The sequence below is a fragment of the Spermophilus citellus genome (assembly GCF_964194105.1).
Source record: "Spermophilus citellus genome assembly, chromosome: 6".
Taxonomy (NCBI): domain Eukaryota; kingdom Metazoa; phylum Chordata; class Mammalia; order Rodentia; family Sciuridae; genus Spermophilus; species Spermophilus citellus.
Genome location: NC_138187.1, coordinates 124473373 through 124534837, shown reverse-complemented (window position 1 = coordinate 124534837; position 61465 = coordinate 124473373). Strand labels below are relative to the sequence as shown.

At 41.7% G+C, this 61465-nt stretch overlaps 2 long non-coding RNA genes across 4 annotated transcripts; one reads left to right on the top strand and one right to left on the bottom strand.

Annotated features, from left to right (window-relative positions):
- Positions 1-20170: 20170 nt before the first annotated feature.
- Positions 20171-50840, bottom strand: LOC308652051. Of its 3 annotated transcripts, none has more exons than XR_014022724.1 (5): positions 50760-50840; positions 34036-34123; positions 31986-32250; positions 31738-31810; positions 20171-20352 (listed from the first exon to the last, which is right to left on the bottom strand). It is a non-coding gene; the product is annotated as an uncharacterized lncRNA (long non-coding RNA). The 3 variants fall into 3 exon arrangements; XR_014022725.1 differs by lacking the exon at positions 20171-20352 and adding an exon at positions 25770-26786; XR_014022726.1 differs by lacking the exon at positions 20171-20352 and having other exon boundaries at positions 29992-31810.
- Positions 50145-60371, top strand: LOC308652050. The gene is made up of 2 exons (XR_014022723.1): positions 50145-50675; positions 59963-60371. It is a non-coding gene; the product is annotated as an uncharacterized lncRNA (long non-coding RNA).
- The last annotated feature ends 1094 nt before the right edge of the window (positions 60372-61465 follow it).

The following is a 61465-nucleotide window of genomic DNA, read 5'->3' as shown; positions in this document are numbered from 1 at the left end:
AAAAGGGTCTACAAAGAAACTATTAGAGTTAATAAATGAATTCAGCAAAGTGGCAGGATATAAAATCAACACGCATAAATCAAATGCATTCCTGTATATCAGCGACAAATCCTCTGAAACGGAAATGAGGACAACTACTCCATTCACAATATCCCCCCAAAAAATAAAATACCTGGGAATCAACCTAACAAAAGAGGTGAAAGACCTATACAATGAAAACTACAGAACCCTAAAAAGAGACATAGAAGAAGACCTCAGAAGATGGAAAAATATACCCTGTTCATGGATAGGCAGAACTAACATCATCAAAATGGCGATATTACCAAAAGTTCTCTATAAGTTCAATGCTATCCCAATCAAAATCCCAATAGCATTTCTTGTAGAAATAGATAAAACAATCAGGAAATTCATATGGAATAATAAAAGACCCAGAATAGCAAAAACAATGCTAAGCAGGAAGTGTGAATCAGGCGGTATAGCAATACCAGACTTCAAACTGTACTACAGAGCAATAGTAACAAAAACAGCATGGTACTGGTACCAAAACAGGCGAGTGGACCAATGGTACAGAATAGAAGACACAGTAACCAATCCGCAAAACTACAACTATCTTATATTTGATAAAGGGGCTAAAAGCATGCAATGGAGGAAGGATAGCATCTTCAACAAATGGTGCTGGGAAAACTGGAAATCCATTTGCATCAAAATGAAATTGAATCCCTTTCTCTCGCCATGCACAAAAGTTAACTCAAAATGGATCAAGGAGCTCGATATTAAATCAGAGACACGGCGTCTGATAGAAGAAAAAGTTGGCTATGATCTACATACTGTGGGGTCAGGCTCCAAATTCCTCAATAGGACACCCATAGCGCAAGAGTTAACAACCAGAATCAACAAATGGGACTTACTCAAACTAAAAAGTTTTCTCTCAACAAAAGAAACAATAAGAGAGATAAACAAGGAGCCTACATCCTGGGAACAAATCTTTACCCCACACACTTCAGATAGAGCCCTAATATCCAGAGTATACAAAGAACTCAAAAAATTAGATAATAAGATAACAAATAACCCAATCAACAAATGGGCCAAGGACTTGAACAGACACTTCTCAGAGGAGGACATATAATCAATCAACAAGTACATGAAAAAATGCTCAACATCGCTAGCAGTCAGAGAAATGCAAATCAAAACCACCCTAAGATACCATCTCACTCCAGTAAGATTGGCAGCCATTAAGAAGTCCAACAACAACAAGTGTTGGCGAGGATGTGGGGAAAAGGGTACACTTGTTCATTGTTGGTGGGACTGCAAAATGGTGCAGCCAATTTGGAAAGCAGTATGGAGATTACTTGGAAAGCTGGGAATGGAACCACCATTTGACCCAGCTATTCCCCTTCTCGGTCTATTCCCTAAAGACCTAACAAGAGCATGCTACAGGGACACTGCTACATCGATGTTCATAGCAGCACAATTCACGATAGCAAGATTGTGGAACCAACCTAGAAGCCCTTCAATAGATGAATGGATTAAAAAAATGTGGCATTTATACACAATGGAGTATTACTCTGCATTAAGAAATGACAAAATCATAGAATTTGGAGGGAAATGGATGGCATTAGAGCAGATTATGCTAAGTGAAGCTAGCCAATCCTTAAAAAACAAATGCCAAATGTCTTCTTTGATATAAGGGGAGTAACCAAGGACAGGGTAGAGACGAAGAGCTGGAGAAGAAGATTAACATTTAACAGGGATGATAGGCGGGAGGGAAAGTGAGAGGTAAGGGAAATTGCATGGAATTGGAAGGTGAGCCTCAGGGTTATACACAATTACATATAAGAGGAAAGGAGGAGTAGGAGAGAAATTATATAAGTGTAAGAAACGATTTACAGTAGAGGGGGTGGAGAGAGAGAAGGGGAGGGGAGGGGAGGGGAGGGGAGGGGGGATAGTGGAGAATGGGATAGACAGCAGAATACATCAGTCACTAGAAAGGCAATTTGTAAATCAATGGAAATGTAACTGATGTGACACAGCAATCTGTATACGGGGTAAAGGTGGGAGTTCATAACCCACTTGAATCATTCTGTGAAATATGGTATATTAAGAACTATGTAATGTTTTGAACAACCAACAATAAAATAAAAAAAAAAAAAAGAATCTGATTCAGAACAGGGTCCAGGCTTCACTCCTTTGAAGTACTATATGTCCACCCAGTGGTGACTTTTTCCTCCTGTGTTCTCAGCTCAGGGAATAACACACCTTTCCATGTATTTATTCAAGCTACAAATCTTTCCTTTCCCCTGTCTTTCAATCAATCACTGTGCCCTATTGATTACACCACATTACTGTTTTGAGGGTTTTTTAAATATTTTTCATTATACATCTATATTTCTTTTTTAAAATATTTATTTTTTAGTTTTCAGTGAACACAACATCTTTATTTTATTTTTATGTGGTGCTGAGGATCGAACCCAGTACCCTGCGCATGCCAGGCGAACATTACCGCTTGAGCCACATCCCCAGCCCTGAGGGTTTTTTTTTTTTAAGGTCTTTCTCCATCTTTCCATCTCCATTGTGAATACATGTGTTTAGCTTGCATTATTTTCTTTTACCTTGAGTACTAAAATGCTCTCCTTGTCTCTAACTTTGACTTCACTCAAATCTTGTTGTTGTACCATGTTGAAAATAGTTGTGTTTCCCCCCTAATTATACGCATAATACAAATCTACCTAAAAATTAAAACTATCATAAAAACAAAAGAAAGAAAGAAAAGATTATCTGAAATCCTACCACCCTGAGATTCCTGCATGAACTCATCATTCTTTCAAGCACCATTTCATGTTGATGAAACATATGAGAAAAGGGTTTGAACTGTGTCCTTAATTGAGATACATGCTCCAGAGTGGGGCCTGAAGGAGGAACAATTTTAAGTAGGGACAAAGGCCCCAGAAAGAGTGTACATATAACTGTAAGCAGAGGGATAATATCATAATGCTGTTTTGTTTTCAATGAGGCATCTTCTATTTAAATCTTTGCTTCTTGGCCTTTCCTTCTCTCTTTCCCTACTCTCCATACCCTCACCTGCACCCCAGCTAATCCATGCTAACCACTGGGTATTCCTATCTCCATGACTTTTTTCATTTTGTGCTCATATAATCGAGTATTGTGTTTGGCTCCCCATAACGGTGACCCAACTAAAGAGGCTTAGTCATTTAGGGGTTTATTCTTGTCTCTAGGAGTCTGGGGTTAGTACGAAGGTTCCACAAAGGGAGTTTTCTGCCTGTAGTCTTTCACAGTCATATTTTCAAAGTCATAAAATGACAGCAAAAGAACAAGCTATCATATCCTGATTCCAGATAAGAAAAGGGGAACACCAGGGGCAAAAGGAACTTCACCAAACACTTCATCTAAAACTTCCACTTAAATCTCATTGGCCACTTCAATCTGCAAGAAGAGACAAGAAATGTTCTTCTCTTGGCACATTGCTATCTCTGATAAAGGAGGTTCTCTTAGCAAGAAAGAAAGAGAATAATAGATTTAGGTAAACAACCAGCCATCCATTGAGAGGGAGAAGGAGAGGGAGGGAGGGAGGGAGGGAGAGAGGGAGAGAGAGAGAGAGAGAGAGAAGGTTTTAGGGTTTTTTGGTTGTTGTCATTGGTAGGTATTTATTTTTTGAAAATTGTTTTGAAGTATATATAGACCTTTGCATATAGCTTTTCCCACTTAGTCACATTTCATGGAAATCCCTCAAAAGTCAATAATACAGATCAACTTACATTTTTAAATGGCTGTATAATTCTGCGTGGTATGTACCAATTGTAATTTATGTAATATTCCCCTAATACTGGGCACACACTTGGTTTTCAGTGTTTTTCCAATTATAAACAATGCAGTAATAAACACTTTTATACAATTATTCTTTGCACTAATGCTTTTATTTCTATAAACTAGAATTCTAATAATGGGATTTCTGGGTTGAAGAACAATATGAATCATAATTTTATAGTCTGCCAGATTGCTGAAAGGTTGCAGCAATTCATAGTCAGCAATATATGAGTACCTGTTTCCTTCATTCTCATCAATGATTGGTGTTTTCATTCTTATCTTTTACCAGTCTGAATGGTATAAAGTGATGTCACATAGTTACTTTAATTTTTGTTTCCCTGACTGATAATGATATTAAACACTATATGAATATATTTTTGGACATTTGGATTTTCTCTTCATATTCATTCATACCACTTATCCATTTCTTCCCGATCTGTCTTTTCTAATCAAATTCTTAGAGTTTTTTGTATGTTATGGATGCTAATTGTTAATTAATATAGTACAAACCTTGTTCCTGGTTAAATTTTAGATGTCTCATGGAGTGGGGTGGCCATCAGGCAGGCATGATTATAAGTAGTGGTGGCCCTGAGGACTGAGTCATCATAGAGAAGGAAACAGGCCCCTTTAATCAACCTGGCATCTGAGCCAGATTTCCCAAAGGCAATGGTGTTCTGGGTTCACAGTGGAAGTTCATAGTGGACCTTGTCTCACCTGGCCATTCTGGAAGCACATGTGATTCCTGGAAGAAAAGGAGTGTCTTAGTCTTTTAGGATTCCTGCTGTAACAAAAGACCACAGAGGAGGTAATTTAGAAGTAAAAGACATTATGTCTTACAGTTCTGGAGATTAGGAAGTCCAAGATCAAGATGCCAACAGCCGGGCGCAGTGGCTCATGCTTGTAATCATGCCTGTAATCCCAGTGGCTTAGGAGGCTGATGCAGGAGGGTCTTGAGTTAAAACCAGCCTCAGCAATTTAGTGAGGCACTTAGCAACCTAGCGAGACCCTGTCTCTAAATAAAAGATATGAAAAAGCATTGGGGTTGTGGCTCAGTGATTAAGCACCCCTGGGTTCACTCCTCGGTACCAAAAAAAAAAAAAAAAAAGATGCAAACAAATTCAGTAGCTGGCAAGTGCTTGCCCTCTTCTTATAACATGGTACCTTCTTACTACATCCTCGTGGCAGAAGGAACAAATGCTGTATCTTCTCATGTTAAAAGGGGGAAAAAAAGGGCTAGGCAGCTCTCTGAAGCCTCTTTTATAAAGACACTAATCTCATTTACAAAGGAGGAGCTCTTATGGCTTAATCACTTCCCAAAAGGCCCCACCTCCACTATTGCATTGAAGATTGTTTCAGTCAGCTTTTTCCACTGCTGTGACTAAAGGATTTGACCAGAACAATTGTAGAGGACGAAAGTTTATTTGAGGGCTTATAGTTTCAGAGGTCTTAGTTCATAGAAGGCCGGCTCCATTCCTCAGGGCTTGAGATGAGCTGATCATTATGGCGAGAGAGGGTGGCAGAGGGAATCAGCCCACAACATGGTGATCAGGAAGCAGAGAGAGAGACTCCATTCACCAGATACAGATGTATACCCCAAAGCTACACCCCAATTCCCACCTCCTCCAGCCACACCCTACCATTTCAGTTAATCCCTATCAGGGGATTAAATCACTGTTTGGGTTTAGACTCTTAGAACCCAATCATTTCTCTTCTGAACCTTTTTGCATTGTCTCACACGTGAGCTTTTAGGGGACACCTCACATCCAAACCGTAACAAGGATCAAGTTTTAATATGAACTTTGGAGGGACACAAACATTCAAACCATAGCAAGTGGATTGTGGATCCCAACAGCCTTGCTATGGAGCCCTGAATTGAACTGTCTTCTCTAGGGGAATTTCTTTTACCCTTGGCTAGAGAAGCAGCAGTACTGTTTGGTCTTCAGATGCAACAGTGATACTCCACTCAACAATGCTTGTTAAATGAAATGAGTGAGTAATTGAATGAACAAAAAATAGGTCCATATGTGCTCAATGCTGGACTCATTTCTTCTAAAAGAAAGAAAGGACAGATTTTCTGCCCTCAAGTAACCAATAATAATTCTACTGAGAAGATAGAGATTTTTTCCCCTTCCAACAAATTAATAAATAATCATACATATATAAAATCAAACATTAAATGACATAATATATCCTTTAAGAGCAATGAGAATTGGGAGGAGATACAATAGAGCCATATACACCAGCAAAAGAGAATATTTTGTTGGTGGACATTTCTATACAGGTCGAAAAATAACTTCCAAACATGTATCAAATGTTGAATATGAGAAGCTTACTGTGCCAGTTACAAGAGCTAAAAAGAAAGAAATTACTGGCTTTAAGGGCTTACTATCTAGTTAGAACCACTTCTGATTCTGTTTGGAAGCAGACAGGATGCACCCAATGAACAAACAGGTAGCAGACAAATGAGTCCCATAGTAGAGGGACAGGAAAGGACAGCCATGTAAAAAGAAGGCACATCAGTTTTCACTTTGTAAAAGAGCAAAAATTAAAATAGCGATGATACACAGTCTGGGTGGTTGTGGTGAAATGAGCATTCTTATGCTTTCTGAATGGCAGGGTAAATTGGTATTTTGCCGAGGGCGATCTGGCACCATACATCAAGACTTCCAGAAACGTTCCAACTCTTTGACCCGGTGGTTCTATTTCTAGCAATTTATATTAAAGAAATAACCAGAGACATGGATACTTATATACAGGGATATTAATAGCAGTGCTATTTTAATGGAAAAAATAAAAACAGCCAAATGTTAAATAATAGAGAGTCTGTGAAATTACTTAGGATTCACCCGTATGATGAACATTATGCAGTCACTGAAACTCATGTTTTTTTCAGATAAGCTTATCATTATGGGAAAATTTTCATATCATAACATTAAGTGAAAAAATACATTAAACTAGAGACACATTATCTACATTTTTAGGACTGCAAAAACCCTAGATGTTAGCAGCAGTGGAATAATAGGTAGTTCTTTTTTTCTTTTTTATATTTTTTCTGATTTTCAGAATTTTCTACAATAGGTATTTTAGAGTTAGAAAAAGTTTTATTCTTTAATAAAAAAAAATTGATACAGGGCACAGTATTTTATGCTCAAAACAAAGCGGGCAAGTGTCATTCGATGCACAATCACCCAGATTAGTTGGGAATTGCACCGACCTTCGGTTTCTGTGCTGTAGAACTATATCCTTGTTTCCTGCAGGCTCTGCAGTGTTTGTGGGGGAAGCATTAGAAGAGCAAAGAGGGAGAATTTGAGGATGAGACTATCATTTCTTTTTTGTTATATTCAAATGTTTTATGCAAAGTTTGTGGGTAGGGCAAATTGAAGGCCATTTCCTATGAATCTTCTTTTCCTTTTTTTCTTTTTGTTACTCAAAATAATACTTGTTGAGGAAAAGTTAGGAAGTAGTAAAAGAGTGCTTTGCTGAAGCATGATGAGCCATGTCTGCAAGGCAAGCAGAGAAAGGCTTCTCACACCAGCAAGTGGAAGACATCCTGTTCCTAAGGGTCTTTAATGACCATTCAGGAACATGGCACCTGGGGCATCATCCAAAAGGGTCTCAGTCCTTTTGACCTGTTGGAAGGGTGAGATTGAAGCAGGGATTGAATGATCAGGGTAGAAGGAGCAAGCTCAGATGTCTGCCAAGACATCTCACATCAGTGAGATAGTCCAAGAAATCAACCCAGTTGATAATATGCTTCAAGTAGATGATCAATGAACCGTTGGCATGCAAAAACCAGCTTCCACCTGTATCACCTTCCCTCCCCCCACCAGTTCATTATGAATGTTTATGTTCATGACTGTATTTGATCTTAACCACCACCCTTTGAGAGAGGCACTCGCCTCTCCATTCTACAGATGAGATCATTGAAGCTCAATAAAATTAAAGGATTTCTCTCTTAGTTAATAAGACTTACAACAGGAACCCAGACTTCTAATTTCTTTGATCTCCCTTTGACACATTTAAGGCCTAATAGATGCACTGTTCCTACCAGAACATTCAAAAATAATACTGTAAAATAAGAAGAAAATTAAAATATGTCTACTGGAAATTGTGTTCATGTCATCTTAACTAGTATTTCCCTTTTTCAAATTAGTTTTTGCTTCTCAGCTGCTGTAGTTTGGATCTTGAATGTCCTCCCAAAGCCCCAGGTGTTGGAGGCTCACTTTCCAGACTATGGTACTATTGAGAGTAGTGTAATCTTTAGGAGGAGGAGCCTCGTTGGAGGAAGTTGGGTGGTTGGGGGTGTGCCGTGGAAGGGGACATTGAGACTCCAGTTCCCACTTCCCTCTCCCTTTCTCTTCTTGCTGACTGCCATGAGGTGAACAGTCCCCCTCCATCAGGCACTCCTGCCATGTTGTACTGTCACCATAGGGCCAAGGCATCAGAACCAAGCAGCCATGGACTGAAACCTCTGGATCTGTGGGCCAAAAGAAACCTTTCCCTCTTCTAATAGAGTATCTCAGGTTATTTTTCATAGTGACAGAAAGCTGACTAACAAAGAAAATTGACACTGGGATAGGGGCTAAAAGCAATACTGGCATATGTCAATGGGGTCAGCCCATATTGTGGATACCTAGGATACACACAACAGACAGGGTTAAGGCACCACCTCTGGGCCTTAGATTTAATTCTCAATCCAACCCTGTGAAGTGAGTGATTGTCCTCATTTTAGAACCAAGGACCTTGTGGGATCAGAGAGATAAAGCAATTTATTCAAGGAGCCCTGACTAGTGCCTTAGGAAGTATTTGAACTCAGCTCTTTTTGGCAACAGAACCCAGGCACTTTCCAAGTTACTACCCAGCCCTCTCAGGCAGTATGTACTCAATAAACATTTTTGTGCACTCTGATCCATCAAAGGATATTTGAGAAACCTGAATGCCTATGAGCTGTACCACCTGGCAGATCAGGTTGGTGCACATGAAGATGCATTTGTAGATGGTGCATGAGACAGAAGATAGCTCTCTTTCACTGCTCAAGCAGATTTGAAACTCCTTTCCAGAAGTTTCCTGACCTTGCCTGAATTTACTTAGCTTAGAACATCACATCTATCTCTTCCCCTTTTGAACTTCACCTCTAAATGAATTTCCCTAGAGACTTTTACTGAATAGTCATAGAAACATCTCCAGTCCATACACATTGCAAGTGCCTGTGTGTTTGCAGGAGGAAACCTTCCCAAGTTCTTGACCCACAGAACATAGTGGGCTGCATAAATCACTGTAGATAAGATATAAATCTGCCCTTAATCCTCCATACCCACCAGCCCTTTCTGGGGGGAAGACCTGAATCACCTTCTCTTATGGTTTAGATATTAGGTGTCCCCCAAAAGCTCATGTGTGAGATAATGCAAGAGGGTCTAGATAGTAAATGGTTGGGCTATAAGAGCCTTAACCCACTCAGAGAATTAATCCCCTGATAGAGATTAACTGGGAGGTAACTATAGGCAGGTAGGGTGTGACTAAAGGAGGTGGATCTTTGGGGGTGTGCCTTTGGGGAATATATATATTGTGTCTTTGTTGAGAGGAGTTCTCTTTCTGCTTTCTGGTGTTATGTCCTTCCTGCGCTGCTTTCCTCCATCATACTCTTCTGCCATGATGTTCTGCCTCATCTAGAGCCTGGAGGAATGGAGCCAGCTATCTATAGACTGAGACCTCTGAAATCATGAACTACAAAATAAAATTTTCTTCCTCAAAACTTTTCTTGGCCAGGCACGATGGTGTACACCTGTTATCTCAGTGGCTTGGGAGGCTGAGGCAGGAGGATTGCGAGTTCAAAGCCAGGCTCAGCAAAAGCGAGACACTAAAGCAACTCAGTGAGGCCCAGTCTCTAAATAACATACAAAATAGGGCTGGGAATGTGCCTCAATGTTCAAATGCCCCTGAGTTCAATCCCCAGTGCTCCCCAACCCCAAAAAGAAAAACAACTGTTCTTGTCAGGTCTTTTGGTCACAGGGATGAAAAATTCTCGGCCTTCAAGAAGTTGAAATCTGGACTAAACAATGATAATTTCCCTTTTTAAAAAAATTAGATTATTACTTTTGAAAATATTTTTAGTTGCAATGGATTTTTATTGATTGATTGATTGATTGATTGTGCTGAGAATCGAACTCAGTTCCTCACACACACTAGGCAGGCACTCTACCACTGAGCCACAACCCCAGCGACAATTTCCCTTTTTAAAAGAATTTCTCCTTCCAATCTCTTTTATAACCAGCTCTCAATTTTCAGCTAGACTCCCCTGCCTCTTCTCCTGCCCTTCATTCCCTGCATCCAGTTCTTACTGTCACCTAGTTATCAGCCTTGCCGTTAGAGGACTGGGACTTGGCTGAGGACCAAAATCTATAAAGATCGTGCTCTAGGCAGGAAGTGGAAGCTTCTCTTTCACCCCATTTCTTGCTGCTCTGGATTGGTATATATTTTTGACATGTTTATCCATCCTCCTCTATTAAACTGGAATCACACAATGTCAGGAATGGGAGGAACTTAAGAGTCCTCCAGTTCCTAGAACACTTCTACAGCTGTCCCCGAAAATCTCCAGGGTCTTTGGCATTTGACTGGAACACCCCCTACGTTATGGCAGCAGTTGGGGGGATGCCGTGGTGCTTCTTCTTGTTTCTTGTATCTTTGCCTGTTTGCCTCCAAAACTGAGGCAGGGCTTTCCAAAGTCAGTGTTCAGTGTCACTGACCGGGAAATGACAGTTCTCACCACCCTCAAGGGACCTCTTAGTTTTGCCAATAGACCTGTAGGTACAGGCATGGCTGTTTTATGCCACTTCTGTGATGCCAAAAAAATGATCATCAGGCTTGACTACTCAGAGGCTGAGTCCAAGCCATCCATACTGCCTCTGGTCCCTGCCCACTCTGCCACCACCCCAGTCCACAGCTCCCTCTACCTGGTCTAAGCTGCCTCTGTTCCTATGAGCGGGGGAGGGGGAACTGCCAGTCTAGAGCCTCTCCCGCACAAGTCTTGCCCCTACGTGTCCCAACCTGGAAATCTTAGTAGGGCATTTGTGCTCACTGATGGCTTGGGTTGGTGATGGTAATCACACCCTGATGAGGATTAACAAGCTTCCCAGGCCTGTTGGGTGACTCTGCCTTGGGAATTTATCCAGTCCAGAGCTGGGTCTATCCCCATAGCACAGCATGCTTTGCCATGAGTCATAGTTTGCAAATGCTGAAATTACCACCACTATACTCTTGAGGATGACACATCTTCCCAAATGCGATCACTACAGATTGTCTTCACAGTAGAGTTTCTAGCTGATCTGCAAGTTGGCTTAAGCTTCTGGCAGTTTCTTTTTGTGTCAGTTCTCAATTATTCATGCTACGGGAAGCAACAGAGGCTTGGATAATCCAAAGGAAAGATTACTAAAAAATATATTAAATTTGTCTCTGGAATGTGTTAGATGATTTATTTGTTTTAAGCAGAGCATTTACCTTCCTAATGATACTTAATTTAAGGTAATGAGAGAAAGAAATGACATTCCATCATCCCAAATTAGATAGATAGGCAGCCCTGGAGGCAAGGAAGAAAAAGGGGAGCCAGTGGGCAGGGTTATAAAACAATGTACTCAACATCCATGGTGGCCAGAGATAAGCCCATGCAGATCCCACATGTGCAGTGATTTCATGCTCCCAGGGGTAGGTCCACATATCTTCCCATCAGTGTAGAGAGGGCTGCCATCTTGGGAACAACAGAGGAGCAAATCAGGCTGAGAAAGAAGTGTTTCTTATATCTAGGAAGTGGGGAGCTATACCCTAACTTGAAAACAAATGGGATTTAATGTCCCCTATGGTATGAGAGAGAAGTAAGTTTTTGGGACTCTTTGTTGACCAGCTCCCTATTGCCCTCTCTAGGATCTTAGAATCCTAGCCCTCAATATGAGGACCCAAGTAGACTTCAGTGATCAGAGAATGGGTTAAGGCAGGAGGAGAGAATATGAACTATACAGGCTTAGATTCAGAAGAAAAGGATTTGGAAGAAGGATTTAGAAGGAATATAAGGATTGCTTCCTGATGCTATGAGATCTTGGGCAAGTTATTTAATTGCTCTGGCTCTCATATAATCATCTGGAAAAGAAAAACAAAAATAATAAGAGTAACTATTTTGCAGAGCAGTAGCAGCTATGGTCTCAATGTATCTCCATAATCCAAATTCATATGTCAAAATCCTAACCTTCAAGGTAATGGTATTAGTAGGTCACTTAGGTGATTAAGTCCCGAGAGTTCTGCTCTCATGTCCATGAATGAATGGGACAAGAGCTTTTGGTTTGTTCCTCCCACCATGTGAGGACATGGTAAAAGGCACCTATGAACTATAAAGCCTCCATCAGCCACCAAATCTGCAAGTGGCTTGCTCCTGGACTTTTCAACATCCAAAATTATAAGGAATAAATTTCTGTTTTTTAATAAGCTAAGCAGGCTCTAGTGTTACAGCAGTTGAAACAGACCAAGACTGTGGAAGCTGAATAATATTTATGAAAACATTTTGGAAACTGTAATATCCGGTGCAATTGTTAATTATTCATAAAACCATGGCTAGCTTAGTGAGACTAATCCACAGTCTTGGAAATGGAATACAAAGAACATGCCCTGCCATCGGTGGGTCACCTTAGAGCTTCTCGGCACCGAAGAGGTATATTAAGGTGTGGACCTAAGCATTACTACTCTGGTTCTGATGTAGATAGAGATAGCATAAAGACTCAGAGTAAAACTGCCTTCCTGCATGCAGTCCTTTATCATTTCTTTGACATTTGGCTGAATGTGTTAATAATTCTAGATCTCAGCCTCTTCAGATATTAGTCTCTTCAGAAGTGCTTGGCAGTTGAATTTCAGTTTATCTTAGATGCGGGTTGGAATCTGCCCAGCCTTCCAATAAGAGGGTACTTCCAAACACTCTGCTGAGGCTCTCTTATCTCAGATCTTTTCTTCAAAGGATGAGTAGATGGTGGGGACTTGGGCAAGGGTTGAGGAAGAGGAGTGGAGTGTGTGTGTGTGTGTGTGTGTGTGTGTGTGTGAGTGTGTATAAAACCGCAGATTTTCAATCTTCTCATTTGAACATTTTCTCCCATAAAGAAGAGAGGGGGTAAAAAGTATCACAAATTGAAGTTTCAGGCAACCCTAAATTTCCCTTTCCTGGTCTGTGCCCTCTAATTGAGAGATAAGATCAATTCTTATCACTCAATTTACCCCCTTTTATCTTTTGACCCTTGCTTCCACCCCTGGATCTAGTGTTTCGTTTCCCTCCTTTGATTTTAGACCACTAGGACTCTGGGATCAAATAGCAGATTACTTTAGAGAAAAATAGGATGTGCATCCTGAGACCAGAGATGCTCTCAGGATAAAGGGAAACAAATTCACCTGGATGATCTCAAATGACCAACTCTGGTTTAATGTTGAGTCTGATGTTCCTACGTCGTCACAGACGTGTGTTCCTAACCCATCCAAACTGATGGAAACTTGATCCTCATTCTGTTAACCCCTCAGCTCTTGTGCTGCTGTAGCAAAGTGCCAAAGCGACTTATAAACAACAAAAAATTATTTCTCACGATTCCAGAGATTGGGAAATCCAAAGTCAAGACTCCAGGAGGCTCAGAGTTTGTTGAGAGCCTGCTTCCTGATTCACAGACATCAATTTGCTATGTCCCCTCTCTCTCTCTCTCTCTCTCTCTCTCTCTCTCTCTCTCTCTCTCTCCTCTTCTATAAGGGCACTAATCCCATTCCTGAGGGCTCCACCCTTGGGACTTAATCACCTCCAAAGATTCACACCTCCTAATACTGTCACATTGGGGATTAAATTTCAACATATAAATTTGAAGGGAGGACACATTCAGTCTACACCTTTACCTCAGGATCTTTAATTATCTTTCAACTGTCCACCTGCCACCTCCCACCTCCAAGTGTTTCCTACCCTTCATGGTAACTGGTTATATTTTTAATTGTCTTCAAGCATATACTGATTCTAAAAATTGAGGAATTTGGTAAATTGGTAAAACCAATCTTCAAAAAGTTCCCATCCTGTTTTAGGTCTGGCTTCCTAAAGAGTGTGCTATGGAATTGTTGTATTAGGTGAATTATGGGGGATGGTGCCCTTGAAGAAACCAGAAAGCAAGAATGTATCTTCAGGAAAAATGTGACCTTGACTGATACTTCCAGGAGCACTAGTGTGTAAGCACTACAGAGTATATCCTGTGTCAAAAGGAAGCAGGTACTTTGGTAACCCACACAATCATTCACTGACCATAGATTGTGGGGGAATGTTGTTTGAAGCAATGTGGGGAGGTAGTTCCAATGGTCCCAAGTGTGAGTCATTAGCAGTACCTGTAGTAGCTGGAGGAGGATTACCCTGAATGTAAAAGGGACTCCAAGGGTGCCAACATCCTCTGCTGCCTACCCTCTGACTCTTTCATTCCAGCTCTGGATTCTGCCATATTAAAATATTTCTAAGTTGGGCACCATGGCACACACCTGTCATCCCAAATGACGTGGGAGGTTGAGGCAGGACAATCACATGTTTGAGACCAGCTTTGGCAACTTAGTAAGACTCTGTCTCAAAATAAAAAATAAAAAGTGGTCAAGTGTCCCTGAATCCAATCCCCAGTATGTTTATTGCAGTATTAATTTTGATAAAATATTTTAAAATGTAAACATCTAAAGTTTCAGTGGGCCAGGAATAAGTAAGTAAATTATGTAATGGTATATTAAGTAAGTACATTATATACTGGCACAATATTCTTTGCCCCACCAAATCAGCCCCGTCTACTTTCCTGATTTTATCTGGTACCACTGTCCCCACTTGTTCACTATACTCTAGCCAAACTGGACTCCTCGCTATTCCTCCAGTATTCCACCTTGCTACTCTCCTGGAGCTCTTGTAATTACTGTTCCCTCTGCCTGCAACACTCTGCTCCAGATCTGTGCATAGATGCTCCTGCAAATCATTCAGGACTCAGATCACATGTCATCCCTTCAGAGAGGACTTCCCTAAATACCCATTTAAATTGCTGCCATGGTCACTCTTTTATATACACTATCTTATTGCACCTGTTGCTCTAAGATTTACTAATTTAATTGCCTACTTCTTATCTTTTACCTATCTTCCCTCTCCTAGAGTAAAAGCTCCATGAGACTGACCACATTGAGAGAATTTCTGCTCCTAGTCATGATAGAAAAACAAGGACTTCAGGGATTTTTTCCTCTCTTACCTTAAATAACTAAAAATCTGGACAAACTATATGACACAATGGTTTCAGAACTTGGATAATTGCACAGGATTGTGACCCTAAGAGAAGAGGAAAAAAACCACGGTGAGTCCTGTGATTGCCTTTGACGCTGTTTCTAAGCTTCAGTGTGGGAAGCGGGAACTGAACAGAGCCTGGGGGTTTTATTGAATTGAGAGATTGGAGTCCAATTGAGAGACTGGAAGGCAAGATATCTAGAATTTGAGAAGTAGCATTTCAGAGAGGAGGGATCTGCCCCAAGAAAATCTCCAAGGAACTACAAATGGAGTCTTTTTTGGGGGGTGGGGTCGTCTGCTATAAATGATGGGACACATTTGAAAAAATTATTGAAATACTCAAAATGACACCAAAGTCATCAGTAATTTCACCTACAGTTATTGCTAAAATATAAGCTCTCACAGCATCTACAATAACCAAAGAGCACTGAATTTTGGTCCTTTTACATCCCCTTGTGGAAAAAGCCTGTTTAGTGACCCCCAAAACCATCTCTCACATATACCTGAGTCAAAGTTCTCAGGTGTTCTAGCCAACATGGAAGTTTTTTGTTTATTTGTTTATTTGTTGGTGGGGGGAAGGGTGGGTTGGTTCCATCTTATACTATTCCTTCCTTTTTCTAGAAGGAAGTTTGCATCCCTCTCTAGATTCATGGCATGCTTCGCTTGACTCGGCATTCTGATGTACACTAAATTATACTAATTCCTTTTTTAAAAAGATCTCTACACATTAGCCAAAATTTGGAAGTGCCCTGAAAAGATCCACAAGAGTAGAGAATAAATAGGAAACAGGGTTCCAGCTCCAGGAATCTCCACTTGATTTAATTAAATCTGATACAACACCTGCCCACCCAAGGTCCAGGACCTGGGGCCTACATGGGTCACACAGGGTGGGCTCCTGTTTCCTAACAGAAGCCTTTTTCTCACGCACTGTACAACTGGGCTGGGACAGGACCAGCTAAAACGGAGGAAACCATACATGTACGTCACAGATGTGTGTTCTCTTCTTTCCCTTTGGGAAGATGTTCTCAGGAGTTATTTGCCAGGAAGTTGGTCATTTCCTGACCAAATGATGAGGTTTCCGAAAGGCATGAATAGCTTCTCTTGCCACATGGAATTGGCTGAAGATGTTCCCACATGCCAGAAGGCAGGCCATAGAAGGGCCCTTACTGGTATCAGGCAAAAGAAGAGAGGCAAACGGGTCAGGGAGCTTGGAGGCAGAGGCAGCCAGTGCTGGAGGAGAAACACAAGCTGGGCCCATGGGGCCTGTGGGCCAAGCACAGAAGGGTCTGGAGAGCAGCAAGCCTGGCTGAACAACTGCCAGAAATGTGCCGAGTGTGGTGAAGCCCACGAAAGAAAAGAGCATAATAAATAATGAGTAAGAGCAAGAAAATCAGTCCAACATGAGCGTGCAGAGATATGACTGAGATCCTAATTCCATCTCCTTTGGATATCTATTAGAAATGGGATTGCTGCATCCTATGGCTGTTCTATTGTTAGTTTTTTGAGAAAGCCGCCATACTGTTTTCTGTAATGGTTGGGCTAACTGACATCCCACTAACTGTGGGCATGGGTTTCCTTTTCTGCACACTCCTGCCAGCGCTTATTATCTCGTCTTTTTAAAAATAGCCATCCTGATAGGTGTGAGGCCATATCTCCTGGGGGTTTCAAATTGCATTTCCTGGTGATTAGTGAGGTTGAGCAATGTTTCATATGCCTGTTGACCATTGGTATGTCTTTTTTAAAGAAATGTCTATCAGGTCCTTTCCCATTTAATGGAATTATTTCTTGTCATTTGTTTTGTTTTTTGCTAACTTTGTACTCTTGCTGTTAACCTATAATACTCTAAAAAATAAAATCAGTTGAAGAAGATCCCCACCCCCACTAAAAATTTTGTGAAGAAATAAATGGTGGGTTTTAACAAGTCTCCCATGCAGAATAACTCCAAATAATTTATGCAGATACTCTTCACTCAAGGTGGAGGAGCATAAATCTCTACTCCTTTCATTTGAGCTACCTATAAAGACTTCCTTCCAAAGAGTATGTAAAAAGGAGAGGGAGTAACTTTTCAAGAGAAAAATTTGACAAACATACCTCAGTCCGGTGATCAAGGTCAACATCAACAGTGATAAATCACATTGATAGCATGGACCCTTGATATGATGTGATAACAATGGCACTTTACCCCTGTGATTTTCCTCCTTAAAACCCATGATCTCAGTCTAATCTTGAGAAAAACATCAGACAAATTTCAACGAAGAGCTGTTCTATAAAATATCTGATTAGTACTCCTCAAAACTCCCAACATCATCAAAAGAAAAAAAAAAAAAGAAAATCTGAGAAACTGTCACAATCAAAGGAGCCGAAAGAGAGATGACAACTAAATGCAATGCGGTATCCTGTACAGGATCCTAAAATAAAAAAGATTAGGTAAAAGTAGAGAAACCTGATCAAGTTTGGATATTAGTTCATGGTAATGCGGCAATACTGGTTCGTTAATTGTAACAAATGTACCATATTCACGTGATGTGTTAATAATAGGGGAAACTAGGTGTAAGTACATGAGAACTCTCTGTTCTTATTAGCTTTGCAATTTTCTGTAAATCTAAAATGCTTCTAAAAATGATTTCATTTTTAAAAAGATATTGAACACACTTATCTTTTTTCTTTCCCCTTTGCCTTCAGAAATTGTGTGTCCACACAAATATGGTGGGTGAAACACTGAAGGCCTGGGCACAGTGGGAGCTTTAAGGGAGGAACAACACTTACCAATTAGTGATTGTATCTCATTAAATGTCATATATGTGATCTCAGCATAAATGATCACACTGGTCAGCATTTATTGCAACCTAAACATTCCCTGCGATGGTGGTGGTCTAGTGGGTTCAAGGCCACAGTCCGCTTGGGCTGCCACAGCAAAATTCCATAAGCTGAGATGGCCTCACAGTTCTGGAGGCTGAGAAGTCTGAGGTCAAGGTACAGGAAGGTACATTTCAATCTGCATCCTTTTCTCTGGGCTTATAGGTATCTGTCATTCTGCTGTCTGCTCAAATTTTCTTTTCATTGAGTGCATGTGCAGGGGTGGGGAGAACTCTTCTTAAAGGGCAATAATCTCATTAAGAGAGCCCCACCTTCAGGAAATCATCTAACCCTAATTACCTTCCAATGGGCCCACCTCCAATTACCATCCATCACTCCTGGGATTAAAGCTTCAATTTATGAATTTGGGGAGGGGGGAGACACAAATATTCTGTCCATAATAGTGGTGAAGGCCCTCAGAATTTGGAGTCAAACAAACTTGATTTAAATCCTAACTTTGTCTCTTACTAACTCTGTGACCCTGAACAATTTACTCTATGCCTGTCTGTTGCTGTTTTCTCTCCTTAAGATGAGGGTTATTAACAATGCCAGCCTTACTGGTTGTTCTGAAGATTAAATGTGGCAATATGAAGTGCTGAGAATAGTATTGGAGCTTGCTATAATTTGAATGCGTCCCCCAAAAGTTCAGGTATTGAAAAGTGAATTCCCAAAGGCATATATTAATAATATTTAGAGGTGGGGCCTTTGGAAGGTAGTAAGGATTGGATGAGGTCATGAGAGTTGGGTCCCCATAAGGGTGTTAGGGACTATAGAAGAAGAGAAAATTCAAACCCAAGCTGGCATGCTTGCTCTGTCTCACCCTTTGATGCCCTCTCTTAGGTTATGAAGCAGTAAGAAGACCCTCACCAGATATCACACTGATGCTCTAGAACTTCCCAGCTTTCAGAACAATGAGCTAAATAAATGTCTGTTCTTTATAAATTTCCCAATCCCTGGTATTTTGTAATAGCAACAGAAAAATGAACTTAAAAATGTTAGCATGTAAGTATCAGCAAACACTAGCTATCATCATCATTATGATGATGTAGCTCATGAGTTCCTACTTTTATAAAAAGTAAGAACTTTTTATAAAAAGTATGATAGTCTGGAGAAATACTGCAACAAACAATGGGGAAGATTTTAGAAAGAGCAGGAAGAATCTGCTCCAGTGTTTTACTTTCTCTGCAGATGTGCCCGTCAGAGAGCCAGCTACAGTTGACCATTTCCTTCCTTTGTTCCTTACCTCACTTGTCTGACTGGAATTTTCTGTCCTTGGCATGTTCTGACTTTTAACTTAGGGGAAAGGATGGAGTTGCATATTTAGCTATATAATATTAATTTAGTTCCACCCTCGTATTCTTTTTCAGAGGCAGAGAATATATAAATAAAAGCAGACATCTAGTAAACATAGCACTTAGTTATACATTCACTTCTATTTGAATTCCAAGTACAATTTTAACTTCTAAACCAATGCCTACTTTTGTTCTATGAATCATTTTGATGGTTATTTTATTCCTTATCCAACATAGCATATCATAGTTATTGAATACATTCACCCTTCAGGTAGATGGAGAGAGCTTAGCCCCCCTTCCATCATAAATTTGTGTTCTTGCATTTTTCATTTTCAACTTGCTACCCTTATTTTAATGCTTGGTCTCATGCACAGATTGTATTTAAAAGAAATTTTTTTAAGTTGTGGTAAAAGACATATACCATAAAATTTACCACCTTACCCATTTTAAGTGTATAATTGGATATAGACTGTATTTTTATATTTAATGCTTGTTTTGTGGATCCAACTGCATTTAACTTGTGGATTTTATAAGTAACATTTTTTAAAAAATCTGTTTTGTTTTGTTTTGTTTTTCCCCAAAAAGGGCAAAAGTCCTTAGATGCCTAGTAACCATACCCAGAGAGAGGCTGTGGAAAACTGTTCTCCTCTTTCCTTCTCCTCCTTTTCTTCATCCTCCTCCTTCATTAAGGTTCAGCTCTGTTCCACAGTAAAAGACTTTTTTTTCCCAAAGGAAATCCTAGTAGTTTAGATAATGGTAATTTCTATTATAAACACTCATAGATGACTAATAATGCATTCTGCTTCTCTGATAAAAATTCTTTTATAAAAAGATAGACATCTCTTGGGTTCTCTCAACCCTCTGGTGAGGAGAGAAGCAAGTGGGCCCAATGGTGTTCCAGTCTGGACAAGGAGGGAGCCAGGAAGGAGTCATGAGTGGAGTCTCAGGGCATGCTGGGAAGAGGAAGCAGAGAGGCCCAGGGTCATGGCTGCCAAAGAGGCTGCCCTCCTCAGCTCTTCTTGATGACTCTCGGTTCAGCTCATTGAGCCACAGTGACACATCCAGCTCTGCGTGGGAAGCTCCTGTAGCCTAGTCCGGAAAGCAAGGTGCACATACAAACACATTAACAATCAGTTCAAGGCCACAGTTAAGCATATCAGCAAATGAATGATACAGATAGGGAAAGCAGCCTTCCTGTAGCTGGAGAAATAGAGAAAGCGTCATGGGAGATGCAGGATTCTTAGTCCACCTTGAAAGATGGGTAGATTTCTGAACGAATTGGTCCTACTGCTAGAAAGTAAATATATAAGTAGAGGAAGAAATAATCGCAGCAAGTTGGGAAAAACCTGTATCTGCCAAACCATCTCACTATTCATTTTCTTCATCTCCTGAATTTCACTTGGTTAAATGGGATTTTGCCATTTTGCCAACTCTCCCCAAATCCCTAGGGTGACCTACACAGCATTTGCCTTTCTATATTTCTATAGATGACAAACAGATTTTCTTTTCTCCTTTTTGGGCATGGGCTTCCTGGGGTAGAGGTCATGGTTGTGATGTGCACTGTGTCTGGGAAAACTGCAAGGAGTTACTCCTGTCTCCAGGTTAGTTTAGACTTCTGTTATAGGACTAGTGCTCAGCAGTGATTATATCTTTAGATACCTCCAGGGTGCCTGTGACTTGCTCATCGCTCATTTCGGAGGGGTCTCGCTTAGCAGTGACCTTGAGTTTCTCTAGAGAGTGATCACTGTTGGAGTTTCCATGAGTGGATTTATGCAACCGCAACATTGACCAGTGTGGTCTCACAGGACCTGAGCTCAAGTCTGGGCCCTGAGGGTGTTGATCAACTTCGTGGTCACTACCAAGCCTCTCTAGTCTCAACCATTCATCTAGTTACTCAATTTATCCTGGCCTTGTGGTCTAGCCAAGAAGAAAGGGCTTCTGGGCCGAATGCCACTAGGAAGATTGTCCCCCAATGGAAACAACGCACCCCTTTATTTATGGTCTTCTCCTTTTCCCCCATCAAATCAGATTTTGCTTTCTCTCACTATTGAGGTGGAGGAGACAAAGACTTGTATTTAATATGCAAAAGCAGTAGCTCACATCCAAATTGCTATTATCCCTGCAAAAAAGACTCCTCTCAGTGCTTTAAAATCTTTTAGCTATTTGCTTTCATTGCTTGGGTTACATTTACCTATTTTTTTTGTTGCGAGTTTTATATGTAATCCCAAGGAAAGGGGAATTCTGTTTTCTTATTCTAACCAGTCATCTCATTGAATTTTTATTTAAAAAATATATCTGGATGTGAAAATGTTTTAATGACAAGAAATTGCAAGTAGATATAAGACAGAATAAAGAACAATTGTATTTTATCTTATTTTAAAATTTTATTTTCCAAGATAGTGATAAACAATCACTGACATACAAGCACTATATACCTTGTTTCTGTTGGTTTCCTCATCTGTAAGTTTCCCTTTAGTTTAATATTCTGTGTTGCTATAAGAGAATATGGTGCTGTTTTTGTTGGAAATTCAAAATCTTACAAAAAAAAAGGATTAAGCAGGAGACACTAAAATGTGTCCTGGAACACATTGGTGACCACCACTTAGGACCTCTTCCTATACCACTATTAAGAATGGTCAGCATTAGCATCTCCCTGGAGCTTAAAATTCGCAGCCAAGGATTGCAAACTCAAATGCCTCCAGTCTTTTGAGGCTGGTTAATGCTAAGAGTGTGAAATGGTAAAGTGGGAGTCCAGGGATGTGGAAAGTAATAGATGCCAGTCTCCACCCTGAAAGTACGTGATTAAATAAGCAAACAAATAAAAATTTTAAAAAACATAATGGTGGCCAAAACACATAACAACAAACAAATCTGTGGCTCTATTTGTTCCCCAGGCTACTCATCTCCCACTCTTAAATTATTATCCAGCTAGGGTCTCCATTTTTTTTTTTTAAGTTAAGAATCTGAGGTCCAGCTGTGTGCCCAAGGTCACACAGCAATTTAGTGAGGTAGCAAGGCTGAGAACCAGGTTTCTTGCTTTCCCAAGTCAGTGTTCTTCCCTCTCATTATTTCCCAGCTTCCATCTGCTCCAGCCACAGAAGTTCACTGGTAGTTCACACTCTGAATCAATGGGCCTCATCCAAAAATTGTTTGTAACAATATCTGTTTCATAAAGATAAAAGTAGATTACTATAGTTTGAATGTGTCCCCCAGAAACTCAAGTATTGGAAACTTGATCTCCCGTGCAACAGTGTGGCGAGATGGGACCTTAAGCAAGATGTTTAGGTCATGAGGGTTCTGTCCTCATGAATGGATTAATGTCCTTATAAAAAGAGCTTGTGGAAGTGAATTCATCTTTCTCTCTCCGACCCCACACCCCTCTCTCTTTGCCTCTCTTTCCCTTCCTGGAGAATGCAGCAGGAAGAACCTCACCAATGCCAGCACTTTGATCTTGGGCTTTTCCAGCCTTCAGAACTGTGAGAAAATAAATTTCTCTTCTTTATAAACAAACCCATCTCACATATTCTGTTATAGCAACACAAGACAAACTAAAACATAGATACATGTTAAAATCACTTTCAAAATGTGTTGGCATGTTATTAGATCATTAAATTGCTAATATTCTAGAACAGCACCAACCGTCATTTAATAATTTTAAATGGTCTAATAGCTACATTTAAAAAAGTAAAATCAATATATCAAAAATATTATTTTTATATTAAGTATTAAAAATTATTGAGATATTTACTTTCTTATATAAATTCTCAAAATCTGTGACTATCTTATGCTTATGGCACAACTTATTTTGGACAGCTATATTGCAAGTGCTCCGTAGCTACTACACATGGCCAGTGGCTTCCATAGTGGATTATCTAGTTCTAGAAGGTGACTTATTCCATTCTTACCCTGCTCACAGCCAACCCAGGAAGGGAGAAAGTCTTCAGAGGCTTGTGTCTTTCAAGGCTCCTATTGCTGGTTAATTAAATCCCTAAGCAACGGCTGAGTCATTTGCAACTGCGGAAGACAATTTAAGAAATCTGTCTCAAAGCCAAGAACAGAACTCCCCACGTACAAGGAGGGGAGGCAAATCCTTTGGGCTAGATGCCTTGAAGGAGGAAAAGACTGCACTGAATCAGGTGTCCTTGTGTGGGAGGGAAGGAGGTAGGTCATTGCCAGGAGGAGGGAGGAAAGCAGAGAAGAGAAAGGGGGCCCATTTCTCCCCAGAGGGTTACTGTTTCCCTCCAGAGCCACAGAAGGAGGAGCTAAGTGATTTCCTCACTTGGTCCTCAAAGACTCTCCATGAGGCAGGTACTGTATCATTCTCCTTTTGTAGAGGAGGAAATCAAGGTACAGAGAGGTCATGAACTTGCCTGAGGACACATAGCTTGAAATTAGTGGAGTAGGTGCTCAGCGCCCACGTCAGATGGACTTTCAACATCTGATTTTTTAAACCCTGGGCTCTATTAGCACATTCTCACAACATCTCCAAATACTTCAGAGTATGCATGAACTTTTTTGCTTAAAGTGTGCACAAGTATTTGGTGTTTTCAGATAATGTATTATTATCTGCATGACTGAATGGTCTATTTTCAGGGAAATTTTGAAATCTAAAACCGTATCAGTGCTTCCCAGTAAAGGGGTTGTTTCTTAATCTTTCTCTCTGTGATTCATTTTTCACACACCCACTATTTCTGGGCGACTCTTGGCAGCAAAAGTCTATGGGGTCTGAGAGTAATAGGAGACTCAGATAGTAAAGAAGTAACAGATGAATGCCAGGAGTGCGGGGAGGAGGTGAGTGGCTATCCACATAGGTGTTGGCTTACCTGTGTCTTCTGATTTGGGATGGGAGAGGAGGGAAATGTCAATTTTTTTGTTTGTCTCAAAATATCCTATCAACCTCAGTCTTAGTGAGTTATTCCTACAAGATAATTTATTTTACCAGAGAAAAGTCACTTTCTCCAGAAGACTGTTAAAATGAAGCAGGGCTAATGCAGAGGCAAGATGGAGTAGCAGCAGCTAAGCCTGCAGTCCTGGTACCGTATGGCCAGTGTTAAGGCCCTGGGTCTGTGGGCTTCCAGCTGTGGCATCTTGGAAAGTTTACTGAAATTTTTCTCAAACTCCTCATTTTAAAACTGAATATAAAAGTCATTTAACCCAAAAGGGTTTTCAGGAGGATTAAATAAAGCGAGAGTACAAAGTGCTTGGAGGGTTGGCACTCAGTAATCCAATGAAGCACACAGCGTGACTGAATGGCTCCTAGGCCCTTCACCAGGATCTCACCTCAGAAATCACTAGGAGAGTTTGTTAAAATACAAGGGCCCAGCCTTACACGGAATGGGAAACCCTGGGGGACAAGCCGACTTATTTTCCCAAGAGGGGGAGGGGTTGCAAACAAGTCCTAATTGTCCCCTGCCTCCACTGGCACTGGTGTACCAGAATACTAAATCCTTATCCGTGTGGTGCCAAAAACACTCGGAGGCCAAACAACGTGGTGGGAAAGGCATGGGCTTTAGCATTGAACTTTGGCCCCATTGCTTGCTGGCTATGTTAACTGGGAGAGGCCGTCATCTCTCTCTGATCCTCAGTTTCCCCATCTGTATAGCAGAGATCATTATAGCTTTCTTTAAGTTTGAGATAAGGATGAAGTTAGGCTCAGCAGTGCCTAGTGGTCGGTCGATGTGGTCAATATGGGGTGCTCACTTCATTCAACCCTTTGGCCCTCTGAGAAGAGGGGAGGTGGAGTTCTGGCAGCAGTGAGCTGTCTAGCCATGCAGCTGACATTGTATAGAACTGAATTTTCTGCAGGAGGAACAGCTGCCAGGACTTTGGTGGGCAGATCCCTAAGTATTGGACTGGCCCAGAGATGTCAGTAGTGGAGAAACTGAGTAGGAAGAGTTAGGCAGTGGGGATGGGTCCCTAGGTGTCTTCTTTACTGAAAAATGAATTCCTTTTCATTTCAAGTAGTTAGGAGCCTTAAGATGTATTCCCTGCCTGCCAATGGAATAAAAAGATACCACCTAGGCTGGACCCTTTGGAAAAGGGAGATGAGCTCTGTGATTGGTGGGAGTGGCAGTGGTGGTGTTCCCTCTCATCCTGCCAAGAGAGTCTCTGACATCTCCCTCCACTCATTCTCTGATTTACAGTCTTATGATGGAATGATCCAATTCTCAGCATTAAATGCACAGATTCACACACAGTATGATACAAAGGCCATGTCAGAAGAGGCTCTGAGGGTCATCTACAGAGATAAGAAACCATGATTCTCCCCTCCCAATTTCCCATACCCCATCCTCAAATACCCCGAAGCAGTCCTGCATCTATCCAGGTAAGAAGGAAGCCCTTTAAGGGAAGATCTCCTCTCTACACTTGGCATCACCTCTTTCAAGATACAACCAGGTGTTCTAAGATCTTTCTTTTTTTTTTAATTTTTTAAAGAGAGAGTGAGAGAGAGAGAGAGAGAGAATTTTTAATATTTATTTTTTAGTTATTGGCGGACACATCTTTGTTTGTACGTGGTGCTGAGGATCGAACCCGGGCCGCACGCATGCCAGGAGAGCGCGCTACTGCTTGAACCACGTCCCCAGCCCCTTCTAAGATCTTTCTAGCCATAAGACATTCTAACAAGGACATGGGGAATGGGAGGAGGCAGATAGGCTTGGAAGTCAAATATAGCTTTCTTTGCAATTGTGTCTTATGTTATTCACACTATAACTTCCCTTATTTTTGAGTTCTCGTTGACATTTTGCCTGAATTCTGGCCATAGTTTCTTCCTTACCGTTTTCCAGGAGTGCACCAACACCCCTGTACCTGTCTTATTCCTCTTCACATCCCTAGCTTCTGGCACAGTACCAAGCACCAAGAGGCTCATCTGCCATGGTTATCAACTCTGTAGAGTGTCATAGCTCTGGCAATGAGACTTACTTACAGAAGGATAGCTCTGCTACCATTCTCTAGAAGATGGCTCTGTCCATGATTGGCCTGCCTGGGGTGGCGGGAAGAGAGGAACTAACAGTTTCCCAGCTCCTTTCTCAGGCAAGGGAAACTTCTGGGATTTGGAATCTGAAATCTGAATTCGAGACACAAACCTTCCACTTATTAACTGTACCAACCTCGGGCCATTTACTCAAGTGCCCTGGACCTCAGCTTATTTATTTTTGTTTCCTGGAAAAATGTAATAAGATTTTTTTTCCTTCCTGCCTCATAACCAAATAAATTGTGACAGTTAAAGAAATAAGGTTTATGAAAATGCTCTTTAAAGAAGCATAAGAATGATAGCTATCTTTTTCATAAAGTGACTTTCCTGGTGGGTTCAAAGTTGTATTTCAAATGTATTAGGCACCTACTATGTGCTGGGCTCTGTGAAGGGTATTTCAAGAAGTACACACTGGAGATGTGAAAGGTGCTTTGTGAAGGCACCTCAAAGAGGGATGCTGTTCACAGGCAGCTCCAGCCTGGGGTGTCCTCAGGGTATTTTTCTTTTGCTAAAACAGCAGGTTGTCTTTCATCCTTAGAAGAATTTGAACCTATAAATAAGGCAAAGGTCATCCTCATTTGGCTTCAAGACACCACAGATCAGTTTGTGAATGGCCTCCTTCACTGGGCTACCCCCATTTATACCCAGTGGGGCTGGCCACCAACTCTAGGAATATTTAGAAATAATCAAATATCATCTCTGCTGGAGTTACATCTAGATGACAGAGACTGTGTGATTTCATGTATCAGTGTCGATTCTAATAGTAGGTATTAGAACTAGGAGGAAAAATAATAGCTTTAGCTAAAACTTTCCTTTACCAATAGGCCAGGTACTAGTCCCAAGGGATTTATATATGTTACTCATTTAATCTTTCCATGAACCCCTTGAAGTAGGTTGCATTATTCCCCTCATTTGAATAGATGAGAACATTGAAACAGAGAAGGTTTGAATTGCCCAAGTCTCTCAGATTTGAGTGGCGAATCATGACTTGAACCCAGGCATTCTTGCACCAAAGAGAGCTGGACATACTTCCAACCTTGAGAGAGGCAGCTTGGATAACCCACAGAGTCTGCTCAGGAGGAGGGCAGCACACTCTGAACATAGCAGGAGTTCTGAGTGACCTCTCATTGATCACTTGGCTGCCAGGAATACCAGATCCTTAGGGGTTACCCAAGGTTTGAGGATAAAGGAGTCTTTCTACTCTTCAGTCTATTTTTATTATTCTTTATACTACTTATTAAAGGACAAACTTAAAAAAAAGGTAAAACTGTGACTCTTACAGATACAAAATGAGCATATGCTAAGGATTTTTAAAGCATGTTATTAATGAAAGGATTAGGTACATGTTGTTAACAGAAAAACTTGAAACAAACGACATTTTACAGACTTTAACTGAGCAAAGAATGATGAAAGGGGTGGTCCTCAGAACCAGAACATGTTCAGAGAACTCTGACCTGCAACACGGTCAAGTAACATTTTGTGGTCAGAAATAGGAAGTGAGGTACAGTGACAGCTGGATGGGTAACAACTCAACATATGCCTTATTTGAATGTGGTGTGATCTGTCTGCTTCCTGTGATTGACTGAAGCTTGGCTGTTGTGATTGGTTGAGATTCTGCTGCTTGTTACAAAAGTATACTCTAGGGGCTGGGGGTGTAGTTCAGTGGTAGAGCTGATGCCTAGCATGCTGGAGACCCTGGGTTCAATCCCTAACATTTATATATATATATATATATATATATATATATATATATATATATATATATATATATACACACACACACACACACACACATACATATATCCCTAAATTAGACTTTCATTACATATTAAGTGAGGTTGAAGTTCATCTTTATGGAAGGACCCAAGTATGGAGGCATCTTCATAGAAAGGGTCTGACTTAACAATGTTAAAATGATTTCAAGGGAATACAAAAGACACATTTACAGATCAGAAATACTGAAATGAATACAAAACTTTTTTCTAAGGTGAGAAAAAGGTTTATTGTCCCTTCACTGAACAAAACTCATTTGCACATTTATAGACAAGAATCTTTTTGCATTGCTATCAGTTCTCTACTATTTACAGAGCTGTAAAAGAGATAAAAGGCAATGAAAGTTTAGAATCACATAATCCTAAAAGGTGTGCTCTAAAGACTTCATATTTTTTTCTTTTTTTTACTAGAGACATCCAATAACTTTCAAATTTACAAATTCAAATTTCCTTACATTTTGCATTGCTAGAATCTTTATGACTCCTATATACCATTGTATTATTTTGATAACAAATATATGTTAACTGTATCTCTCAAGAAAGAATACAAGTTCAAGACCTTAATTTTCTCACCTTTTTTTTCCTGATCCTAAGACTTCTTTCCTAAATGTATTTCATTTATATTCTGGCCTGATAATTCTGATATCTGAAATATTTGCAAAGTGATGCTTCTGTTTATTGTTTCTGCTGACTTTCACTTGTGGTGCTTTGTTTTAATGAATTTTATGGTTTGTTTACAACCACTGTGACTTTATAGTGTGGGGAACCACACAGAACCCTAGAATTGATATAAAACTTATAAGCTGAAGAATAAATGTGAGATTAAACAGAGTCAAGCCTTCTTGAAATTCCTTTATCATACTAAAAACAGCCACTTCTGAGAAATAAGGTTGCTATAAGTTCCTCCTCAAGGCACATCTACTCCCAGAAAGGAGAATCAAACCTACCCCAAACTCTAGTAGTAGTTTCATGCCCCTGGAGGGGACTGTGGAAATTAGCAGTATCAAAATGGAGTCACCAATGTCAAATTCTAGCTAAATGAAGCCAGTACGCTTTCATGCATGTATGCATATGATAAGAACCATGCAACTGATTTCCTCAAAACCCAAGTATTACAAATAGGCACTTGTATAAGGACACTTGCCTAACAAAGCTATCCCCACCAATGGGCTCATTCAACTCCAATGGTTTGGCTTTCAAAACAGCTTACATGGATTTCTTCCTTCCTTCCCCTCCCTCCCCCCCCAATCTTGTCTTTAAAAGCATCTCCTTTGCCCCAATCTCTTTGTGTGTGCCCATGATCCACCATAGCATGTGGATCCCATTGCAATGCTCTGCTCTTCCCAAATACACTCTTGGCTCTGGAGTCAGTCTCTCTACTGTGTAATTTAGGTTGACAAGACAGGAGAACCTCACATAACTACATAGATTAACATCATCAAAGGCTTTCTTATCTCCTTTTGTTCTCCTAAAAATCTATTTATCTTTCCAAATAGTCAGTTGTTTTCTGTGGATACCTTCTTCCCCTCCTATGCACCTGCTAACATGTTAGATAAGCCCCAAATTTTAATTGCTCCTTTTGAGTTACTCCTCACTGAGCTCTAACGGGTTGTTTTCTTCGGTTAATCTGGCTTTTGTTGGTTTAATTTGTAGGCCTCAGCTACCAATCAAAAGAGGGTTCAGGAAAAGGTTTTTCTTCCCTATAATATTCGTTGGCTCTTTACCTATTGGAGTTTTTGAGGACTGAGGATGGTGTGTACATCCAGAGAGATTTACATTTGCTCCTTATAGGCATCCAAAATGTTATATACCTGAGAGCAATTTTAGTAAAGTTCTTAACTGGAGATTTTTCAAAAATATGCAAGTAGAATGAATTTGGACCCCAAACCTGAATTGAGGGTTGCCTTTTGGGTACACATCTGTCCAATCTTATCTATCACTTCAGTGTGCCCTGTGGTCACCAGCAATGGACAGATTCCCCCTCAGGGTACCCCTGGCTTTAGCATTCACTTATCTCTCTGAATCAGTGCTATTACTTAGGATTTTTTTGTTTGCTTGCTTTTTATTTTTTTAAAGAGAGAGAGAGAGAGAAGAGAGAGAGAATTTTGATAATTATTTATTTATTTATTAGTTTTCGAGGGACACAACATCTTTGTTTGTATGTGGTGCTGAGGATCAAACCCAGGCCGCCCGAATTCCAGGCGAGCGCGCTACCGCTTGAGCCACATCCCCAGCCTGAACTTGCTTGCTTTTTAGTTGTGTGTGTATGCACGCAAACACAAAAACACACACTAGCTCAGCAATACATTTTATTTCGTTTTATTTTTTGGTACTGGGGCTAGAACCCAGGGACACTTAGCCACTGAGCCACTTCCCCAGCCCTTTAGGCTTTTTATTTTGAGACAGGATCTTGATAAGTTGCTTAGGGCCTCACTAAATTTCTGAAGCTGGCCTCACACTTGTAATCCTTCTGTCTCAGACTCCCAAATCACTGGGATTACAGTGCTACTGCAATGCATTTTAAAAGCCTAAATTTTATTTTCAAGTACTTTTAAGACAGGATTTTTTCAGGATATCTGGTTGTTTTGGTTTGAATCTGAGGTGTCTTCCCAAAGCTTCTGTGTTAATGCAGGAATAATCAAAGATAAAATGATTAGGTAATGAGAGCTGTAACCTAATCAGTTCATTCTAGTTTGAATGGACTGAGTAGGTGGTAACTGTAGGCAGGAGGGGGCATGGATGGAGGAGGTGGGTCACCAGCAGTATTCCCTGGAAGTCTTCATCTTCCTTGGGGAAGGTACCAGGATTGAACTCAGGGGCATTCGACCACTGAGCCACATCCCCAGCCCTATTTTGTATTTTATTTAGAGACAGGGTCTCACTGAGTCGCTTAGCACCTTGCTTTTGTTGAGGCTGGCTTTGAACTTGCGATCCTCCTGCCTCAGCCTCTGGAGCCGCTGGGATTACAGGCATGCGCCACCACGAGCAGCTCTTGTTAGGTATTTTGAAGACAGCAATGCAAAGCTGACTAACAACACTGATCTTATTTCTGGAAGTAGAAGTTAACTGATATTTCTAAAGTAAAGGTATAAGGTAATAAAATAAACCTGGGATTGGGCTAATTCATTCAATGGCCACCATGAATAGTAAGTGACAGGCACTTAGTAACACTGGTGAACAAAATTCTGCCCTTGCCCTCAGGGGAAGAGGTGGGTTCCATGTCCTTGAACAGAGAACTGGATTGAATTTGGGACCTACTGCTTACTAACTGTATTAACTTAAATGCATTTCTTAACCTATAAAAAGAAAATAGATACTATCTGGACAGCAGTGAGAGCAAACTAACTAAGGTAGAGATATCACGATGATTTCTGATGCAAGAAAGAGAACCCTCAAGTTAATACATTTGAACAATAAGAAATCATCATATCACATACTAGTCCACAAGTATCTCAAAAGCTCCAGGAGATCATCTTAGGAGTTTGGGTTCTAATCTTCTCAGTGTGTTGACATTCATTCTCAGGCTAATAGTACAATGGCTACAGGAATTTCATCTAGACACAGTACCCAAGAGAAAGTCCATCCCTTTCTGTGTCTCTTTCCCAGATGCTCTGCCAACTCCAAAGACTTTTCTTCATGCCCCATTGGCCAGAGCTGTGTTACATAACCGTTCCTTGGCAAGGAGAGTGGAAATACCATAATTGGCTGATTAGATTGATCAATACTTACCTTTGGAACTGGGGATGGGGTCATCTTTGAGCCTCAAAAGGAAAAAAATAGATGAACAAAATTGGAATTCTGTCTGCAAGGAAGAAAGGAGAAATAGAAGTTAAACAGGCCACCAATGGGTACCACAATAGTCTACAAATGCCTGCAGCAAAGGACTAGTCCTCAGATGTTGAAGGCAACATCTTAGTGCACCTCTTCACTTAGAAATCACGTCGTTTGACAGGTGCCAATGAAAAAATGTTCAATACCTTCAGACTGACAGTCTCCAGAAGTGAATGCTGGCTCTCCACAGCTCACTAAAGGTCACCCAGCACGGCACATGGCCAAGTGGATGTTTTGGGATTGGCTCATTCCTCCCTCTGCTTTGAGGCCCCAAGGATCTGGGGTTGCTCTCCTGTGTTACGGATCCTCCAGTGTCTATACAATGCTCACTCCACACTTGGCAAAGAGAATCTCCTCTGGGATAGAGCCACATAGGCCTGAAGAGAGATGACTCCCAGTCCTGTCCTTTCACTTCAAATAAATAAATACAAAAGTAAAACAAAAGACAGGCAGACAAAAAGCAGACTCAAGGAACAGAAGTAGGAAAACGTAGGCTTTCACAAAAACAAGAGAGAGTAAAAGGACACCAAGGGGAAAACCTACCTCTGTTCACCCGAGCTCTGAGGAATCAGTATTTTTAAAACAATTTTTTAAAAGGTAAAGATTTATTAGCCATCCTCCTCTGCCTAACAGTCCTTTTTTTCTAGCAGTTTCTTTATTCATCTGAGGCAGGAGGATGAACAAAGGCTCGCTCCTTCTCAAGAAACACCCTCCTCCTTCCTCATCTCCACACCCCTGCCTTGACTTCAGGAAACGTGTTCAGAGAAAACAATTCCAGTTACTGGAAGATCTTAAGGCTTTCCTCTGTGAGTTAACAACAGCCTGGCCTCCGACCCCCAAGAAAAGATATTTACCAAGCAATAACAACACCTTTTATGTTATCTCAATATTAGGCAAGTCACTTCATCTGTCTTAATTTGGATTCCTTTATCACACAGTGAAGAAGCTTAGATTAGCAGTTTGAAAAGTGTGTGTTTCTATGTATTTAAATAACAGAACATTGCTTTAAATAACGTCATCCTATGTGGAGCTCACATTAAAAAAAAAAAACAGGTAAAAGCAGAGGTGCTTTGATTGAGGGGCCCTTGTGAATGGATTAATGTCATTATCAGGAAATTAATTGGTGGATACAAGTTGATGGAGTGGGGTGTTAATAAATTTGGCCCCTTCTGGCCCTCTCTTTCTGCCTCATATATGCTCACTTTCCCTTTCACATCATCTCTCGACACAGCAAGATGCAGCCCCTTGATCTTGGACTTCCCAGCATCCAGAACCTAAATAAACTCCTATTGTTTACAACTCACCTCGGCTGTGGTATTCTGTTATAGCAGCAGCAAACGGACTAAGACAGAAGAGTTTCTAGACCCTGGACTGAGCTTCAGTACACCTTGAAGAACTGCCCCAAGCCATGGCTTTTCCAGCCAGCAGTTTAACAATTACTGTCCCAGCTGTTTTCTAAGGTCCCTTCATATGTGAAACCAAGGCCCTGTTCTCTTTCTTAAAAAGAAAGACTGATTCTTCCCTTATAGATTCACACAGTGACACACGACACCTTCCACAGGTATAAAATAAGAACAAAAAAATTCCCCTTATAACCCCATTTCTCCTTTTTTTTTTTTTTTTTTTTTGGTAATTCTGAAAACCAAAACTTAATAGAGAACAGTACAGGGAAAATATAACTACACCTACCTACCATCCATAATCCGAAAATTACAATTTTGACACATTTGTCTCAGACAGGTTTTTTTTAAAGTAAAGAAATAAAAGTTGGCAGATAAAGTTGAAGTTCTCTTAGTTTATCTGTCCAATCCCAGTTTCCTTCTTTTATCCCCATCTTGACTAAGTAATGTCCCCTCCCCAAGATGTCCATGCCTGACTCCTAGCACTGGTGAATATGTTGCCTTATGTGATAACAAAAGAGATTTTGCAGATGTGATTTAAATTAAGGATTTGGGTATGGGGAGATTGTTCTAAATGATCCAACTGGACCAGTATAATCAGAAGGGTCTTAATTAGAGGGAGGCAGGAGAGTCAGAGGCAGGAGGGCCGGAGTCAGAAAAGATGTAACCACATTTCATGAAGTTGGTGGCAGTGAAGCAGAGACTGGTGTGATGTGGCCGTCTTTACTCATTTTCTGTGAGATAACAGAATCCCTAAGACTGGCTAATTTATAAAGAACAGAGACTTGTTTCTTACAGTTCTGGAAGCAGGAAAGTCCAAAGTCAAGGGGTACAAATCTGACAAGGGACTTCTTGCTGCATCATTCCATGATGAAGAGTATTACCTGGTAAGAAAAAAAAATGTATGTAAATGCCCCAAAGAGACCAAGAGAGACACAGAACTCACTCTTTTGTTAGAAACTCACTCTTGTGACAATGAAACTACTCCCATGATAACAGCATTAATTCATTCATGAGGGCAGAGCCAAAAAGAACACAATTCTGATGCTGCATTGTGGATTTTTGACCTCAAGAATGTGAGATAATAAATGTGTGTTGCTTCAAACTGCTAAATTTGTGCTGATTTGTGATCGCAGCAATTGGAAACACCGTCCTCATTGCTCATTTAAAAAATTCTCCTGGCCTCCTGTAGTCATTTGAGTTTGTGACTCTAGCTAGAGTTGCCAGATTAAATAAAAACAAGCAAACAAAGCAGAATTTACAGCTAAATTCTAATCTCAGATAAACAACAAAAACATTTTAGTATAAATATGCCCCGAATATTACTGAGTATCTATATTTTTATTTGCTAAATTCTAATACAAGGTCTCCAGCTCTCAACAGCCCTCACCTGTCTCCATTCCAACTTTACCTCCCATTGCTCTCTTTTTTAGGCCTTATGCTTTGGCCCAACCAGGTTGCCCACCAGTTTCCTGAGCATGTTTGCACTCTTCTTGGGGATCCTGCCTCTGCTTCTCTCCAGTTACCTAAGATTAAGTCAGTGCTCTTCAAGATCAAGTTGAAGATCCAGCTCCTGAACTGGAGATTCCCAGTCTCTGCCTTGGGGATCCCTCTGTCCCCCCAATTCTCATAGTATGTTATCGATGAAACTTATTTCACATTTATTATTTTGAGCTGCAGTGTTACTAATCTTTTAATAATAGGTATCTCTCCACTGCACTACAATATTTGAATTTTAACTTATTAAGGTATCCCTAGTGTTGAAGGTGCTTCGTACATTGGAATTAGTAGATAGCGTGCCAATGTAAGGATGATCTATCAGCTTTCATACAAACCAGCCCCAAACTTCTCAACCTAAATGACAAAGTTGGAGTGGGCTGTATTCAAAAAATACCATAAAGTGGTGTGACTCAAACAAAAATATTTATTTCTCACAGTTCTGGAAGATAAGTGGTCTCAGATTGGGGTGCTAGCAGGTTTGATGTCTGGTGAAGGTTTTCTGTTTTAGAGGCAGCACATTCTAAGATCTGTGTCCTCACATTGGGGAAGGAATGAGCTGCCTGTGCACATTTTATAAGGGCACTAATACCATTCATGAGGGGTTCCACCCCTATAACTTCATCTAGTCCAGTTAACTCTCAAATACCCCAACTGCCACCAGATTAGGAGGGAAGAATTTTAACATGTGAATTTTGGGAGACACAAGCATCAGTCTATATCAATGTAACTGTTCATGATGGTATGGTTAGATGGATTTTTTTTTTCTGGTCTGGACTGGTTTGGTTGGTTGGGACTGGATGGTCTAGCATGTTTTCATTCATGTCTGGGGCCTCACGTAGAATCACATGTGGTGCCTCTTTTCGTTCTCAAGCAGGCGGGACCAGGCTGTTCACATGGTGGCAAAAGTGTTCCACCAGTGAGAGTGTCTACATGTGTCACATTTGCTATCTTCCCATTGGCCAAAGACGGTCACATAGCCAAGCCTAGATTCAATGGACAAAGAAATAGAATACTGTTTACATTTCAAGTACATTTCAAAGCAGAACAAGAACAAATTGAAAGCTATTCCTTCAACAATCTAACCCAGATGCTTCCAGTTTCCAATGAACTCAAACACTTCAACATTCCTCTCAGTTCAAGAAGTAGGCCTATTTTCCACCTTGGTGTCTGCTTGCCCGTGAAACTGCACTTCTACTGGCATGCCAGACTTCTTCCCCCAGGGGCCAATCCCATGCTGTTTGCTCTGCTTGGAATGCTGCCCCCCCCCCACTTCTTGCCAAGCTAATTATTACATTTCCTTTAAGTCCCTTCCTAAAGTCACTTCCTGAGGGGAGCCTTTCCTGACTATCCAGAGCAGGCCAGGTCTCCTGTGCTGCTCGTCAGAGATCCACGGTAGCTGCGTTACAACACTCTCCATGAGTGAGTGTTTTGAATTGTTTCGTGGTGCAGTTCTTTGCTTAATGTTGTCTGTCCTCATCTGAAAGTGTTTCGGGGCAGAGACTGAGTATATCTTGTTCCTTGCTGAGTTATCGACATTTAGCAAGAGCTTAGCATAGAGCAGGTACCATAGGAAAAAAAATGAATGAACATAAGAATGCACGGAGGGTTTGTGCTCAGCATGGTAGAGGTCCGTTCAGAAAACTCCCAGATTAGAAGGCATAGGAAACTGCGACTTATGGGAGAGTGAGACTGGGTCACACAAAATGATTCAGGAACAACTCCATACCAAATGACAGTGAAATGCCAGATGTTGGACTGTAAGTGCCGTGGGAAATCAGGATAAAGGGATTGGAATTGGCCAAGTGGTCACAGAAAACCTTATCTAGAAGGCAGCACCTGAGCCAGGACCAGAGGAGGAACAGGATTTAGATGCAATGAAGTTAGGGAAGGAGGCTAATATGACCAGGTCATGAGTTGGATCCTCAGTTGCTCCTATTGGACTCATGGCCTCACAAGCTACTGATCCCAACAGAGAACAGGCTGGAGAGTCGGTTGGGATGGTTCTACAAAGCTACTCCTACCATCCCTGAAACAACTCAAGAAGATTATGTTTGGAAGAGACGGCCAAGTTGATTAAAATAGCTCGCTCAGAGACCTAACATCTGCTTCTACTCTTCTAGAAACCTTGTGGTCTGGACATTCTCTGTCCCTCTTCATCTCTTTCACTTTTCACTATTTATTATGAAAACCTCCCAAACATACACAAAGAAAGTACAAGAAATCCCATCACCAATTTCAACAAGCATCAATACCATATTTGTTTTATAAGTCTCTCTCTCCCCAACCCTCTCTTTCTCTCTTTTAACTAAAGCATGTTAGAACAAATCCCAGATAAAATATCATAACACCCCTTAAATACTTCAATATGATGTCTAAAAGAAATAAGGGCATTTTCTTATATAATCACAATACCTTTTCACGCCTAAAAAAATAAAGCAAAATTCCTCAATATCATTTAGTACCCAGTCTATATTCAAAATTTTCTGATAGTTGGTTTAGTGGAATCAAGATCTAAATGAGATCCACACATGAGTTTTGTGACATGTCTCTTAAATCTCTTTTTATCCAGGCTAATAGATGTTCTCTTTTGACTGGGGTTTCTCTTTGTTGACAACATGCCTCAGACCTCATAGCCTTTATCTCACCCCTACATTGGCAGGGAGCTAAGAGATTAGGAGTGAAGTCTGTATGGAGAGAAAGTCGGGGGAAAGAGGGAATATCAGAGTCCTCAGATCTTATGAAAAGAAATACCTAATCAGCTTCAAGAGAAACAGATTAGAGTAAGAGACTCTTAAGAACTGGAGTTGACCTGCATGCTCTCCTAACACCTAAGAATGACAAGAATTTACCAAGATCTTAAGAGGTGGATTCCTGTGGGTGAGAGGGGGAGGGCCAGAGAAAGGAAATCAGAATGAATCTGAAGGACAGCTCAGAAGCATAGGCAGGACTAATGTGCTGGATCCAGAGCAAAATTAAAATCCCAGAACTCTCCTTCAAAAAGTATTAGGAATTTCAGAGCAGCAACAGCAAAGCATTAAACCAAGCCTGGGACCCTGCTGAGCAGAGAGAGGGCACCTGTGTGACTACATGTGGCCAAGTCCAGGAGGCCCCTGGGAGCTATATTACAAAGCAATGCTTTGCTAGCAAGTGTCTTGTTTGTGTTTCAGAGATGAGCAGAGGCAGGGGAAAGCCTTCCTACATCTGATAGCTACCACCAGCATCTTAGACTTGTCAGGATGCTTAGCAATGGTGCATGGCTTCCAGAGGGTCATAGATCAATGCTATATAATTCTCACCCAGGGGTAGTGTGGGTGTGGATCCTCTAGCTTTTGCACTAGACTGTGTGAGCATGGGCTGTAGAGTCAGAAAGCCCGGCTTCATTTCCAGACTCTATTACTTACTGGTTACTGTATAACCTCAGTCAGTTACTTGATTTTCTATTTTATCCAGTTAATAAAAGTACCTACCTCAGAGGGTTATATGAGAATTAAATTAGTCCTTATTGGTTGACACATGCCAAGCACTATATGTGTTTGTCAAAACAAATCTAGAGGGGCTGGGGTTGTGGCTCAGTGACAGAGCATTCACCTAGCTAGTGTGAGGAGGCACTGGGTTTGATCCTCAGCACCAAATAATTAATAACTAAATAAATAAATAAATAAAAATATTGTGTCCGACTACAACTAAAAAAATATTTTAAAAAATTCTAGAAGTTAGAGCTGTATGGGTTCCGTCTTAGTCTGTTTTCTGTTGCTATGACAGAATACTTGGGACTGAGTGTTTATAAAGAAGTTTACTTTGAGTCATGGTTCAGGAGGTTGAGATATCCAAGAGGAAGGCACCAACATCTTCCCTTCTAAAAAGGGCCCTGTGCTACTTCAACTCATGACAGAAAGAAGGACAAGCAGGTACATGCAGAAGAGAAAGAGGCCAAACTCCCCAATAGCTAACCTATTCCTATGAGAAAGGAATTATCTATTCATGTGGGCCCCACTGCCATGACCCACACACCTCCCAACTCCCAACATGGCGACAGAATGAGTTTCCAAGATATGAATTGTAGGGGGACATACTCTCACCACAGGTCTAGACAGACACCTGGTAATAGAATCTACAGGACCAAGACTGACTCTGCTCTCTTAGTGGAGAGAGGCTGAGCCAGGCATCCTGATTTTGTCCCCCCAAAAATTACACAATGATTATTCACTAAATAAGTAGTCATTGAGGGCTGAGGTTGTGGCTCAGTGGTAGCACACTTGCCTGGCATGTGTGAGGCACTGGGTTCGATTCTCAACACCACATATAAATAAATAAAGGTCTATCAACAACTAAAAAAATACCTTTATTAAAAAAAAAAGTGGTCATTGAGCATCTACTATGTGCCAGGCACTCACTGAGTAGAGAGTGAGGTAGGATTGGTTCTCTTCCTTATGGTGCTGATCATCTAGCTCTATCTGTAAGGTTAGTCCTGCCCAAGTCTAGGACCAGGCCTGGCACTCAGTAGGAAGAAGAGGAGATACCCTCAGCCTGTAGCCCACTTAAGTATCCTGATTCCTTGTTATGAATCTGCTCTGTGATTTGGACCAAGACCCTGCCTTGAATAATTCAGTGTTCTCTCACTAAGATACAAACTTTTATTTCCTGCCCAAAACCTAGACATCCCCAGACTGAGTTCTAACACTTGCTATTACAGTCTCCAAGATGCTGTGAGCAGCTTGGCTCTCCCCGCACCCCACACCACAGACATACTTGGAGGGGTTCTTGGATCTGGGATTTGGTTTGGGTCATCCTTGGTTAACAGTGATGATATCACATTGTCCTTCCCCGGCTGGCCCGGGACCATGTGTGTCCATCTCTCCAATAACTAACTAGTCCTTGACTTTGTCCTTGTGTCCTTAACACCTTCCCACTTCTTGAGTCTGCATAGCTGCATGGATTTAGCTTCCCATCTTGACAACACTCAAGCCTAGGATCTGAAGGATACAGGCTGGGGTGCTGGGGAACCTGTACAAATGTCAATCTGACATTGAAACCAGACTCATTTCCTTCAACAAAATTCTTGGCTCTCTGCCAAGACCTTTGAGGGGTAGTTTATGACAAGATGGCCACGGGAAGATAAGGTGGGGTCTTCAAGGTGAAGGGAAGGTGATGGTGAAGATGCCAGCTGCTTTCCTGATGGCAGGTCCCAACCCTGAGGCCATTGTGAATGCAGCTCCCCCACCTCCCCCGGCAGCCTGGGGACACTGGCACACAGCCATCCTGGCTAAAGGCCTCCAGGCAACTAGACTCTTCAGGTGATAAAGAGTGTCAGGCAGAAGGCCAAGGGGAGTGTTTTCCACATTCTTCTTGTTCTCCAGACCTGCATTTTAGAACTTCTGAAATGGTGACACTGGGGGAAAGAAAAGTGTTTCCAAAGTCACTTTGAAAAGAAGCGATTTATATTCCTTTTCCCCCTTCACTGAGCCGTGGTAAGTTACCGAGCTGCAGGTCCTGTTGATGGAGCATTACGGGAACAGCAAGAGCCAGACCACAGGAGTTACACCAAGAAAATCAGAAGGGCTTCAATGTGTAAATCTGGGGTTGTCTCTGAATCCTTTGGCCCTGGGAAGGGAGAACAGAGCCCAGACTGGGAAGAGGCCAAGCAGGAGGACCGACAATGGGGAAGGTGGCCAGGGCATGATGCCAGGACTTTTTATCCTGTTAGGCCATTGCGTCCCTGCAACTTCCAAACACAAAACATTCATCTTACAGAAACTCTAGGCCTCTGAGTGGCGGGGCGGGGGCAGGGGGCCAATGGAGTCCGTCTTTGGGTAACTATATATATGTACATACACACACACACACACACACACACACACACACACAAGCTAAGAGACTTGAAAACAATTGAGGTTGATGTCTTGAAGGACCAACTAAAATAATTAATGAGCAACCAAACCTTGGTGAAGGGGAGGGAGGAAGTACAAAATATTGACTTTCCTAAAGCATATTTCAGTTTAGAAGAACAAAATTTTAACATCCCAGAAAATAAAACAAGTGTTCAGAGAGACGGAAGTACTGATTTACAGGCGATGCAGGACACGGCAGACACATTTTTCCTGTGGAGTGTCAAGGAAGACTTGGAACAGGGAGAATTTAAGCCTGACCTTGATGGTTGGAGAATTTAGAATAAGAAGCACCTACTGAGTGCCAGGCAGTGTGTGAAGAACTGGGAACCCAAAGATGAGCACCTCATGGGTTCTGTCCCCAGGGAAGTGCTCCTAGTGTTGTGTGGGCAGCAGAGGTGTGAACAGTAAGTACTGGTAAGTGGTGTGATCACTGTGTGCTGGGGAGGTAGGCAGGGGGTATGGTGTGTGAGTGGGTGTGTGTGTGTGTGTGTGTGTGTGTGTGTGTGTGTAGAAAGAGAGAGAGTTCTGGATGGGCTCTGCTGAGGATGTGGTTTATTCGTGAAGATTCATACAGAATCTTCAAGCCTCCGTTTACTGTATGGACTTGGAGGGAGAGCATTCTAGATTAAGAAGCCATGAGTACAAAGGCACAGACAGACGCCATAATAAAGACAGGGTGAAAATTCAGAGAAGTCTGTCACAGGAACAAAGGGTGCGTGTGGGGGTGTGGCAGCAGATATGTCTGGGCCAAGTGGACAGGACAAAGGTCAGGCAAGCCTTGTAGGCTAAATTAAGAGGGTGCATTTTATATTGTAAAGGGCAGGAGAGAATGCTAACCTTTCAGAAAAAATTGTTCCCTGGAAGAAGGGCATTTTATTGCTTAGAGAATCCAGGGAAAGGGAGATCAGTTGTGAGGTGGGGGGTTGGTTGAGAGAAATGGGTCACAAAGACTTTTAATGAGGGAAATTGCAGCAGTTCATAGGATGTTCATAGTCATGTGTGATACACAGGGTGGATTAGAGGTGGGAGTACTATTTGGGACTAGGGACACCTTTAGGAGATAATGCCCCCATGAAAACTACTTATCTTAACAAATACGTTCCCCCCTCAGAGTGTTAATTTTAATTTAGGGATTGTTAAAATGGCAGTCATTTCTGTACCTTTCAATTTCTTTTTCCTCTGAGTCAAAATGAATTTTGCCTATCAGAAATCATCAGAAATGACTTCAACTCTTTGTCTTCCGAGACCAACTTCAGAGTGTGGTGCTCCTGGTCCACAGTGGAAGGAAAGGTCTGTTGTTGCAATGCTGTGATTTTTCTAGAAATTTGAGATCTGCTGGCACAATTGTGTTTGTTTAAAACAACTAAAGCAAACATCCCAGTGCAGTCCCCACATTCTGCATAAGGGCCCTTTGCCCTACTGCCTAAGTGGTTCATCCAGACTTAGATCAGTCTACTAAATGGACGTACATCTTTAAGATAACTGTCCTCTGAGGAAAAGTTGAGGTTTAGGAAAAAAGTGACTTTTGTTCTAATGCCAAATCCCTGGGAGACTGGTGCTTGGAATGTTTACGTCCTCCTGACTTCTTACATGATTTCTCCAATCCTTACACTTCCTACACCAAGAGCAAAGCACAACTTGACCCTGGATGAGTACGTGGTAGGTCTGCCAGGCTGGCTAAGCAACTCAGGCTTTGCCATGTGCACGGGCTCGTTAGTCAGGAGGCTGGAGCCGAGGGCAAATAAGGTTGAGGTCTTAGTTAAAATTCCTGTAAAAAGCCAATTGGCTGGGCACACCCTGCCCTCTGCTCTCTCTGGCCCAGGTCATGAAGGGGACTAGGTGAGAGGGCATAGATGGCTCACAGCAGCCCAGCCCTGCTCAGCTCTCTCAAATTGCCTTGCGCGTCTGAATGGTGGTGGGCCAGTCATTCAGACTCCAGACACAATGAGACCTTGATTAAGCCACCTTCTGGGAAGAAAACACCATTATATCTTTCAGTCATGATATTTTTCCAGGTCTCATTAGTGATGTGAAACAGCATGGCAATTTTTCTACTAAACAGAAAACATTTTGTCTGCTGCTCCTGTCAAAAATACCCTGACAGCTTCAATTTGCCCCCAACAATTTTAAGCCCATACGGTGAGGCCACAGTCCCTCCCCACTTCCTCTTTCTTTTCCGTTTCCCTCACTCACCAAGGTCTCTCCTCCCCTGGCAGATGCTGGAGGCCTTTCTGTTCCCCAGCAAACCAGGAAAGGCTCCTGTAATAGTTGCCCTTTATAGCAATGATCTAGGGAGGAATTTGGTGCATAGGGTGAGGCCATGTCTCCCTTTCCCACTTCCTCTTTCTATACCTTTCCCTCACTCACCATGGCAATGATCCCTGTCACCATTCCTTCAAACTAGGTGTTTCGTTTCAAGGCTTTTTCTGGGAGACTGTAAGTAGAGGGTTGCTGTTAAGAGTGGGTAGTCTGTTAAAAACAGCATACTACAGGGACACAGCCACATCAATGCTTATAGCAGCACAATTCATAGTAGCTAAAGTGTAGAACCAACCTAGAGGCCCTTCAGTGGATGAATGGATAATGAAAATGTGCTATATATACACAATGGAATACTATTCAGCATTAAAAGAGAATAAAATCATGGCATTTGCAGTAAATGCATGGAGTTGGAGAATATAATGCAAGTGAAGTTAGCTAATACCCCAAAAAACAAATGCGGAATATTTTCTCTGATATAAGGAGGCTGATTCATAATGGTGTTGTGGGGAGGAGCATGAAAGGATTAGACAAACTCTAGATATAGCAAAGTGGAGTGAGGGGAAGGGAAGGGGCAGGGGGGTAGGAATGATGGTGGAATGAGATGGACATCATTACCCTAAGTACATGTATGAAGACATGAATGGTGTGACTCTACTTTGTGTACAACCAGAGACATGAAAATTTGTGCTCTATAGGTGTAATATGAATTGAAATTCACTTTCTGTTGTCATACATAACAAATTATAATTTTAAAAAAATTAATAAACAACACTTCACACAGAAAAAAAAAGAGTTCACCATGCTAAGTGAAATAAGCCAATCCCCCAAAACCCAAACACTCAATGTTTTCTCTGATATGTGGATGGTAACATACAATAAGGGGGCAGGGGAAAAATAGAAGTTCATTTGATTAAAAGAGGAATGAAGGAAAGGGAGGGGGATGGAAATAGGAAAGACAGTAGAATGAATCGGACATTACTTTCCCATGTTTATATATGAATCCATGACCAGCGAAACTCCACATCATGTACAACCACTAGAATGGGAAGTTGTACAGCATGTCTGTATACTATGTCAAAATACACTCTACTCATGTATATCCAAAAACAACAAATTAAAAAAAATTGTTTTAGAGGGAAAAATAAATAAATAAATAAGACTAACACCATGTAAAAGAGGCCCCAGAGAGGTCTCTCATTTCATTTGTCATTGGAAGACACAAAAAGTTTCATCTATGAACAAGCAAGCTCTCACCAGACACACCAGATTTCCTGGTGCCTTGATCCCAGAAGTTTTAGTCACCAGAACAGTGAGAAATTAAAAAAAAAAAAAAAAAAAAAAAAGAGTGGGTAGTCTGGAACCAGATGAAAGCCATGCTGGAATCTGGCTCTGCTAATTACCAAGTGTGTAAGTCACACAGAGGGGACCCTGAGGCTTGGCAGAATGAAGTACCCCTCTGTAAAGGACAATCCATACACAAGGCAGTGTTGCTGTGAGGACTGAAGAAAATGCACGTTAGCACTCAAGCATCACCTGGTCCATGACAGATGTCATCTCTGATTATTTATTAGGGAATGGACACACTACTGCAGACACTTTTACAACAACTTGCAAGAGGAGAAAATTATCAGATTTTTTATTATGAAAAATTTTAAACATGTAGAAAACTCAAAAGAATAGTATTGTTGACACATTTCTCACTTAGGTTGTCTGCATTTTACCATATACATACACACATACTTTTAATCCATATCAATATAAAAAAATCTCTTGAAAATAAGGACATTTTCCTACATATTCACTTTTAGTAATAAACTTAATACTATTCACCTAATGTTGCCTATTCCCAATCCATATAAATTTTTTCCAAAATGTTCCCCAATATGTCTTCTAACATTTTATTTTTCCCCCAAACAAGACCCAATCAAAATTCTTTCATTGCACTTAGTTTTCGGGTCTCTTTATTCTCTTTTATTCCAAAGCATAGACGTGGAGAAATTTTGAGGACCAGCTTGTTAGTGAAATCAGCTACATGAACTTTTGGCTGCTGGGTAGAAAAGCCCATGTCCTCCATTGAGGCCCACTGGGCGAGGACACATTTATTAACATAGGCCCCATGATATGGCTGCATAATTTAGTTTGTTGAACTTATTGGTTATTAGCTTTACTACTTAATTACTTGAGGTTAAGGGCACTTCTATTATCTTTATACCCATTCCCCATGCAGGATCTAACACACAGGTGGTCAATAAAAGTGAATGGAAAGAAAGGAGGGCGGGAAGGAGGAAGAAAGGGCATAGAGTGTAGAGGGACAAGCGTGAGCAGGCACCTGCACCCAAGACTCTGCTCTCCTGGGAAGCACCTGCCTTTCTTTGATTTGGTTCCCCACTGAGTCCAAGGACACCTTCTTCCTCCATGATCTCCTTTCCCATTTCCCCACCTTCCCTCCCTGAGCACTAGTCGGGCTCCTTTGGACTCTGTTAACTTTGATTTTTATCTTCTGCTCATCCTAGAGACAAGATTGACATTCAACATTATTTTTAAAGTTATCTATACTAGATTAGATTTTCCTACACTCATTTTCCCAGTACCTTGGAAGATAACTCCCACATGATTTCTACAATCAGTAACAAAATTCCTGATCACAAAGCAAATCGTGGGAAATACTCTGTTAAGAGAGATGGCAGGGCATTTATAGAAGACACGCTCTGCTGAAGGGAGAAGATGCTTTGTTTAGATCCAAAAGCTCAGGGAAGCTGTTCTCCAAATACAACCAATCAAGTTTGGTTCAGGTTTCAGGGTCGGATGATTGCCTCTATTCTGTATTGACTAGATTAGCTGGAATAGGCCAAAATTTATATAGGAAACTTTCTCCATACCCCATCTCTAATCGATCTCTAAAATGTTGAGTTTAACAAAATTTTGAGTTAAAAACAGATGATGAGTTAAACAAAACTTTTGAGAAATAGAGGGAATGAACTCAAGAATCTCTAGATTATCTGCATGGTGGACTGGCTAACTCATTCCTGCTGACCTCGTTGATATGCTCCTTTGTCACCTCTCCTTGCCGAGGAGCTGGCTTCTATTCAAAACACACAAGGCCATTTAATTATTAATCTGTGCAAAACATTATTAGGGAAGTTAAACTGTTGAGTGTGTATGTATGTGTACACACATGGATACTTTCTTGATTATCTGGCTGTTCTGTTTTGCTGTTTATTTTTCTGGGCCTTTTCCTCTCTTCACTTGTGCCAATACCTATAATGTGATTATTACCAGTGAATTCCTAAGAGCTTTTTGGTCCCTCTCCCCATCTTCATGGATGTATGTGGAAATTTTTGTCAGCTGTGGAGGACTCATGTACACAAAAGAAGTGACTGACCTTGGCCGTGGAGTGGAGCCTGTATCTGTGACCAGGAAAGAGTTCAGTGTTTGTGTTTGATGATGGTTTTATGCCCTGCTGTCAGTAGAAAGTATTTTTATAGGGCTTGCTGATGACCCAGGGCTCCAGGAACCATCATGACTATTTAGCCAACGATTTTAATGAGTTCATATAAACCCATTCCATTTTTATATTAATAACAGGGAGGGGGAAGTTGACAGATTAAATATAGAGGAGGAGGGGTTTTAGCTTCACTGGTCCGTGCCACTGGGAATTCTACAGAATTCGATCCAGCCTGTTGTTATTTCCTTCTTCCTAGGCAGGTTTTTTCCCCTCCTTTCACCCTTTTTTCTACTACTTTCTTCCTTTATTTTTTAATTTTTTTTTTTTTTTTTTTTTTTTTTTTTTTTGTGGTGCTGGGGATTGAACCCAGGGCCTTGTGCATGCTAGGTACGCATTCTACCAACTGAGCTATATCCCCAGCACCACCCCCTCTTTTTTTTTTTCCTTTCTTACTTCCTAAGTTTGTTTTTCTTTCTCCCTCCCCCACTTTCTTTCAACTGTATCAATGCTCACTTGGTAGTAGCCACAGTGCTAAGTGCTGGGGATGCAGAGATGAAGAACGCATCCTCAGTCTCAGTCCTCCTGGAACTCAATTTAGGGTGGGAAGCAGAGGGAAACAGATCATGGCAATACAATGGGGAATGACAGAGGTGAGCCAGAGTGCTACATGAGCTCATTGGAGCTCAATAGCCCCTAGCCCATCTTGGCTTGGGAAAGAAGATGGGAAGCTTCCTGGAAGAGATAACTAGGTGATTGACTGGGAGTGGATATAGGAGAGGAGCAGTGCTTGAGGTCTTTACCCAGCAGGCCAAGCCATTCCTTTGGTTTAAGAGCACTGGTCCAAGGCATTGGGATGAGGACTTTGGGGATGGGGGTCTTCCACGGATGTAGGACAATAAATTTTGATGTCACTAAGTATGGATAGGGTCACAGGGGCAGGGTAGAAATGATGTTTCTTGCTATTCTGGAAGAGTGAAAGGGACCCATCCTTGAAATTCTGGGCACATTCTAAAGTGCCTGTTGTCAGAAATGAAAGTCAAAATGAAAGAAAGATCATGGCCTTCAAGGCCTTTGCATGATATGCATCCTTAATCTTGGTCTTCAACTTGACTAGATTGAAGGACACCTAGAAACTTGATAGAGGACCCTTCTGGTGCATCTGTGAGGGTGCTTCTAAAGAGAGGCATGGGGGTTAGCAAACAAGTGGGGAAGATCTGCCCTGAGCATGGGTGGTATCATGCAGCAGGCTGGGGTTCACATGGAAGAAAAAGTGGAAGAAAGGTAAATCTCACACACGTGCATGCTCAACCCTTCTTGAACAGGTACATTTTTTTTTTCTGCCACTGCTGCCTGTGGACAGCACTCCAGATTCTTTAGGCTATGAACACAGATTACATCAGCTGTTCTCAGGGGGCCTTCAGTCCCTTCAGCCTTCAGACTGGGACTGCATGATTACTGAAGGCTTCCAGGTTGTTAGACTGAGCAGCTACTGATTTCCCTGACTCTCCAGCATGCAGATGACCATTGTGGGACTATCCAGCCTCTGACATGTGAGCCAGTCTAATAAATATCCTGTTATAATTTTTTTATCCATTTTTTTAAAAGAGAGAGTGAGAGAGGGGAGAGAGAGAGAGAGAGAATTTTTAATATTTATTTTTTAGTTTTCGGCGGACACAACATCTTTGTTTGTATGTGGTGCTGAGGATCGAACCCAGGCAGCGCGCATGCCAGGTGAGTGCGCTACCACTTGAGCCACATCCCCAGCCCTTCCTGTTATAATTTTATATATATTCTATTGGTTCTGTTCTACTAAAGAACCCTGACTAATGCAACACGTGTGCACTCATGGATAGAATTATGTAAAGGGAGGTGGGCAGGGTGTAACCCTCAAAGTGTAAGTGGAGATCAGTCTTAGCAGGGTGGGGTGATGAGGGTTATATAGCTAGAACAGGATTCCTGGCTTCCTAAAAAACAAGTCCTAACTTGTGCTGCAAGTTTTGTTGGGAACTCAGGACTCTGGAGGAGTTCTCTGGGCCAATAAGCAGGCAAGTGGCCATAATAGTTCTTGTGCCCTCCAAGGACTGGGTGCACCCTGATATAAGCAGAAGACACTCAGGAAGGTGAGAGGGAGTCTATTGAGAGAATTTTAATCCCTGCTCCTTGGAGGTATCAGGCTGATAGCAGAAAGAACACATATGTGCCGGGAAGTATAAATATCATGATTAATGATATCAACTACAACAATAGCAATAGCTACAGTGTATTCAATGTCTACTTAGTGACAGGGATTTTCATGTGTTACTTAATTTAATCCCCACAATGACTCTATAACGATACTTAATGATGAAAGGAACACTAAATCTCTCCATTTCATAGACTAGGAAATCAAAGTTTGTAAAGGTCACAGGTAGGAAGGCATAGAATCACATTTGAACCAGCTCATTCTAACTCTGGAGCCCCTGATCTCTACTGCTTTCTTTACTGTCAGTAAATATTTCGTGCAGCTCCTCTTTGATCTGGTCATGGGACCACAGCCCAGTGATGTCAAGAGGCCCTTATAGCGTAATGAATTGCATGTCCATAGCATTAATTATAAAGATGCAAAATTAAAATTTTTTCATTTTTATTACATATAATCTTAAAGTATGCTAATAATATTAGTCAAGAACTTAAGAAACACAGATTAGAAAACAGGCTCTTTGAAGTCTATTACTTTAGTAGTTGTTGTGGACTGTGCCTCCCAAATTTACAAGTTCAAGTCCTAATCCCCACTGAGAATGTATTTGGAGGGAGGACCTTAAGGAGATAATTAGGTTTCAATGAGTCCTGAGGTAGAGCTCCCGTGATAGGATTAGTGCCCATATAAGAGAGGTTTAGAGAGACCAGAGCTTGCTTTCTCTCTCTCTCCATGGGTATACACTGTGGACAGGTCATGGGAAGACTCAACAAGAAAGCAGCCATCTCCAAGTCAAGCAGAGAGTCATTGCCAAGATCTGAATCTGGTGGCACTTGAATCTTGGACTTCCAGTCTCTCTAGACTGTAAGAAAACAAACATCTGATGTTTACACCTCCCAATCCATGGTATTTTGTTAGGACAGCCTGAGCTAAGATAGTAGTTCACCTCCACAGCTCGGCAAATACTCCTCCGTGCATGCCTCTGAAGTAGATTGATAGGGGGTTGTTGGCCATATTTTGAGTACCCCCTCCACCCTCACATTAGATTTGGGTGCTCTTTTTCTCACTTGTATTTATGAATAATTTATGCAATAACTTTTTAACACTTTATAGCAAATATGAGTTGCTTTATGATTCTTTAACAGATGAGGACCCTTTCCAGTCCAGTGGCCCCCAGATGAATGAGTAGGAAGGTATACAGATTGTTCTAGCCAGCTTTTTCATTCTTCGACTAAAAGATCTGATCAGAGCAACTGTAGAGGAGGAAAAGTATATTTGGGGGTTCATGATTTCAGAGGTTCAGTCCATAGGCAGCTAGTTCCATTCCTTGGGGCTCAAGGTGAAGCAGTACATCATGGCAGAAGAGTGTGGCAGAGGGAAGCAGCTCACATGATGATCAGGAAACAGAGAGAGACTATTCACCAGATACAAAATATATACCCCAAAGCCACATACACCCCCATGCCCACCTCCTCCAGCCACACCCGACCTGTCTTTAGTTAATCCAGATAATCCACTCGGATAATCCTTTCAAGGGATTGATTCACTGATTGAGTTAAGGTTCTTATAACCCAATCATTTCTCCTCTAAACCTTCTTGCACTGTCTCACACGTGAATTTTGGGGAATACCTCACCTCCAAACCATAACACGGGTGGCCCTCACAACTGACAGGAGAGTAGGAGTTGCACAAACTACTGGACTGTACACTGTCCTTGCTCTGGGAGTCATCCACGACTCTGAGGAAGGCTCTGATGATCTCTTACACACTGTGGTTTGCCAGGAATTTGCTGTGGGGAGTCTGGTATGTGTTCAGGGACCGGCAGCTATGGTACCATTGTGGCTGAGGAGAAAGGTGACCTGGAAACACAGACATGTGGAAAGCCGTGGCATGGGAGGGGACACCAGTGCACCTCAGACTGCCTTAGCAGTCAAGGGCCTCCTCCACAGCGGGGCTACCCAACCTCTCACCCTAGGGGACGTTCATCAGGTCCTCAAGGAGGAGAAATCTGAGAAGGTCATTGAGCCTAGTGCTTCAGTCTTTCAGGTTCATACTTAACCTGGACACTTTGTTCAAAAGGAGAGCCTGCACTGTAACAAGCTCCCATGCTGCTGGGCTGGGGCCACACTGGATACGGAGGATTTGTTCTACCCCTTGGAGTCAAGGTAGGCTATATTTCAATAATCATCCCAGTCAAATAAGATGGTAGTTCAAAAAAAGATATTTATCTGGTTTAGCAGTTTTCTTACCTTTTAGAACATCTTTCTTAGCAACCCCAAATCACTTTAGCTTCGAGGCAGTTCTGTTCTTCGTTGAGAAGGAGATGCAAAGTAGTCCCCTCCCATATCATAATCCTTGGTTATTTAAAGACTACTAAGTCAGATCTATTTTTAAAAGCATGCTTCTCTCTGTTCTTATGCCTGCTTTATGCAGTTTGGTCAGGAGGAATGAAATTATGGGGGAACTTTAGGCTGAGGAATTGGTGTTTGGAGCATGCATGCATCTGCTCATTCAGTCAGATCCTCCTCACACATTCAAATTCGATCCACTCTCTGTCCTCTATTTTTATTTATTTTTTTAAATTATTTTATTGTTGGTTGTTCAAAACATTACATAGTTCTTAATATACCATATTTCACAGATTGATTCAAGTGGGTTATGAACTCCCATTTTTACCCCGTATACAGATTGCTGTGTCACATCAGTTACATTTCCATTGATTTACAAATTGCCTTTCTGGTGACTGATGTATTCTGCTGTCTATCCCATTCTCCACTGTCCCCTCACCCCTCCCCTCCCCTCCCCTCCCCTACTCTCTCTCCATCCCCTCTACTATAAATCGTTTCTTCCACTTATATAATTTTTCTCCTACTCCTCCTTTCCTCTTATATGTAGTTGTGTATAACCCTGAGGCTCACCTTCCAATTCCATGCAATTTCCCTTACCTCTCACTTTCCCTCCTGCCTATCATCCCTGTTTAATGTTAATCTTCTTCTCCAGCTCTTCGTCTCTACCCTGTCCTTGGTTACTCCCCTTATATCAAAGAAGACATTTGACATTTGTTTTTTAAGGATTGGCTAGCTTCACTTAGCATAATCTGCTCTAATTTCCCTCCAAATTCTATGATTTTGTCATTTCTTATTGCAGAGTAATACTCCATTGTGTATAAATGCCACATTTTTTAATCCATTCATCTATTGAAGGGCTTCTAGGTTGGTTCCACAATCTTGCTATCGTGAATTGTGCTGCTATGAACATCGATATAGCAGTGTCCCTGTAGCATGCTCTTGTTAGGTCTTTAGGGAATAGACCGAGAAGGGGAATAGCTGGGTCAAATGGTGGTTCCATTCCCAGCTTTCCAAGAAATCTCCATACTGCTTTCCAAATTGGCTGCACCATTTTGCAGTCCCACCAACAATGAACAAGTGTACCTATTTCCCCCGCATCCTCGCCAGCACTTGTTGTTGTTGGACTTCTTAATGGCTGCCAATCTTACTGGAGTGAGATGGTATCTTAGGGTGGTTTTGATTTGCATTTCTCTGACTGCTAGAGATGGTGAGCATTTTTTCATGTACTTGTTGATTGATTGTATGTCCTCCTTTGAGAAGTGTCTGTTCAGGTCCTTGGCCCATTTGTTGATTGGGTTATTTGTTATCTTATTATCTAATTTTTTGAGTTCTTTGTATACTCTGGATATTAGGGCTCTATCTGAAGTGTGTGGGGTAAAGATTTGTTATGTCCTCTATTTTTAAATTATTATTATTATTGTGCCAAGGATTGAAACCAGTGCTTAACCACTGATCCACATCCCCAGCCCATTTTTAATTTTTTTTTTCAATTTTGAGACAGGGCATTGTAAGTTGCTGAGGCTGGCTTTGAACTTGGGATACTCCTGCCTCAGCCTCCCAAGCTCCTGGGATTACAGGTGCACACCTCCATTCCCAGCCCATTTTTCTATATCATTTATTTATTTATTTATTTATTTATTTATTTGTATTGGTACCAGGGATTGAACTCAGGGACACTCGACCATGAGTCCCATCCCCAGCCCTATTTTGTGTTTTATTTAGAGATAGGGTCTCACTGAGTTGCTTAGTGCCTCACTGTGGTTGAGGGTGGTTTTGAACTCACAATCTTCCTGTCTCAGCCTCCATTCTTTATTTTAAAGGGAGGGTAGAAATGATCAAAGTCAAAATCTGAAGAGAGGATGAAACTCTCCATTGAACTTTTAGCCTCACCACTTCACTTATCAGAACTTGATCAGGGTAGTTCACAAGCACAGCAACCTGCTTTGGATTTTCTCTTTTCTCCCTGGCTCTACATCGCTTCCAGTTGAAAGACTTAGGAGCAAGAATTCAGCCATCTAGCATGACCAGGCAAAGGAGCCTGAAAAACCCACAATAAGAAAGAGAGCCAGCAGGTTGTGTTTTAAGTACCCAAGAGTCTGTGATAGGTGCCAAGCCACTTCCCTCTCTGTCTTGTCCCCCGTACTCTGCTTCTTTCTACCCCAGCTCTTTGTGCCATTGTGTGACTTTAACCCAATGTGTAGATTCTGTCTCTGGAGCACTTATTCTTCTAAACCTTTTCCTCTGAGGATGGGATGGGATGTGCCCTTTGGTAAAGAGGCTAACTAGTCACCTGGTGATGGGTTATTTTACGCACCTACCTGGAGAGACACAGTGGGGCAGATGGAAACATTGCCTGCTGCTGTGATATCCTGGGGGAGGGATGAACTCCTCCAGGAGAATGGGAGGAAAGAGGAGGAGGTCCCCAGGAGAGCCTATGTAGCCTCTAGATTTCCAAAGGGCAGGGATATCCAGAAATCTGCTGTTACCCAGACCCCACCCTCAGCTTCAGGTAAAATGAGAGCTGGGATGTAGCTCAGTGGTAGAGCGCTTGCTTAGTATGTGTGAGGCACTGGATTCGATTTTTAGCACTGCATATAAATAAAATAAAGATCTGTCAACAACTAAAAACAATATTATCTTAAAAAAGAAGGTAAAATGACACAGCCTGAGCAGGGGACACACTGGAGACTGCTGGTTATCCTGACAGCCTATGTGGAGGTGCTCTGCATGGGGAGTGTGACTCACCAGTCTTGGTCATGACTCTGGACCCAGGATTCACAAGTGTTCCAAAATTAGCAACCAGTACATACACCCACAGAGTAGTTAGACACTTCCCATTCAAAATTCTCAATGGGATAAATACACAGAGAAAGGGAAGGCTGAAACAGCTGTCGATTACCACAGCTCTTCTACTTAGCCTGCAGAATATATTCCTCTCTGCTTCCCTGTTTACATTTTCCTTTCTGAGCTTTGCTGCACCATTTAGAACCTGTCCATTCATCCATTTAATATTTTGTTGTTGTTTTTTGTTGTGGTTGCTTTGCAGTGCTGGGGTTGGAACCTGGAGCCTCACACATGCTAGGCAAGCACTCTACCACTGAGCCACATGCCCAGCTAAGAATTCATGTTGAACATCTTCCTGGGTCTAGCCTGTTCAAGGTGCATGGGAGATGTCAGTAATGAGGCAGTCTTCCAGTTCACCAGTCAATGGCAGTGACTTAACCTCTTACGCTGTGATTTTCTCATCTGTAAAATGGTGGTGACATACTGATTCATTGGCTAATGCACCTGGAGCACTCACCAGAGTACCTGACACTTAGTAGACATTGAATTAGTACCTGCTGTTAACTTCTGTTGAGAAACTACTGATGTGCAACTAAGATTATTGGTGTCCTGTTTTGCCTACTGGTGCCATAGACAAATCGTTATCTTGGGAGCTTTGGGCATCAGCAGTGCCACAACTGGGAAGGCAGCCACCGCGGGGATGGGACTGGAGATGCTGAGCTCAGCATGTGGCTCTATTCTATTGGTCAGACTTCACTCAGTCAATCTGCAAGGAGCAAGATAATCAATTAGTGCCTGGAAAAGATGATAAAGATCGATCTAAAATACAATTTAATTTTATAGTCATCATTCATTTCCTCTTTATTGTGGGGAGCCACCCAGACACCTGTACAATGAAAATAAAGCCTGGGAATGCCAAGGTGTGTCTGTGGTTGTAGTCTCACGGGTAGCAGGGGAAAGGTCAGATTGCAAAACCTGTGCCACCTGCCTTCAATGGAAAAACCATGCTGCCTTCCAGGCCTGCAGGTTCTCTGGGCCCCAGTTCCTTCCTGGGGCCTTTTCCTTGGTGAGGTTTCTGGACCCCTGAAGGCACTGATTGTTTCTGCTTTGCAAGCTCATACAGGTGTTCCAGATTATTGACAGTCCCGTGGTATTGGTGTTATCTTCGTGTGAGTTTCTGAATACATCCTATTTATTTCTGTACTCCTGGTGATCCTTCCAAGAGTACCTTTGGGTTTGGAAAAGGTGGGATAGACCCTCTGATCCTCCCATAAGGACCTGGGCTGCTGGTGGTGGTAGTAGGGGATTGGCCAACAAAGTCATATGTAAGGAGCTACCTCCAGATGCCTAAAATAACTCTGCCACTAGCCAGTCACTCAGCCCCACTAAAGAGCAAACCTACTTCAGGCAGGGAGAAAATGACTAAACATCCAAAGAGAAGTAACTATTGCTTGAAGTAGATTTTTTTAAAATATTTTTTTAGTTGTCAGTGGACTTTATTTATTTATATGTGGTGCTGAGAATTGAACCCAGTGCCTCACACATGCTAGGCAAGTGCTCTACCACCGAACCCCAACCCCAGCCCTTGAAGTAGATTTAAAACAGACAAAGGCAGTGAGTCCTCTCTGAGGCTCCTTGCAGGTATGTGACTCTAGGTTTGCAACTACCTGGAATTACAGATAACTTGAAGCTGGGCTGAAAAACCTCAGGGGCAGAGGAAATAAGAAGATAAAAAAATGAGATAGTGCCAGGTGTAGTGGCGCATGTCTGTAATCCCTGTGGCTCGGGAGGCTGAGGCAGGAGGATGGCAAGTTCAAAGCCAGCTTCAGCAAAAGCAAGGTGCTAAGCAACTCAGTGAGACCCTGTCTCTAAATAAAATATAAAATAGGGCTGGGGATGTGGCTCAGTGGTCAAATGCCCCTGAGTTCAATCCTGGTACCCCCTCTCCCAAATGAGATAGTTTAGGAAGTGAGTGGGAGGGTGAGAAGAGTTTTGAGATTTTTCCAATTGAGATTTGGCTGCATTAAGAGACTTTTTTTTTTCCTCCCAGCATTGCAAGGTTCACGTGTCTAAAAGGCATTTAGAAATTTGCCACTAACAGACTTAAATCTTTACCAATCTGGCTAATTGGTGTGGTTTGAAAGTAGCTACAGGACAGATAAACAGAAGTTTGGGTCTAGAGCCTCCACCCTTTGCTGGGCCTGAGTTCTACCTCCAGTAGACTCGATTTACACATTCCCAACTTTTGTAATCTTACAGTCACCTCCTTTGCAAACTCACTGAGTATTTTCCTGTCATTTTACAAGGTTTTCTTCCTGTGCCATGGTATGGTGGAGCTAGACAAAGTTGGCACGATATTTGCCACTTGTTAGTTATGTGATTTGAACATATTTAACCTGTCGGAGCTTCCGTTTTCTCATCCATAGAATGGAACCGCATTAGCCTCACTAGTAGTGATACCATAAGAATTAAATGTCTACATGCATACCTGATCCTAGTTGAACTTGAACTGTAAAGCTTTTGAATAGGGATTATGTGCACATCCAGGTATGTCATTTAGTAGCTGTAAGGCCTTGAACGAGTTATTGTGCTTCAGTTTTATCATCTGTAAAATGAAGTGAATTTACTATCTAACTTCAATTTATTTTTTTATTTTGGTGCTAAGGATCAAACTCAGGACTTTATGCATGCTGGGTAAGCACTCTACCACTGAACCACATTCCCAGTCCAATTCAATGGTTTTTGATAATGATTAAATGAGTTAGTGTGTGTAAGATGCTTGGCATAGCAGTCATCAGGTGGTTGTGCTATGTCTTAGCTGTTAATATGATTATGCAACACACCTAGTAGAATATCCAGCACTAAGTAATGTTAAAAGCAAATTGAATCTCTTCCCACTGAAACCTTGAATTCTAAACTTGCTGTGGGTGCTGTGGAGCTCCTTCCGTTCTAGCTGTCCTGTTTAGAAGACTTTTCTACAGCTAACATGAAACTGGAGTGATGGTAGTTGCTGGGCAATCAGGCCCATGTTTGGTGGCACAGGTAGGTCAGCAGATGTGTCCAGAGGAGGTGGAAAGGGTGGAAAGGACCATCAATATTCACTGACTTCATTCCATTATTGGCCTGGGGTTCTAGGCTCAGGAATACATCAAAGAGGGAAGACACAGTGTGGTGACTTGGGGGTTCCACTTAGGAATCAGGCAAGCATCCTGCCTTTCTGGAAGGAGGTGTCCCCAAAACAGATTTAGCTCTACATTTTGTCAGCTCTGGCACATGCCAATGGAGGTTCTGGGCTAGCTTCAACGGGATGTTTTTGTAAGCCTGCAAAACAAAGTAGGCGACAACAACTTCCAGTCGCAAGGCTTTGGCTCTGCATACAGCCCGAGGTTTCTGCTTGCTGTGAGGGCTGCTGGTGCTTTGCCCTCCAGGGAGCACTGATTCTGGAAGGCTGCCCTGGGGGGAGGGGAGCTAGGCTGTTGGCCCAGCTGCCCGCTACACTGGTCCAAACCGGCTGTGCTGGGTCTGCAAGGAGAAGGCTTTCCGACCAGTCAGCAGAATCCGTCACAGATTGAGCACTGCCCTGTGCAAGGCACAGTGGAGGGCACAGTGGACATGGCCATGAACTCAAGGAGTTCACCAATCTGCTGGAGGAATCAGGAGCACTTACAGAGTAAACTAATACTAGGATATCTGAAGTCGTTAGTTTGTCCTTGTGGATATCAGTGACCTGTGAGACCCTTTAAACTTCTGAGATTCTAGGTACAATCCAGCTTGCTGGCAGAGGCATGATAATATCAGCTGTACGACAGGCATTCTTCTAAAGGAATAAATATATATATTTTCCCCCCTATTTATTTGCCACAGTGATCTTTTGTAGTAGGTTTCAATATTCTCATTTTCAGATGGAGAAACATGGAACAGGAAGGTGATGGGACGAGCCAAAGATCATACAAGTAAGAAATGATGGAGTCAGGCTCCATATTCTCAGGTTCCAGAAGGTCACACCTTTATCTTCCTGGTTCAGTCACCTGGAGTCAGGGAAGGTAGCTCTGGGAACCACACTGGCAGACAGAGAGGGACTCACTGGTGGCTTCAGTTGATGGGGTTCAACCCTTGAATCCAGCACCATGTCTGCTCCTGCCCTTGCTACTGAGGCTACTCATAGTTGCATTTAATGCCCTGAGGGAGAATTTGTTCAGCTTGCCCAGTGTCCAGCCAGAATATGAAATTGTCTTAGGGAATAGGTCTCCTGCCAGACACCTCAGAGGCTTTTGGTCTGCTTCCAGATAGCTCCATTACAGGAGAAGTAGATGGCAGTGCAATCAGTTGTGACTGGAATGGTAGAGGGTGCATGGTAGAGAGAAATCAAATCATTCGCTGCAACCTGAGAGAGCTTGCACAACACAGGAATCCACAAAGAAAGGGTGTGATACCTCTATCTCCCTAATCATGCTGAGTTGCTGCTTGCTGCTCACTCAGAAGCCTGAAAAAACATACATGTTTGCACAAAGTATGTTTATAATATTGGTAATACTACCGAAAAATAAATCTATCCAACTATCCAGCCATAAGAGATTGTTTAAATAAATTCAGGTCCCCCCAAACACCAGATTACCATATAGCAATTGAAGTCAATGCTATGTAAGTATATGTTTTAACATTAAAAAATGTTTTTTCAATTTTTTGTTAAATGTCAAGATCAACTTGAAAAACAGAATGGATAGTCTGATCCTATTTTCATAAAGAAAAAATGTATTTGCATGTTGTTTTAGGCTATTTTGTTGTTGTTTCTATAACCGAATACCACAGATCAGGTGATTTATAAAGAATGGAAGTTTATTCACCTTATGTTTCTGGAAGTCCAACAGCATGGTGCCAACCTCAGCTTGGCATCTGGTGAGGGCCTTCCTGCTGGATCATGACATGGTAGAGGGTATCACATTGCCAGAAACAGGAATCATGCTAGCTCCACTTTCTCTTCTTATAAAGAGGTCCCATCCCCATGACCTCATCTAATCCTAATTCCCTCCCAATGGCCCCACCTCCAAATATAATTACTATATGACTTTGGGGATTAAGTTCCTAATACATAAAATTTGGGTGATACCCTCTATAACATGCTTATAGAAAGTATTTTAATTTATATACATAAACATTAATAGATATTATCTCTGAAGGATTACAGGTTAGATTAAGTTCTTTTGTTTATTTGTATTTATTTGTATTTGCATTTTTTATACAATAAACCTGTTATTTTTTAAAAACCTAATGGTATATTAGAAATAACCTGAGTTTTCTAAAAAAAAAATCATATCACCTTAAATATTTTTTAAAAATTGATTTGTTGTTCTCTCTTTCTTTCTTATCCTATTTTTGGTGGTAAGCAAATACTGGTCATTGTAGAGAAAAATTCTAGGCCCATAGTTGACTTAATAGTTAGAATATGAGAGCTGGAAGGGGCTTCAGAGATCATCAGGCCCAATTCCTTATTTAGCAGATGAGAAGCTAGATCTAGGGTTTTAGCTTGTTCCTGTAAATGGTGGGTGACAAAACTTGGGCTGCAATCCAAGTGCTAAGATTCCCAGTGCAGGACATTTTCTACACCATCATGCCAGGCCATTACATTTGCTTCGCTGACACGGAGAGAGTATTGGGATCACTCTGTAGGGAGGTGTCAACTCTAAGCACAGGAAAGACAGTGATGCTGAAGATGGTCAGTCAGCTCTGCAGCTCTCCTCAGTGGCCAACTGTAGATTCCACAGTGAGGGTTTAGACTATGTCACGGGCAATGGGAAGGTAATTATGGTAGCCTTTTCTGGAGATCGGCTATCTGGAAAGCTTGTAGGTGAGTCACATGAAGGCAGAGGCCAGGCCCCCGGGCTTCCCTCCCAGTTTCCTCCTCTTTTTCAATTATTGGGTCATAAATGCTACTTGAGATAAATTCATTCTTCTCTTAACACTTGTCTTTCTGAAAAGTAGAGCAGTGTGCCCTTAACCCTTGTGAAACCAACTTCAGATGTTGCAATGAAACTATTGCTTTGTCAACTTCTCTGCAGAATTCTTGGCACTTGCACTATTATGTTAAGACTTTTGGTCACACACATCAGAACTCCCACATGAACCAATTCAGGCAAAAGAGGGAAAGTACTAGCTCATGAAATCCATGTAAAAGTTGACTCTCCGAACTGAGCAAAAGCTAGGGGGACATGGATCCAAGCCTTGGGAACCACAGGAACCAGAGACTTCAGGGCACCAAACCTTTGTCTCTGTCTCTCGTCTCTTTTCCTCACTCACGGTGGCTTCCTTCTCTTTCACTGCAGAGAGGCTGTCTCCACTTCCATGCCTGTATTTCCATCTGTCTCCATCACCAGAAATGAACTTAGCCAACAATTTCTCATCTGCTCCAAGTTAAGACAGCCCTCAAAAGGGCCAGTGTGGACCCGCTGGGACCAGAGTGCTGGGTCATATAAGATGAAAATTCCAACATGAACACATTGTTTGCCCCAGGGAATGAATGAAGGCCCCAGAAGACGGACAGGTCTAGGGCCAAGACATAGATATCCTCTCCCCCTCTCTGTTCTTAGAGATAATAAGTTTGATGAGAAGAAACTGAACAAATAAATGGCAAGTGAGAATCCTCAAGAAGTCAAATAAAAATCCTGGCCACGAACAGCCTTCTTTTTCTTCTTCTTGTTTTTAAAAACAATGTTTTTGCATTCAGTGGGGGGGGGGGGAAACCTGCAGTGAATCTCTGCTTGACTTGCCTCCCAAAGAGTCACACCTGGGTATTTTAGGACCTGAGTCAAGTTTGAAGAACTGTGCTCCTCTTCCCAGCCCTCTCTTTAGAGAACTAAACCGTGGGGGTAACAATCCTGTAATTTTAACTATATTTATAAATCCCTGATTCTTTATGTAGTGTTTTTTTTTCCTACACTGCACTTAGTCTGAATGTTGCTATTTTCACAGAGGAAATCAGTGGAAAGAGACTATAATTATAGGTCAAACACCAGCTCCGGAAGCAGTGAAGGCAGCAGAAAGCTGAGGACTCCCTGCGCTCTTCCGGTGACACCCTGGACATCTCTTCCTTCTGTCCCTAAGCCTGGGCCAGCACTTCACCTCTTTATCTCTATATCTTTGCCCCCTTTTGTTGGTCAGCCTCAAATATCATAAGACAAAAAGGGAAGGTTGGAATTGAAAGGTAACAAATTAAAACTGCATGATGCTTGGGCAGGACTGCTTCTTGGAGATGATTCAAACGGGAAAGAAAAGAAAAAAAATAAAAAAAAAAAAAACAACATTTCAGGTCATTGGCCTTTTTAAACAGACCGCCGGCAATATTTACTCCTCCTGAAATAGCACAGTCACATGAAATAAAACCGTGTTCTGTAAAGCCTGCAAAACAAAAGGACAATTTACAGGCTGGCACACTAACTGAGAGCCCTCTGTTTGCTGGCTGGGTCATACCCTCTACTTTCTGGTTGTGCTGGCCACCTTCTGCCCAAGGCCTGCAGGAGACCTGGGGTGGGAGGAGTCAAGATCAGGTTGCCTTGGAGACCCTCCTCCACTTTTTCTCCCTGAAATAATTGGGGCAGGTATACCAAGAGTTGAGAGCAGGGCTCTGACGAGAATGTGTTGAGTGTGGCATCTGCCATGGAACCAGTGCCTGAGGAGTCCATGTCATGGATGTCACAGGAGCAGCTGCCAGTGGTGCCCATCATTTCCGGAACTGTCTCCTCTTGTTTCCTCTCTCCTTCATCTCCACTTCTTTATCAGCTTACTCCACATCTTTTTCTGTCTCTGTCTTACACTTGTCTCTTCCTCTC